Source organism: Rosa chinensis, chromosome 1, assembly GCF_002994745.2.
Source record: "Rosa chinensis cultivar Old Blush chromosome 1, RchiOBHm-V2, whole genome shotgun sequence".
NCBI classification, from domain to species: Eukaryota; Viridiplantae; Streptophyta; class Magnoliopsida; order Rosales; family Rosaceae; genus Rosa; species Rosa chinensis.
In genome coordinates, this window is record NC_037088.1 from 36561059 (window position 1) to 36633147 (window position 72089).

The 72089-nt window shown below is 36.3% G+C and overlaps 3 protein-coding genes across 4 annotated transcripts; 1 reads left to right on the forward strand and 2 right to left on the reverse strand.

Moving 5' to 3' along the window:
- Window positions 1-9467: 9467 nt before the first annotated feature.
- LOC112196241 (E3 ubiquitin-protein ligase ATL4) lies at window positions 9468-10943 on the forward strand. Its single transcript, XM_024336581.2, has one exon. The coding sequence runs from the start codon at window positions 9537-9539 to the stop codon at window positions 10533-10535; it is 999 nt and encodes a 332-aa protein (XP_024192349.1). The 5' UTR covers window positions 9468-9536; the 3' UTR covers window positions 10536-10943.
- A 27928-nt stretch (window positions 10944-38871) lies between these two features.
- Window positions 38872-44224, reverse strand: LOC112165937 (cucumisin). Of its 2 annotated transcripts, none has more exons than XM_040514136.1 (9): window positions 44074-44224; window positions 41863-42064; window positions 41479-41722; window positions 40860-41370; window positions 40658-40761; window positions 40174-40407; window positions 39988-40099; window positions 39671-39869; window positions 38872-39533 (listed from the first exon to the last, which is right to left on the reverse strand). In XM_040514136.1, exons 2-9 carry the CDS (start codon window positions 42047-42049, stop codon window positions 39004-39006), a joined length of 2121 nt encoding a protein of 706 aa, XP_040370070.1. In that variant the 5' UTR covers window positions 42050-42064; window positions 44074-44224; the 3' UTR covers window positions 38872-39003. The 2 variants fall into 2 exon arrangements, with proteins under 2 accessions (XP_040370070.1, XP_024158419.2); XM_024302651.2 differs by lacking the exon at window positions 44074-44224 and adding an exon at window positions 42217-44055.
- Window positions 44225-49599: 5375 nt separating this feature from the next.
- Window positions 49600-53095, reverse strand: LOC112165945 (cucumisin). Its single transcript, XM_024302662.2, has 9 exons — window positions 52939-53095; window positions 52585-52786; window positions 52201-52444; window positions 51582-52092; window positions 51379-51482; window positions 50895-51128; window positions 50709-50820; window positions 50401-50599; window positions 49600-50263 (listed from the first exon to the last, which is right to left on the reverse strand). The coding sequence occupies exons 1-9, from the start codon at window positions 53029-53031 to the stop codon at window positions 49734-49736; spliced, it is 2229 nt and encodes a 742-aa protein (XP_024158430.2). The 5' UTR covers window positions 53032-53095; the 3' UTR covers window positions 49600-49733.
- Between the last annotated feature and the right edge of the window lie 18994 nt (window positions 53096-72089).

Genomic DNA, 72089 nt, shown 5'->3' on the forward strand with positions numbered 1-72089 from the left:
AGATGGGTTTGAAGAATTACCTTCAATAAAAGATGAATAGATATGTTTATTTATTTTTTTTATTTGTAATTTTACTTGTTTGTCCTTTTTCATTCACATAGTTCTCCTAGTATCTTTATAGAGGGTATTTACGTAAAAAACTCTTTTTTTGCTAGTAAATCTTTTTATTTTAATAGATAAAATAATTAAAATAGAAGAATCATAATACACTATCAGTATTAGGAATAATTAAAATAAAAGAATCATAATACGCTGAACTCTTTTCATATAGAAGATGATCTAGATTCTAGATTATCAAAAAAGTTCTGTTAGGTTCTTAGTAGCAGTCAGCAATACAATAGTCTTCTAATGTGTAGATCACCTCTACAAATTTTCAGCCAAATTGATTATCGTTAAGACATTCAAAACTGCGATTTACAATTATATGTATGAACGGTTCATGTTGGACAGATTCGGTTCGTCCATTGATTTAATCTAGTTCGATACCTTAACGATCACCGATTTGACTGAAAATATGCAGAGATGATCTACTTATATATACCTAAAAACTGAACAGTCAAGATGTAAATATGTGATCGAAAAGTGGTCAAATATGGAAATCTGTTCCTATACTTAGGTAAGAAGATCCTTACCTGAGAAGGACTGTGTATATGTATATGTATATGTGTGTCTATATATATATATATATATATATATATATATATATATTAGGCCTCGTCAACAGCCCTGCCCGGCCCATTCATAGCGGGCTTGGGTCGGGCCCGGCCGGGCCTTACTATATTTTTAAATAATGGCGGGCCAGGTTTTGTTGTAAATCGAAATATCCAAGTCCGTCCATATAAAGCGGGCATTGCGGGTTTTTTCGGGCCTGGCCTTGATGGCTTTTTCAAGACGGGCCTTGTGGGCTTTATTTATAATAAATATTTATAGACACTAATTTTTTTATAAATCTATATTTATGTATTATACATTTCAAAGAGCAACCTCTATCAATTCAAAGAAAATGAGAAAACCGACCGTTGGATGTGATTATTACAATAAATTATGCGTGTGATTAAAAATTTAGTCAATTTCACCATAGTTTCGAACCCAATCGGATTGGTCAACCATAGTCATTTGTATGTTTTCTTGGTTGACCGATGGCGTGATGACTGCTAAACGTGCTTATTTTTTTATATCACGTTTGTAAATATTTCATCGATGGATGTGCTTGGATATAAGATAAAAATTTCAATTTTAATTATAAATATGTTGGTCTGTACTAATTTGCCTCCTAAAGTTGTATAACTTATACATTGCATTTAAATTGTTGAGCTTCATTCTAAAGCAAATATGAAGTGGAAAATGAATTCGGAGAAACCAACCGCTCGATGGAGAGATTGTAATGTTTTATGGTGGTTGTCAAAATTTCAGCCAATTTGATTCTCGTTTCGAATTCGATCAACTAGGTCAAACTTAGTTACTCTTATAAACCTATGTTTATATCATATTACTCTAAAGAGCAACCTCTATCAATTCAAAGAAAATAGAAAAACCAACCGTTGGATATGATTATTACAATAAATTATGAATGTGGTAAAAAATTTAGCCAATTTCACCTTACTTTCGAATCCGATCGAATTGGTCAACCGTCGTCACTTGTATGTCTTCTTAGTTGACCGATGGCATGACGACCGCGAAACGTGCTTATTTTTTCACATCACATCTGTAAATATTCTATCGATGGATGTGCGTGAACATAAGATAAAAACTTCAATTTTAATTACAAAGACGTTGGCCTATACCAATTTGCCTCCTGAAGTTGTATCGACTTATACATTGCATTTAAATTGTTGAGGTTCATTCTAAAACAACCATGAAATGGAAAATGAATTCAGAGAAACCAACAACTCAATGGAGAGATTGTAATGTTTTATGGTGGTTGTAGAAAATCCAGCCAATTTGGTTCTCGTTTCAAATTCGATCAGCTAGGTCAAACTTAGTTACTCTTATAAACCTATATTTATATATCATACACTCCAAAGGGCAACCTCTATCAATTCAAATAAAATGGAAAAACCGACCATTAGATGAGATTATTATAATAAATTATCAGTGTGATAAAAAATTTAGCTAATTTTATCATATTTTTGAATCCGATCGAATAGGTCAACCGTAGTCATGACATATAGAATATATATGCACATATTCTATATAGAAATAATTATAACAAATTCACACTCACACAAAGAGACATACACACACATATAATGATGATGTGGCACATTGAAGATTTCCAAATATATGTGCTGGGCCTTCTAGACATAAACTTGTAAAAGATGTTGCAGATTCCTGTCCAAGCTGAACTGTCTTCACTTAAATTACCATAACTCTTTCTAGAAAAGTCGGAATCGTTAACCGTAAAATTCTTCAAAAACTAGACACATGGGGCTTTCTGTGCATATAGTGTACAACTCCTAATTCTACTCGAGAAGTTCCCAGTAATTCAGCGAAATTCGGTTCTAGATATGAACTTGTAAAAGATGTTGCAGATTCCAGTCCAAGCAGAACTGCCTTCACTTAAATTGCCATAACTCCTTCTAGAAAAGTCATAATCACAAACCGTAAAATTTTTCATAAACTAGACATATGGGGATTTCAGTGCATATAGGGTACAACTCTTAATTCCATCCGAGAAGTTTCCAGTAATTCAGCGAAGTTAGGTGTTCTGCACAACAGTTTCTGTGTTGCAGATTCTCGTTCAATCTAAACTGCCTTCACTTAAATTTCCATAGATCCTTCTAGAAAAGTCAGAATCGCAAACTGTAAAATTCCTTAGAAACTAGACACATGAGGCTTTCTGTGCATATAGGGTATAGCTCCTAGTTCCATCCGAACAATTCCCAGTAATTCATCAAAACTAAGTGTTCTGCATAACAGTTTCTGTGTTATTTATATAATATTTTTTGTTTGCGGGCTTTTAAGGGCCGGCCTATGGACCGGGCCGAGTTTCAAACCTCTAAACCAAGTCCGGCCCTCTACCCACCGGGCAGAGCCTATGGCGGGCTTTTTGACATGCTGGGCCTGGCTTTTGGCCCTCCGGGCCTGCGGGCCTCCATCGGCCTACTTGATCCGCGGGCTTTTTGATGAGGCCTAAATTATATATATATATATATATATATATTTTTTTTTTTCTTCATTACTTTGAAAAGAGGAACAAAAGATTTCACTCTTACCCCCATAGTGACTCGAACCCATGACCTGGATTTTAAGTAGTTGGTGCTCTAACCACTGAGCTATATATATATATATATATATTTGAAATTGGAAGGTTTTACATAATTTTCTGCCAAACAAATAACGACGAAATCATTATTTCCTCCCTAATGGTTTATTTTGACGAGGAAATAGCTCCTCATAAAAGACGGACTTTAGCGAGGAAACCATAATTTTTGTGGCCATTGAATTTGGCGGGTTGTACACAATTTTCCGCCAAAATCATAACGACCAAATTGTTATTTCCTCCCTAATTGCTTCTTTTGACGAAGAAATAGTTCCTTGTAAAAGACAGACTTTTAGTGAGGAAACCATACTTTTGTCGCCATTGAATTTGGATGGTTTTACATAATTTTCCGCCAAACAAATAAAGACGAAATCCTTATTTCCTCCCTAATTGCTTCTTTTGATGAGGAAATAGTTCCTCGTAAAAGACGGATTTTTAGCGAGGAAACCATACTTTTGTCGCCCTTGAATTTGGAGGGTTTTACATAATTTTCCGCCAAACAAATAATGACAAAATCGTTAGTTCCTCCCAAATTGCTTTTTTTGATGAGGAAATAGTTCCTCGTAAAAGATGGACTTTTAGCGAGGAAATCATACTTTTGTCGCCCTTGAATTTGGCGGGTTTTACATAATTTTCCGCCAAACAAATAATGACGATATCATTATTTCCTCCCTAATTACTTCTTTTGACGAGGAAATAGTTCCTCGTAAAAGACGGACTTTTAGCGAGGAAACCATGCTTTTATCGCCCTTGAATTTGGCGGGTTTTATATAATTTTTCGCCAAACAAATAACGATGAAATCGTTATTTCCTCCCTAATTGCTTCTTTTGACGAGGAAATAGTTCCTCGTAAAAGACGTACTTTTAGCGAGGAAACCATAGTCTTGTCACCATTGAATTTGGCGGGTTTTACATAATTTTCCGCCAAAGTAATAATGACGAAATCGTTATTTCCTCCATAATTGCTTCTTTTGACGAGGAAATAATTCCTCGTAAAACACGTACTTTTAGCGAGGAAACCATAGTTTTGTCACCATTGAATTTAGCGGGTTTTACATAATTTTCCGCCAAAGTAATAACGACGAAATCGTTATTTCCTCGTTGAATATTGTTTTCGCGATGAAAACATTCCTCACCCAAGTTTCATATTTCCTCGCTAATAACATGATCATTTAGACGACCAAATTATGGTCACCTTTAGTGATGAACTAAAATATTCATCGTAGAAAGTGGCGTATAGTGAGGAAAATATATTTCTCGCAGAAAACCTAATAACATTTAGTGAGGAATCGAAATATTTCTCGTAAAAAGTGACATTTACTGAGGAAAATAAATTCCTCTCAAAAAATTTAGTCGCTAAAAAGCCTTTCTGTTGTAGTGTGTGTAAAGAAAGAGGACTTGAGGGCTAGGAAAGTAAGAAATGAGTTGGTTCATCTTAAACACCGAGCAACCGGTTAAGAACAAGTATATATTAATGTTTTTTGGTAAACAACCACCTAAGTTTTTATGATCAAATCAACTACCATGAGCTCTAATAGTGGATTTCTAGTTCATTGAAACAAAGTACCGATAAACCTCATTTGGCACTCACCTAATTAGAAGTACGTAGGAACAGAAAAACAGCACTAATTAATGCTTCAAGTTGAGTTCGTAGTGATAAAGAGTCCATTTATTGGTGGCGTCTCAAACAATATCGGCCAAAATTAACTAATGTTTATTAAAATTTACAAGAAAGTTACTTTTGATTTTCTACTTTAGAATTACTTTAGTAATGAATTTTAATCAATTTTAATATTCTGATTTCAAAGCCTACTTGATTATTTCTTCTTCGTATTAATTATATATATACTTTGATGTCATCAAATAGCTAGAGTATCTATGTAGAGTTGCATTCTCTTGTCGATCATTAATGGGGGAGGATTCAGTGCACTTGCACAGACATAAATGGCATGGATGATTAGATTATATTAAATATATTCTTAAGTTATTAATAAAAATATTAATTATAAATATCAAGGGTTGAGATCATTTTATAAGTATGGGGTCATTTGTACCGTCCGTGCATAGAATAATTTTGATATATTAGCTCTTCACAATAAAAGTATCACCATTAGTTAGGTGGAGTCAAGGCTTTTGATAGATTAATAAGAATCTTTGTGGAAGTTCAGAATATTGCCAAATTAATCTCTAGATTTAGCGACAGGGTTGAAGTATTCTTTTTCTTTCGTTTTTGAGAATGACAGGGTTGAAGTGTCTCTCTTCTCACTAGTTCATTTTTAATCTTATATCCCCTTGAAAATTTCCCTAAACGTACTTTCCGTGTTGTTATGTTCCCTTAATATTCTATTTGTTAAATAAATTCATTAATCAAGAATATTACTACTTTACTAGTACGTTTTTGTCCGACCTTCTCTTTCTTATTCTTCTCAGCCTGTAGTACTATAGTTAGCAAAACAGATATTGATCATCATTATTCATCTCGAAAACCATTTAATCATTCAGCCATATTAGAGAAGTAGTCGAGTACTTGTCATAATCAAAACCGTAATTTTGATAAAATTAATTGGATGACTGTAAAAGTTTTGATTTGATAAGTACTAAGCATTGGTAACCTAAAAAAGACGATTAAAAGTTTTAAGCAATTCTAAATTAGAGAGGAGAATAATGATGGAAAAAGTTGAGGACGTATGAGAAAAATGTTAAGTGACATATGTCTCCAGTTTTGTTGGTTTTCGATCTTCATGCCACTTCATATTAGGTGATATCCATCACAAGGAAAGCAAAATTACTTTCAAAATGGGTGAAATTGAGCCGAGGGCCAGTGTAGATGGAAGAAGAGAAGAAAATATCTATAAGAAAATGAATAAAATATGAACTAATTTGGTGCCTTATGCGACAATTTTTTTTAGTCTCTTCTCTCATTATTTATCTATTTTGTTTTGTCAGGAAATCTTCTGACTCAATGCGCATGTCGTGTGTGGTTGTGTTTGGGTCGTTTAGGTCAAGGTCAAGCGCAGACATAGTTGCTCTCGTACTTATCTCCATCATCACCTTCAGAAACACAATAGGAGCTTAATTGACTGCTTATATAATTTATAAGGTCGTCGATGCTTCATTAATCTAATTCAGTAAACAAAATTAGGATGAGAATTACACGTAACTGCATATAATGTTATGTCAGCGATTACATATATATGGGAACGAAAGGCCGTTGTGTAAATTTCTCTGCAAGTTTTGGGTAAATAGACCAGTTTGGAGAAGATGAAGAAGAAAAAGAAAAACTATATTATCCCCATGGAGTTCACATTATGAAAGTCTTGGGGATCTGTATCTACTTTGTTTTATACTGGTTTTTATCAATTGACTTCCACAAGAAACCATTGATCAATTAAAAGCGTATTTGGAGCCTAGTCGGGAAAAAAAAGGAAAAAAAAAAGCATATTTGGAGTGATCGATTTCGATAATACTAGCTTCTCTCTGATTTTTCTACTCTTGACTTATTCCGCAAGAAATTAAGAGCTAGGATCTGCTTTTCCATAATGATAATACATTCATATGAAGTGATCGATTTTGGTAATACTTTTATTATGATAATACATTCGAGAGACTTCATGCATGATTGGCAATGGTGTAATTAGGGTTGGCCAAGGAGGGTCAACTAATCGATGCTCTGTGACATTAACTTTTATGTTTCCACTTATGTGATTTTCAAATTTCACACATTGTGTAAAGTCTTCGTTAAACCCATTATCTCTTTTCATAGCCGTTTCATCATTGATCTGAGTTCATTCAACCCCTACAAATCTAGGATTGCATAATACACACACACACACACATATATACGTGTGTGTGTATATATATATAATTTAGAAATTATACACCATATGTGAATCATAATAGATATAAATCTTATCCAATCTCAATCCAAAAAGCAAATAAAATTGAAAAAAATAGACAACACCTTACCCAAATTGAATAAGAATTCACAAATTAGAAGAACAGTACCGGATTATCATTAGAGATTTAGAGCGGTGAGATAGTTTCCTTGTGAAAGAGAGAGAGGTTATTTCTCAACAAGAAAGAGAAAAAGCGGCTAAAAGTAAATTAAAATTCGGTCGGTTTAAAAATCTGACCCAATTTCATACCACTTTTATTCAAATTAGGTAGTTGTTTTTTATTTTCTCTCTTATTTATGTTCAGGTCGGGTATGTCGGTTTTCATTGTACGGGTCAGCTTCTATCCACCCCTATAAAATATCATGGGAATTTATGCTCCATCATAGTGCCCAAAATTGTTACCAAAAACCCTAGGCCTAGCAACATGACTAGTATAATGCACAAGAAAATCGACGTCTCCTCGGTATTTGATCTCAACACCAGTGGGTAGTTCAAGTTCAAGAGGAAACCACATATGAGCACACCAAATTCAAACATCTGAGGACACCAAATGTTATTCAAAATATACACAGTATAAATCCAATACAAAAATGAGCAATGTTCCTGCCCAATGCTAACAAAACAAACCACCTTCTTTTATCCACCCAACAAAACCAACTACCTTCATTCAAAACAATAATGCAATTCCCTTGGGAAGAGGTTATATTTATATGCACCTTTTTTTTTTTGGTGGAATATTTATATGCACTTCTACATCTTAAAAAAACCTGCATGCCAAGAGTGTGGAAGAAGTAATTCCATGCCAGAAAGACAGAGAGAAACAGAAGTGTGATAATAATAAAATGACCTAAACAGATAGTGCTGTACTTACATAACTTAGATTTGGGTACACTTTTTATATAGTATAAGATATAGTAGCATTAATCAAAAGGGTAATGCTATGGTTATGCGGCTTATGCCATTACAATAATAGCACATAGTACACTAATATTTGCATCATTCCCATTTTCAGATCATGTTATCTGCAAAAGAATGTGATAATGTTTTGTTGTTATTATTGATCCTCTAGTACCCAAAAAAGAATGTCAAATACTAATTTAATTTGTTAGTCAATAGATTAAACAACTAACTAATCACATGCTTGCTCCACTAGATCCATTGCTTTAGTTAAGTCAGTTTACCTGAAAAACTGATCTGGATCTCATTGACCTGTTCCTGTGGAGTTGGGGAGAGTGGGAAACGGCGTCGTCTTGGTGATACTTAATCCACCACCTCATTTTCAAAGAGTTCTTATTTTCTTAGGGATGACTCCATTAATGTGGAGAAATTAAGTCTCTGAAACTTCTTGGTAATCAATCAAAGAGAATAATTGTTCTCATTCAATTCTGGGTTTGCAAGTAAGCGTTTAGGAAATAATTTGCATAACATGAATTATAATTTTTTAGTCCAATTTGAATTAGTTTGTTTCCAACAACCAATCAGAGCTTATATTTCACAAACATGAACCAAAATTGTTAAAATTACATCCATGACTATTTGATTTGGCAGCATATATAAGTCTCTTCTCTATAAATGAGAAGTTTGAGTTCGGCTCTTGTAGTCTATACTGTATAATTAAAAAAACTGTCAAATTCACGTCCAAGACTATTTAATTTAGATGCATAAGTCTCTCTTTTATATATGGGAAGTTTGAGTTCGGCTATTATAGTCAAGAAATTGTCATATTCACAAATAAAACCGTAATTTCCCCATAGCCTAATACCTTCACAATAAGAGGGGGGAACTAATTAAAGCAAAAGTTTTATACTTTCCACAGTTGAAAACTATTAGATTAGTCATTGTTTTTTGTGTGTTTTACATAATGAGCTAATCCAATGACTATATGTTCTAGAGTTTAATGTTTTATAGTGAAACACTTCGAATCAAAGAGTTAAGTAAAGTTTAGGTTGCCGACAGAGATATGAAACTTTGCTGTCTTCCGGGATATAGTATTAATGCACACTGAGCCTTTCTTCAAGGGTAGTGCATTTAATCCTCCGCATTTACACCACCACCCCCGGTGTCTCTGTATACTCTGTACCACCAACAGCAATTGCCATATTAACTGTGGTAGTCCCATTCACGTCTTCTCAGTATCACCACCACAAGTCCACCACCATCACCGCTACAGAGGGAACCCCACACGTACGAGTCACACGCTTAATTCCCACGTGCGAGGCTCCCCTCTCTCACGTGTCCCTCCCCCCATATTTCCCTCTTCTTTCCCTTTGTTTCTTTCTGATTGCTATTAAATACGAAACCAAACAAACAAACACACATTTATAACTCCCTCTTCTCTCCTCCCCTCTCTTCTCTCTTCTCTCTCGCTGACGTCAACCATGTCCGGAGCACCGCCGCCACCGCCACCGCCACCGCCATTATTAACCTCCACCACCTCGCCACCTCACAACAACCGCTCGTTGACCGTGAAAACCTTAAGTCCGAGCATTCTCATCATCCTCCTCATCGTCGTCGTCACCGTAGTGGCTTCATTTTCCCTCTGCCGAATCCTCCGCTGCATCAACAACCGCTTCCTCCGCCACGCCACTCCCTCCTCCGGCGACGACGCACCCGCTCGAGCCTCCAGCCGGCGAGTCTCTCCTGCCGAATCCGCCGCCCCCGATCCCGTCGCCGCGCTCCCGGTCTTCGCCTTCTCCGCCATCAAGAACCGCCGAGCCTCCTCCACCGCCGTCGTCGCAGCCGACTGCGCCGTCTGCCTCTCGAAGTTCGAGCACGACGATCAGCTCCGGCTGCTCCCTCTCTGCTGTCACGCCTTCCACGTCTCGTGCATCGACACGTGGCTCCACTCCCAGCAGACCTGCCCGCTCTGCCGGTCGCCGATTTCCGCGTCCGACTCCGAGCTCATGACTCTCGTCGAGAATGCAGGCTCCTCCGCCCGAGGCGGCGGCGATAGCTTCCGGCTCGAGATTGGCAACGTCAGCCGCCGCCAAACAACTACGACGTCCAACTCCAGCGCGCGCCGCTCCTACTCCATCGGATCGTTCGACTACCTCGTGGACGACGACTCGGAGGTCCAATTGTCCAATGCCAGAAACGGCTCGTCTGATAGGAAAGAAGAGGTGATTGTCGTTCTCGGCGAGCCCCCGCAGCCGCCGCTGCCGTCGGAGGCCAGTCTAGCTGCTGACGTGGCCTCGGGAAGGAGCTGGCTCAAGGAATTCGTGGATAGACTCTCCAGCTCTTCTCGACGAAGCTCTGGCAGATTCTTTACAGGCAGTAGCCGTCGGAGTGAGATAGGCGGCACGGGAGAGTGGATATCGGAGTCCGGCCAAGTCGGCGTCGAGTTATCCGAGTATTTCCGGTGGTTATCGGAGGTATGATTTTTTTTTTTGAAACGTCGGAGGTATGATTTTAGTAGTAGATAATTAAGAACCGTAAATACTCCACTCTTGTTAGAATATCAACATTTTGGATTAATTTTGGCTAGCAAATCAGAATTTCAGATTATTATTATTATTTTTTTTTTAACCTGTTCTATGTCTGTGGGATCAAAATTAGAGCTAGAGTTCTACTATTCAAGCAGAGTTCATGTACACAGTGCGATTGAAATCTCGGGGAAATTAGTTCTTGGTCGAAATCGAAAATTGTTTTTGTGATCGGTTCGGTGTAGAATTTGATAGATCAATCATAGTTATTGAGTTCATCAGCCCTCATTAGTTACAAGAGTCAAGACTGAGATTTGTGTCAGTGTACTAGTTCTGCAAGTTACTACTTACTAGTGTTCAATATGCCATCGTTTTGTTCGGAGTCGAAAACCAAAAATGACAAAACAGAATGTGGAGTTTGCCCTGTTTTGGGGGTAGTAAATGGTGTAGTTAAGAGTTAGATCACCGCTCTGTTTATTTTCTTACATGTTGGAAGATAAATCTGATATTCTTCTATTCCGAATTTGACTGCCGAAATCCAAATATGCAATGTGGATTGGTTGTTGTTTTGGAATCCTTGCTTTGCTTGCAATTGTGACCGAAAAAAGAAGGAAACAAAGGAAGGGGGAAAGGAAAATATGATGCAACAAAGAGACCAAGATTTGGGGTATGCTAGAGCTTTCCAATATTCCAAAGATAGGCGATTACGAGTGCTTTAAAAGCTTTTCCTTCGTTTCCTTCTTTCTATTCTCTTATGTGCAACATTGATTTAGCTTCCCCCAATTTTCAAGTGGCAATTATCACGAGTATAGTTTGGATTGGCTTGCAACAGTTTAGATAAACTATTGAGAGCAGTAGTTTAGTTGCACAAGAAAGTCGAGTGGTCCAAAAATGTGTGAACCAATGGGGTAATAAGACACTATAGTTTGACTTGAACTTAAAACTGTCTTGTTGTGATTGTCTTGTCCTGTGATGAAACAAAACCAAGCTTTGATGGTGAGAGCTCTAGGCAATATTTTAGTGGAGCAAATCCTCCCTTATATTCGAACTTGTGATAAGGGATCCATTTTGGTGTTTAACTTTAACTTTATGTTAATTAGATGTAGCAATTTTATTCGGCTAATTTGGGGGCAAAAAGTACATAATAATGGAGATGAGGCTTTTATCACCAAAGAGCTTCTTCCATTTACATCTCAAGCTTTGAGAAATTTGGTGTATAATGAAGTTCTTTAGACACAATGATGTGGCACTCATGCTGACGTTTTGAAGTCTAGTACAACTCTAAAGCGAGCTTAGCTTCACGACAATGCAAGTTCTAGAACTGCAAGAACATGATATCATTTCGTCATTTTCGTGGCAAGCTAAGCGCAAAATGCCTCCAAATTTCATCAAAAGATGATCGTGGGTAACAAGGTTTGTTACCATTTCTCAATTTTTTTTTTTTTAGTGATTTTGCTATCCACACTTACTAAGTGGGAAACATTTCTGCATTCCAATAAAAGAAAGTGGAGAGTATTTCTAAACTGAGAATTTAGCGCATGCTTAGAGTTTCACGCTAATCATTTCAATAACATTTTCGGTTATAAGTTACAACACCTGACACAGTAATTTTATCTTGACTATTGACCTACTCTTGAGTAGAGTTTAACTATGATGTTGACTGCCTAATTTTCAAATTTAATGCTATTTTAGTAATTCCAAAATGATTCACATATATGGTCCTAACTCGTGGATATATTAGTTAGATATTATACCGGAGACAAATTCGTCTTAGCTAGAAAGAAATCTCTCACTGAGATTTCCTTGATGAGAAGAACCAAATTTAGAAACCCATATCTTTATTCATTCATAGATGTTATGGTTGAATGACAATAACTGTTGCTTTAATTTACATTATATATTAGGTGGAGAGAGGCCTTATCCAAATTGATTACTATTAAAGGAAGTCGTTAAGCTTCTTTTACGCAAAAGGAAAAGAAAGGAAGAAATAGAGGTTTTTGTTGAAGTGCCTTATCCATGAGTGTGATGCGTCATGAATTTCATCTCTGTATGGTTAAAAAAGCATGAATAATATGAAGAAAAAATATTTCAAACAGTTCCTGAATTTAGGCCGACTCCTAACTTATAATTTTTTTTTTAAGTTCTTATAATGGTTGTTGATGTAAAAAAAACAAAGATCTTATAATTTTTTTTTTAATTAAGGAGGAAGGAGAGCAACTTGTAGAGAAGCTTAAAGCTCTTGGAGCAAAAGTTGTTCTTAAGTGAAATAAAATACATGATCCGTATGTAATCCACTACGAGAAATTTGTGAGATTAGTTCATGTTTCTGGGGAAACACCAGGCCAACAGCTTTCTGGAATTTTATCAATCTAAATGAAACACATATCAGGTTTTCTCCAATTGTTTTAAGTTGAGAAATTTGCTCAAGATTGATTTCTTGTTGTATTGATATCTGAGCTGTTCTGATAAAGCTGCGATTTGTTTAAGATTCCCATGGATGAACTTTTTCCATGATTCTTATTCCCTTGTTTAGATTTTGAAGGGGATGAAGTTTTTCATTATTAATTTCAATTTAATAGGCACATTATTAAAAAATTAAATTAAATTAAGTTATATAAAAAAAAAAAGAGTTGGACCGAATTACCCCTCAAAATATGCCACGTGGTTAGCTAGTTAACGCCGTTACGCCGTTATGGACGGCGTGTACCATTCTTGAGTCGGGCTTCAAACATGGGGTACCAAAGTGATAGTTTTGCATAGTCGGGTACTAAAGTTAGGAGTCGACCTAAGTTCGGGTACTGTTTGAAATATTTTCTCTAATATGAATGTTTCAGTCTTCATCATCTTGAAGACACCTAAGGATCTAACTATGAAAACGGGTTTCCTGCTCAAGTTTGTTTACATAGTTACACGTAACAACGGCTCAGCTTGTAGTCACCGTAATGAAATCAAATAAAGAATATTTAGTCATCAACTGTATCATCTCAGTGTTGTAAGTTATGATTTTCTTTGAAACCCTAGATATGCTCTTGCTTTCCTCTTTTTGTCTTTAGGTGGACGCATGCCCTCATTCTAGAGCTATATGCGTGCACCCTGCTCGAAATCGCTTTCATGGTGGTCTCATATGCTTAAAACTTAGTTACGATTACAATGCAATTTGATTATTCCATTGATCAATATTACGAATAGAACAAATAATTAGCGCATGAAACTTTTGTCAAACAAAACTATGTATTTAATATGGTCGATCTGATTTAGTTTTTTTTTTTCCTTTTATAAAGTTTTGGCCAAAGATTTCTGAAATAAAACATGGAGAGGCTCTTGGAATATTCACATTCGCATTCACGCATCTTCACATACATCCATGCACTGTAAGACTACACGTCACATAGTGAGCTTCGAGGCATGGTTAATAAAAATCTTGTGTAGCAAAATAAACAATGATGTCTCAGGTCTGAAAATTAGTTTGTATCCATGACTCGGTAATGTGATCAGATTGACAAGTGCGTAATCTTCCATTCTTACATCATGTTCAATAAACTCGCTCTTTCAAACAAGTTTATTTATGTCCATTAATTACTTATAGCCTTGATTTTCTCTTTTAAAAACGAGGTATGTGCAAAATGAAACTCTGGCAATTGCAAAATGAAACCCTAGCAAACCCTAAAGAGAAACTATAGAATGTAGACTGGCAAGGTTTTTTCATTTTTAATTGTTCCATATGATCGAATTCGATCAAAATCTTATATATATATATATATATATATATATATATAACTAATGATTTGTTACGTACATAATTAACCTAGATAATAGATTAGTGGTGAGTCATTATCTGTAAACTTAGTTATATATATATATATATATATATATATCTATCTATCTTTGGTTAAAAAAATTTTGAACAAATTAGCATAATATTTTGATAAAGTACTTAAAGATTACTCCAAGTATATATGCCAAGCAGCCCAAGCTAGCTATAACCTTTTCTTTATGAAGCAGAATCATTTAAAATTAACTAAATTAATCAAACCCAATAATGAGACAATATGGGCTTCAGACTTTTGGTGATCAGTACTACTTTTTAACTGTATATTTACTTGGGGAACTTGACCTGAACGCAAACAATGTTAAACTAGGTACTTTTGATTGCTTTGGCTATATGATCAAATGAAAGTAATGGCTGACACTGTTCAAAAAAGTTTTTCGTCTCAAGAAACTTCTCAACCACTTTAGTCCTTGGAAAGTTTACAACTAAACTACTAATCAAGATGAATGCACATTTGCTGATCCAGCCTTTAGGTTGCCTATTCAAATGAATACATATACACGAGGTTCTTCAAACTCGAAAGGACTGATAATGTTGAATATTGATTATTGCTTATACTAGAAGGAAGGGAGGGAGAGGGAGAGGGAGAGGGAGAAAGTAATTGGAATCAGGTGTGCTGCACCCTAAAGCCCAGCAAAACATTAAAGTTTTGGGGATTGAAAACCTGCAGCTCCAACTACCTCATTAAAAGTGAAAGTAACTCAATCAGGAACCCTATTGATCTGGGCATATATGAAATAATAGAATAAAAGGGTGAAAAAGTTGAATCCAATAAGATATGATGGCAACTTTTCTCCCAAATAAGATGCAGCTACAGTTGCAGTAAAATATATGAAATGGTTGCTTCAGTTGGACTCCTGGCATGCTTCTGAAGACAATGATGTTGCTCTTTTATATTAAATGGGAAGCTTTTGCTTGTCAGATGTTTGTTGGCATTTGTTCATGGCTCTTTTGGAGAGTGAGGAGTGAGGACACACAAAGGCTAGAGGGAAGCATATATGACAGAGACACCTAAAAGGGATCAATTATAAGTTTATAACTTGTAACTCCCTCTGCGGTGTCTCCCTCCTTATGAGGAAAATGTTTATATAATACCCCCCTTTTTTTTCCTTTTTCCTTCAGAAGTATCAATGGTCAACTTGTGGCTAGTTGATTTGAAGTTAAAATTAATTTTTGCGATAAAAAATAAAAATTAAAGTAAGCTTCTGGAATTAGCGTAAGTGGTGAGAGAATGTCGATAATTGAGTTAGAATTAAGTTAAGTAAAGGAATCACGCCTTTTTTTCTAATGTAACAAGGAAAAAAAAAAAACATAATAGACACTCTTATTTACATTCCACACTTTTCATTTGCTTTTTTGAAGCTATATCATATCATTTCTTCACACTTAATAATTTAATTCTTGTATATAAATAACGGGTGTAAGTTTCACAGGTTTAAAAATAAGTAAAAGTAAAGACAAGCATGAAACTCTTATGATCATAGATATGTAAGAAATTGAGCTTCTCACAATCCACTTCTTTAATTTGGTACCTCTGAAAAGTGGCTCGAGACAAGCCTGATACTCCCCATGCTTTATAATCCGATTTCGATGAAATCAGGTTGGAGATCAGACTATGGACGAGGATCGGACATTCTTTGTCTAGGAGTTCAATTTGAGGCTTTCATCATGCTTTAAGGGGATCGGAGACAATTTTATTGCACGAATTTTACAACTTTACAAGTTTAAGACAATGTTCAAGACCAGGAGAAGATTTGGCTTCATGCTTGTCCTCAGCATACAACTTTAACCGTTTAGGCTCAGGATGTAGTCGGGGCTTTATTTTATGGTCTCTAGCTCTCTTTCCCAGAAAAGTGAATCTTTCAAGCAGCAAAAGAAAATATATATACAGAAAAGGCTCGAGAATTTGTAATGTAATTCCGATGAAAACATCCTACTTGCAACGCTTTCCAGAATTCCGGCAAATTGAAAAATAGGAAACTTGGTAACGTTCTTCTTTTGTAAATCTTTTATGCTTGGGCAAAAGAACAAGTCCAGCTTCGTACAGCGTGTAATAGAATTTGTTATAACTGCCACTCAATTTCGCCGTTGCTTTTTTGTAGAACTAATTTATAAGACAAACTCACACAAATATATGTTCATGATTAACCCTAAACATACCATTGACATCATAAGTTGAGGCCATTGTTGCAGCTGCAAAAACAAGGATGAAAACGAGGTTGAAGTCTTCTGCTATTCACCAACTGTAGCTTCTGAATGGGCAGAACACAATGCTTGTAGAACGGTGGTGATAACAGGGACCCTAACCTCTTATTTATATAAGTTCAAGTCCTAGGAATCCTCCCATAAAGGTTTTCCTTATGGAACAAGACTTGTATCTTAGATTCCTAATGCATCACAGTTTAGGACTTTCTTGTAGTCCAAATAATGGATTCCTAATCCAATGATAAATACACTATCACATTAGATATCTAGGTTGATTCTTTTCCATATCCATGTTGTATTCGATTTAATGCTTTGATGGTTTCCTAGTTGCTCTAGGATAACTTGTGATGAGTCCACAATTGATCTAACAATCTCCCACTTGGACTATCACTGGTTATCTAGGACAACCAAAACTGAACAACATCAACTCGTTTACAACCAACTGTAGTGTGCACCAGAATAAGGAAAAGTCTCAAAATCCATTCAACATGGTCAAAACACAGCAGCTTAAGCAGAGCAAGGAAAAGCATACATTTTAACAAAAATGCAGCACTTCCAGACCACTATCATAAACTCCTGCATTCCACATATGCTATTAAAACAAAAGATGCAGTATATGAACATCGTGTATTACCAGAAGATCATATACCTAAATGGTCCAACTAAATGTTTCAAAATGAAACTCAAGCATAACTGAAAACACTGATGGCCTTAATGCTTGTACTTTAAACTGAAAGAACATGTTCACTGAAATTACAAGACCATCTGACATTTAGATAAATCAAGAACACAAAATAAAGTTGCAGAGAATTTTAATAAAATTGCAGTAACACAACTTGAATGAAATACCTCGAGAATTTTATTGATAATCAAAATTCAATAATACATAAAGTTGTGATGATGAATAGACTGGAATTCACAACTACCAGAACCTTACAAGAACTTAGAAAATACAAAACTCATAAAAATTTGCTCTTACTAAATAGACTCCCACTGAACTCAAGAACCTAAACTAGGTAAAACACCAATGTTCTCAATATGTTTCTTGAAAACTGCAACTGACAATGCCTTAGTGAATGGATCTGCAAGCTGAAAGTCTGTGCTTATACTTAATACTGAAATTTCACCATGCTTGACTCTCTCTCTCACACTGTAATACTTGAGGTCAATATGCTTTGAGTTATTTGACCTTTTACTGTTTTTACTGAAGAACACAGCTGCCTCATTGTCACAATAAATTACAAGAGCATCAGAAACTATATGACTTAAAATTCTAGTCTGCATCAAGAAATTTCTAATCCATAGCCCTTCACACATTCCTTCATATACTGCAATAAATTCTGCCTGCATTGTAGATGTTGTCACTAAGGTTTGTTTCATGGTTTTCCAAGCAATAGCCCCTCCTGCAAGCATAAAGACATATCCACAAGTCGATTTCTTGGAATCAGGATAATTTCCTGCAAAATCTGAGTCTGTGTATCCTACAAGCTTCAATTTTTCCATCTGTCTATACACAAGCATGTGGTTTTAGTCCTCTGCAAGTACCTGAGTACTTTCTTTCCAGCTACCCAGTGTTCATGACCTGGATTAGACTGAAACCTGGAAAGAATACCAACTGCAAAAGACAAGTCAGGTCTAGTGCAGACCTGAGCATACATTAGACTGCCAACAAGGCTTGCATAAGGCTTGGACTCCATATTCACCTTTTCTACTTCATTATTTGGACTTTGTTTCTTAGTGAGCTTATCTCCTTTAGACATTGGAACTTCCCCTGATGCACAAGTCTCCATGCCAAATCTTTTCAGTATTTTGGCAATATAGCTTTGCTAGGATAAACCTAGCAGCCCCTGTGCTCTATCTCTCTTAATTTCTATTCCTAGTACATATGATGCCTCTCCTAAATCTTTCATGTCAAAATTCTTTGACAGAAAAGCTTTGGTTTCTTTAAGTAGCTTTAAATTGCTACTGGCCAACAAAATGTCATCAACATAAAGTACTAGAAATATAAATTGGTTTCCAGATGTTTTGAGATGAACACACTCATCCACTAGATTCTCAGTGAATTCAAAAGAAGAAATCACAGAGTCAAACTTTTTATACCACTGTCTAGAGGCCTGTTTTAAACCATAAATGGATTTCCTTAACCTGCAGACTAAGTCTTCTGTACCTGGTTCCATAAACCCTTCCGGCTGCTTCATGTAAATAACCTCATCGAGTTCTCCATTCAAGAAGGCTGTCTTGACGTCCATCTGATGTAGCTCCATGTCAAACTGAGCTACAAGTGCCATAATGATCCAAAAAGAGTCTTTGGTTGAAACTGGGGAAAAAGTTTCAGTAAAATCAATACCCTCCTTCTGTGTGAAACCCTTGGCAACTAACCTAGCTTTATATCTCTCAATATTCCCATTTGCATCTCTCTTGGTTTTAAACACCCACTTGCAGCCTATAGCCTTTTGTTTAGGGTCAGGTTTCACTAAATCCCAAACTGCATTGTGGTTCATGGACTCAATCTCAGCTTCCATAGCTTGTTTCCACTCATTTGACTGACTGCTTTCAATAGCTTGATTGAAAGTAACTGGATCATTGTCATCTGCAAGGTCAATTTCAACTTCATGTTCTTGCAAATAAACAACGTAGTCAGAATCTTCCCCCCCATAAGTTGGTTTCCTTGTCCTATGAGACCTTTTTAATTGGGGATTTTGATTTTGTTGTGGTTCTGCAGGCTGATCTTGAGGTTCTACAGCCTGTGGTTGATCTGGTAAGGGTTCAGGGTTAGCTTGATCATCTTCAAAATGCATTTCTTGATCAACAAGTTGATCTTGTGCATTTTGAGTTTCTGGAACACTAGTGGCTGCTTGTGTATCTTGAACTATAGGCAATATACTTTCAGTATGCGCATTATCCACAATTTCTTCAAATTCTGAAGATAAATCTTCCATACTTGTATTGTGAATTTTCTCATCCAAGAATTTTACTTGATGTGTTTCAAAAATTCTTGGTGAGTGTTGAGCTGCATAAAGCTTATAACCCTTAGATTTTTCAGGGTAGCCTATAAAATAGCAGCTTACTGTTTTAGGATCAAGTTTGTTAATGTTTGGATTGTAGATTCTAGCTTTTGCAGGGCAGCCCCACACATGACAATGGTGGAGGCTAGGCTTTCTACCACACCATAACTCAAAAGTAGTTTTCTCTATAGCTTTACTAGGTGTTCTATTGCAAACAAATGTTTGCAGTCCTTAAAGCTTCACCCCATAAAAACCTAGGTAGGCCTGTTGTGCACATCATGCTCCTGACCATATTCAAAAGTGTCCTATTCTTTCTCTCAGCCACACCATTTTGCTGAGGATTATATGGTGTGGTATATTGAGCCTTAATGCCTTGTTCTTGCATAAACAAGGCAAAAGGACCTTTTTGTTGTCCATACTCTGTGTATTTTCCCTAAAATTCACCACCTCTATCTGATCTAACAGTTTTGATTTTCTTCTCTAGTTGTTTTTCTACTTCAGCCTTAAAAATTTGAAAGGCTTTAAGTGCTTGAAATTTTTCTGAAAGTAGATAAACATAACAATATCTAGAGAAGTCATCGATGAAGGTTATGAAATATACGTTTCCACAGATTGTTTGAGTTCTAAATGGACCACAAATGTCAGTGTGTATGAGCTCTAAAAGTGCTTGGCTTCTGTATGCAGTCTTTTTCCTTAAGTTTGTTATTTTTCCCTTAAAACATTCAACACAATCTTGTAAATCAGAAAAGTCAAGTTCATTCAAGATATTGTTTTTAACCAAAAGTTTCAATCTCTCTTTTGATATATGGCCAAGTCTTCTATGCCACAAATATGCAGACCTTTCATTGCAATTAGTTCTTTTAACACCAGTTAAAGTGTTACTCGATGTGTTATTATTTTCAACAAGAGAAATTTCTTGTTGACTGTGTGAACAATTTAATTGTAGGTAATCATTCAATATAACACCAGAACCAATTTGAACTGAATCTTTAGAAATAATAATTCCATTATTGTCAATAAGAAGTCTACATCCAGATTTAACCAAAAGAGAAATTGAAATTAAATTCCTTCTCATGGAAGGTACATAATAAACATTATCCAAAACGAACAACTTTCCTAAACCAAGATCTAATTTTAAGGTTCCAATAGCTTTGACTGCCACTCTCATGCCATTTCCTACACACAGGTTCACTTCATTACTTATTGGGACTCTCTTCCTTATGAATCCTTGCAGAGAATTAGTAATATGTAAGGGGCTTCCTGAATCAATCCACCAAGTTTTTGGTTCAACATTAACTAAATTAATTTCTAAAGAAAACAGTGAGTTAGAAAAATTACCCTTTTTGATCAACCAATTCTTAAAGCCTGTGCAGTCTTTCACCAATTCTTAAGGCCTGTGCAGTCTTTCTTCATGTGCCCTACTTTCTTACAGAAATAGCACTTGAACCTAAATGGTTTGTTGGCTTTAGCTGCTCCTGAGGTAGATCCTTTGAAGATGGTTTTGGTAGGCTTGAGCTTGGGCTGGTTCTGGTATTTCTTCTTAGGCTTCTCAACAAGGTTCACTGAGGTACTTGGCTCTCTTTCCTTCCTAATTATGTCCTCCTCATCTACACAAATGGCAATCAGCTCCTTGAGGCTCCATTTTTCCTTCTGAGCATTGTAGTTGGTTCTTAGTTGGCTAAAACTATTAGGCAAGGAATGCAGTGCAGTGTGCACTACATAGTCATCAGTGACCCCCATGTTGAGGTCCCTTAGCTGAGCATTAATCTCATGATATGCTCTCTCACTTTTCATGTTCCAGTGTACTTAAGGTCGTTAAATTCCTTTGCTAGCCTAGCTGCCTCAGCCTTATCACTTTCCCGGTACATATCATGAATGGCATACAAAAAATCCATGGCTAGATCAGGTTCCTCTATGCTACCTCTAACTGTGTCTGACATGGTAGTCCTAATAACATTCTTTGCCATCTTATTAGCCTTATGCCATTCCTTAAAATATTTCTTCTCTTCATCTGAACTTTCACTAGTAAGCTTCTCAGGTTCATCCTCAGTTAAGCAAAGGTCCATGTTCTGGTTCATGGCTAGGTAAAATTCTACTTGGTTTCGCCACTTCTTGTAGTTATAGCCAGTTAGGAGCTGAATGGTGTTCAAGGTCACAGCAGGGATTCCTAAAGAGCAAAACAAAATAAAGCTTTGTAAGTTTTCTATCTGTAAAGTTCTTAAAATTTTTAAGTTTTATGTTTTCTGTAACTTCAAGCAATATCAAAACCAAAACAATGCAAACAGAAAACAAAACACAAGCAATGTCACATATCAATAGCCCTTTAACCAAAATTAATAGCATGCATCACTTTTAAGCAGAAGACATGATATTCTGAAGGTTCCAAATCAACATGCCACATTTATTCAATCCAAGTTATCCAAAGAATCCAAATCACATCTTTAGACAGAAATTTGAATTTTAAGTATCCATATTTAAAAAGAATGAATATGCATGTTGCTATCTGCATCCTAAAATCACACTGTACTACTTCTTTGGAAGCAAAATTATATGCATGATTTTAAAACACAAGATACAATTTTCTGGTTTGTTAACTTGAGGTTGTCTGCAAGAATTAGTGGAGATTGCTTTGTGCAATATGTTCACTCAAACCTACAGAAAACACAAACCACATTTAGCTTGAAAACTTGATTTTCTATCCGGATTAATAATCCTTATAAGAAACTAAGCTCTTTGTACTTGTCAAAATTCAACAATGCCTAAAATTTTGGGAGTTTTCTGTATGCATTGTTATATCAAGATTCACAGATACAAAATTCAATAATTCACTTTAAACATGCATATCATGTCATAAACACAACCAACACAGATATGCAAGCAACAATGTCGATTTCACAAGAACACAAAAAACATCCAAGAAATTTAAATTTCATCCGGTCACCATCTACTCTAGCCTATGCGCATGTCGGGAATGCTACTAGGATTCTTGTGCTCATCAATCAGCAAAACAAATTGAATCGAAACTGAATTTTTCTGTAAAAACCAACCTTTGCAAATTTTTCCCAATTTTTGCTGCGAAAACATTCTCGGAAGCATGAATTTAAAACAGAGTGCAGCAAAAACATCCTTCTTGGCATCTTGATTCGACAGCATAAGGGGTTTTGAATTCCCAGAAGGATGAATCATCCTTTGTGCTTCCGATTCCAAAACCCAGAAAAACCCATTTAACCCAGATGACCGTTGTGAAATAACGGTCATCTTCTTTAGTTTCTGAAGGAATAGGTTTTCGGGCTGGGTATGGGCTTGGATCAGCACATGCTGTGACTTGGGCCTTGAAGGTTTTTCTGAAGAGGCAAACGAGGGTTTTTTTTTTTTTGTTTGAAAACCTAAAACGATTTTTACATCGAAAATAAGTTTGAAGAACAATTTGTGAGCCTAACCTCTGATACCAATTGTAGAACTAATTTACAAGACAAACTTACACAAATATATGTTCATGATTAACCCTAAACATACCATTGACATCATAAGTTGAGGCCATTGTTGCAGCTGCAAAAAAAAGGATGAAAACGAGGTTGAAGTCTTCTGCTATTCTCCAACTGTAGCTTCTGAATGGGCAGAACACAATACTTGTAGAACGGTGGTGATAACAGGGACCCTAACCTCTTATTTATATAAGTTCAAGTCCTAGGAATCCTCCCATAAAGGTTTTCCTTATGGAACAAGACTTGTATCTTAGATTCCTTATGCATCACAGTTTAGGACTTTCTTGTAGTCCAAATAATGGATTCCTAATCCAATGATAAATACACTATCACATTAGATATCTAGGTTGATTCTTTTCCATATCCATGTTGTATTCGATTTAATGCTTTGATAGTTTCCTAGTTGCTCTAGGATAACTTGTGATGAGTCCACAATTGATCTAACATTTTTTACACACACACACACAGGAGAACTAACATTAGTCCAACAGCAAAGATTCACCATATGCGTTGAAGTACGTGATAATATACATCAGGGCTTCGATCACTAGCTTGTACTTCAGTCAAAACTCTCTTCCCTTCCCTTAATAAAATAAACAAAAACTGCAATTCTTCGTCTAGACAAGGTGGATATATAATTCCATATTACAGTAAGAGTGGAAGAAAATGTGGATTTACACACATACTATCTTGAGGCTACAGATTATTTATTTAGTGATAGAAAATAAAGCCACCCCAACAACTATAAAAAGATCATATATAGCTAGCACAAGAGGGAAGGAGATCTGTAAATTATTGACATCAGACATTGAGAAATGCGCGCTCGCACACATAATTCCATTATCAGGATGGTATGTGGACTTATTCCGAAACCTCAGCATTGCCGTTGCAGACATCTCCTCTGTAAAGTAGGCATGTAGTGCTGCAGGATAGGAAGAACAAACAATATTAACAAGTCCAATAATTGAATAAATCAAAGTAAGCGACGGGATCACGAGAGTAATGAATATACCCTTGCTTTTCCACGAAAATGGAGTTATTAACAATAGAATGGGGTAGCTTAAATCTGTAACAGCCTTGTAACTCGCATCTTCTGTACTTAAGCTGCAGGAAAAAGCATATTCCATTATTCATTAATCAATTTCTTGTTGTTCACTTGTTCTTGCCATCCTACCTTGAACTTTTCGTCAAATTAACAGAAAATGACTTAAACAAAAGCCTATCAGTATATATGGATGCATGGCACTAACCCTAGGTAGGATGGCATGGGCAGCAAATTTCTATCCAACAGGAATGTGGAGACACAAGATGCCAAGGATAACTCAACTCGATTTGCACACAACTAAATAGCTGTAACAAAGATGAAGAACGTTTTGAACTTGATAAAGCCAAATAACTCTCGCTAATTCACTAGCCATAGCCACAGAAATATACAAACGACAGAACTTAAATGATTTGGCTATTATATTTATGACACCTGCAACTCCTGACTATCTAAGATCAAAAGTCACACTCATTATATTCTAGTCAATTTAACTCTAAATTTAGTTAGCTCAGTATAACCAGTTAACCAACAGGCATATATAGGAAACTTTTAAATAATACAAGACAATGAATAGTCAAGTGATATATGCCAGATATGGATAATAGATGAATGCTCACTTCAACATTGAACTCGTGCACTAGTTTTCACCTAATATTTACATACCAATAGGATAAGGATGACTGTTAGCTAGTGCTAGGGGCCGGGCTAGGAGTTAGGATCACTCTAAGTTGCTCAGAAGTACTCTTCAATAATTTTAAAGAAGGCTTTTGTCGAAATCCTCTCCTCCTTCCTCAAGTCTACTACAGAATTCAAAAGGCACGTCAATAATTAATTGCTCGAGGGTCGTGATATAGTGAAGCCCATCTGGAACTGCTGTCAGTTAATTTTTTTCAATTAATAATGTGCAATCAGCTAAGACTATACATGCATGGCTTCTTTCTCCACTCTCAACTCCTTCAATTCAGGCAACCACGTAAGAGAAAGAAATTCAAGTTTAGCAAACCCTCCTTTGGAGAAAACCATTTTTTCTGACATGAAATTAAAGCATGATAGTCAAGGTAAAGCATTCTTAAGTTTGTTAGCTTCTCTAGTATTTCTATCCGGTGATCGCCATTGAGCTCAGTTCTCTCCAGCGTTATCTTGGTGAGGTTTGGATAGTTGATGTGGATGTCCTTACTCCTTGGGTAACTCCCTGATTAGCCACACAGCTTCAGCTTGTATATGTAACGACGTACAGCTTAGCAGGAACATTACTAGAACCTCTTCTTTCCCATAGTAAGACAGAGACAGAGACCGGAGATGAGGGCTAACTGTGATGTTTGTAGATTTTAACATTGCCTCCAGATTTTCGGAGCGCCTTGGCATTCTCATCAACAGTTTTTTGAGACTGGTGAGTTCCGCAAGACTTTTCAAATCAAAATTTGAGCTTCTGACATTGAGTAATGTCTGCAAGTTGCCGGCTGTAGCGAATGATAGTTACTCACATAGCCGGTAACGATGGGGTAAACATACATGCCTCAACTTTTCCATCTTCCCAATTATACCAATTGGGAAATCGCCACCCCAGAAGTCACAACGTAAATTAATCTAGAGTTTGCAAACAGACCAAATCAGCTATGGATGATGGCAACTCTTTTATCTGACTACCCTTTAAGCTTAAAAACCTTAGGTGGACGAGATTTCCAATTTCACTGGACAAGTCTACTTTACACAGTATATCTTCAAACTTCAAGACCCTAAGAAACCTGCATGAACTCGCTGAACAATGGTTGTCTTCCACCAATATTGTATCTTGGGACAAAGTATATTAGACCTAAGTTGACCATATATTGTTTTTAACTCTTGTGGGAGTTAGATTATCCACTTCACCGTCCAAATAGATGGCAAATCTTCGAACTTTAATGATAGATGGTGCTTTAATTACCATTGAGGAAAATGGAAAGTATGGAAATAGTTCTCATCTTCTGACTTCGACAAACACAAGTCTCGCATAACATCATGAAGACGGCAAGTTTTGATTACACCTTGTTGTTAACTCGACCAAACAGCTATATGCCATGTCATCCATTAATTCCATCAAACCATTTCTCAGTGAAGATCGAGGTAGATATCAAACCTCCTGCGATCCATAATTGAATTAATCTTTCACTGGTATCTCATAATCCTCAAGAAACTGACTGAAATATAAAAAAGCATATATCTGGTACGTCGTCATAACTCAAAGCCAACACCCATGATGTACCCTCATATTCTTGACCGTTGTACCCTTGTTCAAGATCTGTGCCTCTCCTTATATATACATTAGCATTCTTATGCATGCACCACATCCCACTCTTGAATTGTGCCTTTACGAGCTAGAAGTCCTGCCAGCATAGTAAAGGCCAGGGCCAGTCCTGAGAATTCGGAGGCCTTGAGCAAAAATTATAATGAGACTTACTAATTGTTTATCCATCAAAAGATTATGATAATTTCGGTGCCGCAGAAAAAGTAAAATAAGTTTCATAACTTAATAAATGACTATAAAGTATTGAATATAAAGTTCATTTTTGTTGAGTTTCAGTTTTTTCTTGTTTGTTATAAGGCCTAAGTCCTCCAATTTGGTATTTTCAAAACGAACAGTGGCAAAAATTGAGAGAGGAAAAAGAAGAAAAAAAAATTACAGAAAGAAACACAATAAAAAAGGAGAAGAAAGAAAAAAAGAAGAAGAAAATAAAGGCCCACTAAATGAGAGATTAAAAAAGGAGAGAGAAAAAAGAAGAAAAATTAAACAAAATTGAGAGGAGAGTGGCAGGGTAGTGAATCGAACCCACAATCAAAAACCATTTTAATCAGTTGTGTTGCCAATTCCACTGAGCATAATAATTGGTGTCAATGAACCTCTTTTATTACATATCTACAAAATTAATTATAAGATTGGAGGCCTCCGAAACTCAGAGGCCTTGTGCAGCTGCACCACTTGAACTACCTTAAGGCCGGCCCTGGTAAAGGCTAATGGCAAACCAGCACAATGTTCAACCATCTTCTTTCCTAGTTCTTTCTTCCGTGCATAAATTTCGAAGTTTCTCTTTTCTGAAGGCTGATATGAAAAATAACCGAAGAAAAACCTTAGCTGAACACACTTAATTGTATGTTCGCAATTGTACAACACAAAAATATGACATCATCATCATCTTTAACAGAACTATATATAGAAGGATTTTGACAAGGATATTGTTATATATTCATGGGAGAGGATGAAATGAGGACTATTGATTTGATGCTTAAATGCAACTTACGCGTAATAAGGGTTTGAAGAAGGGTGGTGCTATTCACACACCCTTTTTAATTTTCAATTTCTTTAATTAATTCAATATTTTTTATATATTATTCTAATTTCACTCCCTTGTAAATCTGTTTTTTTTTTCTTTTTTCTATTTGGCAATTCAATCATAAATCAAATATTATTATATAATGAATCATTTTTTTACCTATAAATGAAAGAAAGATAATACGTTTATTAAGTTAAATGACCTATATTATTAGACAAAGAATATGCTTCCCAGATAATCACCTTCTCCCAACTAAATCCAAATTGTAAAATTTGTCCTCATACTTTGCAAAATACCAAACGCAATGCTTGTTTTTTTATGACTCTTAATATAGGTGCATTATCCTTAGGAAAATAAAATAAAATAAAAATATGGAATTATCGTTTTATCCACTTTAGCCACAAGGTTGTAAAATATTATTTGGACCTAATATTATCTACATTAAGTAAATAACAAACTGATTAAACTTATTACAATAAATGGGAAATATATTAATTATCTACCTAGACACCTAATGAGTTTTGGTATGTCACTCATATGGTTAGGAATCCATTTTGATAAAGATAAATATCTAATTAATTGATATGATAATTATAGCATCTTTCAGAAATAACTCATTGGCTAAAATCAAGGATTCTTTTATGGGAAGACCTATCTAGCTTGTATATATAGGTGCTTGAAGTCCCTATTCACTATGTAAAAAAAACATTCCGTCCTGCCCCATAGAGAGGAGTTAAACACATAGTTGAGTAGAAGATTTCTTGCGTGTGGCTGCTTGAAGTTTTGGAGCTCGGATTATTTGTGTTGAATAGCTGTGTTGCTGCTACTGCTTTTGAAGGAATGGCTGTTGTGCATGAAGCAGGTGATGCATCTCCTCTTATTGTATTCTAGTTCATATTGTATTGATCATTTGGTTGCGTTTATGCATTTTTGTGAAACGATCTTGGTTTGCTCATTAAGTTAACAAAGGTTCTACACTGCAGCTTATGATGTACAAAAAATTTAGAGATGCTCTACATAATATTGAATGCAATGAGTTGCAATCTTCATGTGGGGACAAAATTATGTTCTACTAGCATAATATAGTAGAACAAATCATGTTTATAATCATAAGGTCATCATTATTAGGCTGTTGTAAAGTTATATAATTGCTCAATGGATTCAAATACATCAAATAATTTCAATTAGAATCTTATGAGGAATAATGAATTCAAAGGGGCTCGAATGATCGCAGAACTTTTTTTTTTCTTCCCATGTCGCCATTGCAAATCAAATGCAAAATTTTCTCGAAAAATGGGTCTAAAATTTCTTGTTCTACCATGATTAAACTTCAAAGGATCATATTAGAGAAATTGAATGACTATGCTAAAGAAGTTTTTGATGAAAAAGAAAAGAAGGAATCGAAAAAAGTTTTGAAGTCCTCTGTGTTTGCGAGAAAATAAGGATTTAGGATTTAAGGATGATTGACTTGTCAAATAGAAAAAAGAAAAAGAAACATGATTACAAGGAAGGGTAGTTACGGTAATTTCTAAAAGAAAATTGAATTAAAGTAATAGAAAATTGGAAGGGGTGTGTGAATAGAGAAAAATGGTGTGTAAACACACATACACACACACACACACACAAGCCTTCTCTGCTAAGGATATCCTTAACTTAGCTTACGGTATGGATTTCCATATTTTGACCACTTTTCAATCACATATTCACATCTTAACTATTTAGTTTTTAGGTATATATGAGTAGATCACTTCTGCACATTTTCAACTAAATTGATATCGTTAAGGCATCCAAAACTGCAATTTATACGAACGGTTCAGGTTAGACAGATTCGGTTCGTTCATGTAAATTGCAGTTTTGGATGCCTTAACGATCATCAATTTGGCTGAAAATTTGTAGAAATGACCTATACATTAGGACCTAAAAACTGAATGGTTAAGATGTAAGTATGTGATCGAAAAGTGGTCAAATATATATAAATCAGTACCGTAAGCTAAGTTAAGGACCTCCTTTAGCATATAAGGACCATATATATATATATATATATATATATATATATATATATATATATATACATACACGGAGAGGATCGAGAGCGGACGTCAGCACTTTCGCTAAAGTGCGGACGGCGATGCAGCAGCTCCGCTTGGGGCACGACGGAGCGGCGGAGCATGCCGGACGGAGGCCAGGGGTCGGACGGACCTGTCTGCAGTTGGGTGGAGTCGCCGGCGACGAGGTTGCAGCGCTGCATGTCCCGTTGCAGTTGCAGGTTGGGTCGCTGCCCAGAAACCTACAACCCCGACCTGCTCCGACTTCAACGCTGTCCAGACGCGTTTGGGAAGCCTCCGGCCTCCGTCCTGCAAGCTCCGAGCCGCCGTCGCTGCCTGGAACAGCCTGCTGCTTCACCGTCCGCTGTAGATCGGGCCTCTCTATATATATATACATACATATCCTATCCACATCTCGACCGTTCGGTTTTTAAGTACTACTGTATAGAACATCTCTGTAAAATTTCAGCTAAATTGATAGTCGTTAAGGCATTGATAACTGTCTTAAAGCTAGTACGGTTCAGGTTTGACAGATTCAGTTTGTCCATTGGTTTAAGCGAGTTAGATACCTTAAAGAACATCAATTTGGCTGAAATTTTGCAAAGATGATCTATACATTAGTACCTAAAAAATGAACGGTCGAGGTGTGAATATGCGACTAAAAAGTGACCCTATACTCCAACCTCACACGTTAATTTCAGAGTGAGGCCTCACTCTAGATACACACACGCAACCGTTCGAGAGCGGACGTCCGCAACCCAGAAAAAGTGCGAACGTCCTTCCTCTGGCGTCAGGAAGGCGGCGATCACTGCGCTGCGGGTGCCGGACGCTAGGGCTGTCAATTCCGACACGACCCGATAACACGACTCGAAACCCGCACGAAATAAAGCGGGTTGAACCCGCACGATTAAAAAGCGGGTCAGCCATGGGTCAACCCGCCATGACCCATTTAATAAATGGGTCGGCCACGGGTCAACCCGCCAACACGAAATGAACCCGTATAACCCGATTATGTTATACTTCTTATTGAAATTTTGGACGTTGGGAGTATTTGATCATAGGATTAGACAATTTGAAATATTTTGCTTTATAATTATTGGATTTAATTATTTATGAATATACATAATTATTTATATTATTCTTCTTGTGGAGTTTTTAGTGAATTTAATCAATTTATGTATTTTTTTAGTTAAATGGGTTGCATTGTTAACCCTTAAATAGGTCATTTTGTCTAACATGACATGACCTATTTGTTAAATGGATTAAGCGGGTTGGAAACGGGTAACCCGTTTAATAAATAGGTTGGGTTTGAGTTTAGATTTTTGACACGATTATTAAATGGGTTGGGTTTGGGTTTGTATCTTGCGACACGACAAATACCTTGACCCGACACGAACCCAACCCGACACGACCCATTGACAACCCTACCGGACGCACCCTCTGGACATCTCGGATGGCCTCGATCAAGCGGCGAAGGCGAAGGTGATCGGAAACTCAGTGGTGTGCCCTAAACTTGCCAGAAACCATGGAAGCCCATCGAGCTCGACTTCAAACCCTTCGCCGACGAGTCCAGCCGCTTTTGAACTGCTCCACGTCGTGGCCTGGTTCCGTCCGGCAACAGAATTGCCGCCGTCGCTGCCCGATCGAGGCTGGAGGAGCGACGTCAGCACTTTTTATGGATTGCGAACGTCCGCTTATATATATATATATATATATATACACACAAACGGAGAAAATTTTATTTATATAGTGGAAATGTGTACAAGGGTTTGAAAGGATTACAGGGGAAATTGGCTGTGAAGGGACCGTGTCCCCCCTCTTACAACATCACTCCTATATATACACTTGAGAAGTAACTATGGTTAGCAAAAATACCTTAACTATAGTTACAATTTATCAAGTCACTAACCCTGGTTAGGTTATAGTGACACCTATACAATATCTACAAACCTCTACCGCCTTCGAAGCGACTGTAGACTTTTTATCTTGTTGTCGTTTCTGTCGGTATGGATCCGTGGGGCCCACTATGCTTCCATAGCGTTTTCCAGATTGTGGTAGCCCACGTCATCTAATCCCAAACTCTGGTTTGAGCTGGAATTGGCGTCATCTGGGTGCTGTAGATATGCTAGTTCTTCAATCTCATGTGCCAGCATTATTGGGATGTCTAATTGTGTAACATCTATGGCTATGGTAGCCAACAGGTCTTCGGCCTCCTTCTGTTGTTCAGGAGTTGGCTGATAGCTGCTTGCCATATGGGTGACAAAAATTCTTTTTCCATCGGTCAGTTTAAGCAGATTACTTTGTCTGACCTCTTCTGCAACTTGCTTTAGTTGAGCTCCACATTTAGTTGCATATTGTTCTAAATTTAGGGTGCTGATTACCCTATTAACTTCTTCATTGGGGACCATAGTTTGGTTAAATTGATGATCCTCTGTTTCTGTCAACAACCATATTTGGTATGGTTGGAAGAACTTTTCTCTTTCTCTCCATCCAATTGTACTTACAATGCTGAAGGTTAAATATTTGGAGAGTCTGTAGCTTTTGGCTACGTGATATACCATTGTTTTAATGAATTGAGGAAAGTTTTTTATTTCATCAGTATTTAAGCTTTGGAAAATAATCTGGTTAACTATTCCCCATTCAACCGCTGCTAATTCCCAGTCATCATGATTTATGATGAAGCTGAGTTTTGGGATATTAAATTCTTTCATATTCAGTGATTCTGAATATTCCATAAACAGATCTTGAATTATCTGCTCATGATCGTGGATTTTGTTATAAATATCAGAAAAAATATGTCTAGGAAGATGACTTTTCGTTTTTTCAAAAAGACAAATCCTTTTAATCTGTTCAAATGTTGGATCAATAATATCATCCAACAATTCTGACAACTGGAGAAAACTGGTTATTTTCTCAAGTGAAAAATCCTCACTCCAATTTATTTGTTTTAATACTTGGAGGCTGGCATGTTTGAATTTGAAGTTCTTTACCTTCTCAGCGTCTAGTTGTGCTACTAGATCTGAGACTTGAGTTGCCAGCTGGGTTAGCTGTACTCTGAAATCTTTTTTTATTCCTGAAATATGAGCTTTCCATACTCCATTTACTGAATTATAAATTTCACCAGGAAGGCCTGGATTGTAGAAATCTTTCACCTCTGATTGAGATGATTGAGCCGCTATGTCTTGTGTTTTTTGCACTTGACATTTTAATTTTGCTGCAATATACTTTTGATATTCTAATGCAGCAATATCAACATTAGTATAACCTTTCCAGAATGCTCCACGATATCTGGTTATCGCAGCACAGCATTCTGCCCAACTGTGAAAGACGCCTGTTTGGAATCCTTCAAAGACAACGTAACAGATATAAGCCGGTTTAGCTTTGTTATGAAAATAAGGCTGTTTTGGCCTTTGCTGAGGCTGGGTTGGCCTGGAAGAACTTTGAGCTGGTGCCTTTTTAGCAATAGTAATCCACCCTGTGTTGGATGAATCTATGATCTCTTTGCCTTTATCCATACCTGCTTAAATAATCAGCAAGAAAATTATTAGAACTCTTGAGATGTTCTACCTCAAAAGTATACATCGCAATATGATTGTACCATTTTAATCTTCTTCCTTCTAAAATATTTCTTTTATTAATAAGGAAATCACGAACTGCTTGGTTGTCAGTTCTAATGATAAAATTCTCAGGGGCCAAATAAATATGAAATCTTTTTAAAGCAAGTTTTATGGCTAAGAGCTCCTTTTCAAAGATTATGTATTTAATCTCATTTGGTTTAAATTTTCCGGAATTATATCCGCATATTAATTCTTCTTTTTGAAGTTTCTTGGGAATAGGTTGTTTCCTAACCCTTATTGTATTTTCAAACATGGGAGGATTCTTTTCTTCCCATTTTTCTGCAGGAATTGCTTTTAATACACATCCCCAACAGTTATCTGAAGCATCTGTTTCTAAGATTAGCTTATCTCCTGATTTTGGGAAATAAACTTCAGGAATATTGCTTAAATCTTGTTTAATTTGCCTTAAAATTCTTTTATCTTTTTCTGTCCAACAAAATTCTTTATTTTTCTTTAATTTTTCTATTAAAGGGATCTCTTTTTGAGATAATCCTTTGATAAAACTTCTTCCATAGTTTAAAATTCCTAATAGACTTTGTAATTGTTTTTTATCAGTTAACTCTTCAGGAAAGTCTCTCACTTTAGAGACTATATGCTCTTGTAGCTTTATTCCTGAATGATTTAGAGTTATTCCAAGAAAATCTATAGATTCTTGTTCTATGTCAATTTTCTTGGGTGATAGTATAATTCCGTGTTTTTGGAATTTACTACACAAAATTTGAAGATGTTTTTTATGATCTTCTCTGTTTTTAGAGAAAATTAAGATATCGTCTATGTAGACAACACAGAAATCTTTAAGGTCTTTAAAGACACTGTCCATCCATCTTTGGAATACTTGAGGGGCAATGTTTAACCCGAAAGACATAACATTCCAGTGGTAGTGTCCATATGGAGTACTGAAGGCAGTCAATGGTTTTGACTCCTCTGTTAGTTTTAGTTGCCAAAATCCTGACTTACAATCAAATTTACTAAAGATTTTAGCTCCTTTGGTTTGATTGATTAAAACATCTTTTCGAGGGATAAAGTATCCATCGAACTCTAATTGCTCATTTAACCGCTTATAGTTGATTACCATACGTGCTTTTCCTCTTTTAATTTCTGCATGGTTTCTTACCATAAATGCAGGACTAGAGTGTGGGCTCATAGTTTCTTCTATGAGATTCTTTTCCTTTAATTCTTTTATTTGAATATCAAATTCATTGATATCCTGTCTGGTATAGATCATTGGTTTGACCCGTATTATTACTTCAGGATTTCGAAGTTTAAGTGCACAATATCTTGGACTTTTTATCCAGAGCTTTAATGGATTTTCACTAAAGTTTTCTTCTAGGACTTTGTATACCCAGTGTGTTTCACTAAGTACGTGAAGTTTTGTTTCTCCAAATTTTGTAGAGTAGTTAGGTTTGGTAGGTTTTGTATTGTCAATTCGTTCAATAGTTAATTGTGTGTGGTCTATTTTTTCAATAGGAGAGTTTGCATGTCTTGCCTTTTCAAGTTCAGTGATTACTTCTTGGTCACCACGCTGCTTGGCGCGAAACCTTTGTGACATTTATATTTATGGTGTGGTAGGAAGGGAATTTTGTGTATTTCACCTTTAATGTTGTTTACATTAAGGGCTATGTATCCTATATCGAGAAGAATAGGATAGTAGGCAAATGTAAAGTTATTACCTAATATGACATCTCCATTCATTTCTGGAAAAGCTATAATTTTTGGTATTATATATTTAACACCATTTAACCATATTGCTATTTTTTTAGCTTTATGCTCAATTTTTATATCTTTTCCTTTTATACCTGAGACATTAATGGGGTGTTTCATTAATGTCCATTTTTCTGATGGTAGAGCATTAGGTCTGCATGCACAGACTGTTGCTCCTGTATCTATTAATGAACAAAGACTATATGGTTTATAGCCTGCAAATTTAAATTCTCCTAAAACATATGTATATCTCTTTTTCCCTTGGCTAGGGGCAAAAAGAATATCTTCATTCCCGGTTGGAATATAATACATTTCGAAAAAAATTATTATTTCTTTATTTATTTTCATTTCTTTCTTTTTCATAGCTTGTCCCTGGCATGATAGGGATTTGCACTTGTTTTAGTGCAATAGCTTCTTCTTCTTCTTCTTCTTTTTCCTTTGTTAAGTCACTGTCATTGTTTATGACTAGTGGTTTATTTTCTTGCAATTTTGACTTTCCCTTTTGGGGAAATTCTAGCCATTTTTGACTTTGTGATCTTTTGTCTCTAAAGTAGAGATTGTTCCCGGAGGATTGAAACTCTATAGTAGCTGGTTTGCTACTACTAAGACTTTCTCCTACAAAGTTGTTAAATAACCATTGTTTTGGTACTTCTAAATCTTTCCAACATAATAGTGTTGGTTGAATTTCTGTGTCGAAGGGTCTTGGTTCGAACAATTCAACAATATTTCTATCTAACTCTTTTACTGATGTTTGAGGGAGCCTGGTTAGCTCATGAATTGTTCTCCATTGGATTGCTAAATCCTGGGAGTTTTGATCCATACTTAAATTTTTGAGTTGAATCTTTATTTTTATTGAATTTTCAATATTTCTATCTGTTATAGATATAAAGTAATTTGGTTTGATGTTAAACCAAACTATTCCATTTACCAGATTAGATTGAATACCTCCAATCATTGACTGGAGCGGATTGTTAAGTCTTTTATCAAAAACTACAGCAAGTATTGGTGTGTCCAAACCTTGCCTAAACAACGCAGTTATAGTGATCTGAATTAGACCAATATGAACATATCTTATTTCTGGATGTTTTTTCCTCCATCTTTCTATTCTCTTTTTATCAAATAATAGAATTTCCATTGTTCCTTCCTCAGTACATTGAGCAGTGGTATTTCCACTGAATTGCTCAAATATTCTATGAGAAAATATTTGAAATCTAGAATTTTTATAAATAGCATCTTTATTTATTGAATATTTAGCTTTTTCTAAAGTCTGTAGTTGTTCATTAGAAAAGCTTATTTCTTCTCTAATGACATCTTTTAATTTTATATTTTGAAGTTCTTCTTCAGAATTTTCTTCAATATGCTCTTTTAGCATAAAGATGAATTCTTCTTCTTCTGAGCTATCACTTTCAGTTTCTAACTCATAAAGGATGTCTTCATCGTCAGAGATTTCTTCTCCTAACAATATTTCTAGGTTGTTTTCTTCAACCATTTTGACCATCTTTTTGGTGTTCTTTCCTTTTCTAGGACATTCTGGAGCATAATGTTCTTCTTCATTACAAATATAACATCTGCACTTTTTATGCTTAGGATTTTTTCCCATATGTTTTTTCTTTCTGATATACTTTTTCTTTTTTGAAAATTTTTTCTTTTTAAAAGGCTTCCATTTATATCTCCTCTTTTTCAAAGATCTTGGTTGTGGGTTACACCCAATTTTCCAATTTTCTCTAAGTATATTATCGCAACATTTTCTACCTCTTGCATCATTGCTAATTTGGCTTTTTACCTGCTTTTTTGCTCTGACTTCAACACATTTATCAGTAATAAGTCTCAGAACAAAGTTTATTCTGAAACCTAAAGTATCACTTTTATTTATTCTGTTTAAGAAGTCAGGATAACTTCTTAATGCTAATTCATCCCATGGGTTAGGGAGTTTATGAAAAAATTGTGTTAACCAGTATATACTTGATTCTGGCCTTACTTTAAAATAGTACTTTTTATACATTTGAGCATATTCTTCAAATCGACATATATCGCAAAGTTCCATTTTTGACAATATATAGTCAGCATCTTCATGGATAATTTTTTCATCCGTAGCACCACACAAATGTTCTTTTATTATTTGTGTAAAGCCATGTAGTATTGAGTCAAAGTCTTTAAAGTTGGTTAGCAAATTTAATTTTTGTAGTTTTCCTTCTGGGGATCCTTCCCACTGTTTTAACCACTGCAAAGTGTCTCCTTGCAATGTTGCTGCTATGTAGTCTAGAAATCTTTCTTTTGTCCATGTGTTTTTATAATTAGTTATTAGAATGGACATGGATTGTGCCCAGTCTTCTATTGTTTTTTCTTGATCTTTAAAAGGTATATGAGTTAGATCAAGATATGTTCTGTTTTGGGCCACTGTTTGTTTATTCATATCGTCTCTTCTGGTATAAGTTGGACTTGGGTGGTCCATAGGTTCATTTTTTATTCCAGAAGATGAAGCATAATTTGTCATTTTAATAAAATCATCATGAATGTTTTCTTGAGTATTTCTCAAGTATTCTTCAAAAGCTTCTTCGTTAGTAAACTCTGGAAGAGATTCTTTAGCCTTTCTTTTCTTTTGGGTGTCAGAAGTTTTTTCTTCTGTGTCAGTGTCTTCATCACTTAAAGTATTTATTTCATTTTCACTTTCTTGTGACTCGGAAGGTGTTGTTTCATCTTCTGACAACATATTAATGTTATAGTTGAAATAAGAGAGCAAGTCTTCATATTCTAAACAAGTTGTTCTTATTTGGTTTAAAATATGATTTCTTTCTTCAATTGTTGACTGAGGATCTTTATAGATCGTTTTCCAATAGTCTAATATTTCAACTATATTATTATATTCATCTTGATTTGGTTCTTTGTTTTGAAGAACCATTATATCTTCTGTTCCGTAGAATAGTCTGGGGATTTGGTTATCTCTAGGGTAACTCATCACATCTTGTTGTAAAATAAGAGTATTAACTGTTTTAGTTAATTCTTGTATTTGTTCTTTAGTCTCTGTTTTGAGATCTATGTCTACAATTCGAGCAAGAGATTGAATTTTTTGTTCAATCTTGCTTGTTGTAGTACTTAGATTAGAAAGTTGTTGTTCAACTTTTTCACTATATGTTTTTTGATTTTTTGATTGCATATGTAACATATCACATATAGAATTTACAGTACTACTAAGAACAGAAATATCCTTATTATAATTTTTTGGAATATGTAAAGTATGATCATAATTTTGTTCATCATATAAACATTCTAAAGGTTCTGTTACAAAAAGTTTCGCCATTAATATTTCATAGAGGGTACCTAAAACCAGTTCTCTCTGGTGCTTAAGACCGATTCCCAGAAAGCCTGAAAACCACCACTTGGTTTATACGGCTATGTAGGGATATGAGCTTTGAGAGAGTATGGGTTTTACTATGAAATATGAGTGACAAATCTTTTTATAACAAAATTTTTAGTTCTAACTGATGAACAAGGTAATAAGAACAAGATAATAAACAAAAGGCAATTTACATAGTAAGAACACTTACTGAATGGATATGCTGCTTGAGTTATATATATAGTCCTTCCACTAAGGATCCATTTTTTAGTCTTTTCTAGGGATAGAGCATTAGACCAACTTTTCGATTACATTTCGCAATCTCAACCGTTCAGTTTTTAGATTCTAATGTGTAGATCACCTCTGTAAATTTTCAGTCAAATCGGTGATCGTTAAGGTATTGAACTAGATTAAATCAATGGACGAACTGAATCTGTCCAACCTGAACCGTTCATACATATAATTGTAAATCGCAGTTTTGAATGCCTTAACGATAATCAATTTGGCTGAAAATTTCCAGATGTGATCTACACATTATGACCTAAAAACTGAACGGTTGAGATGCCAAAATATGATCGAAAAGTTGGTTTAATGCCCTATCCCTAAAAAATACCAAAAAAAGGGATCCCTCACTAGAAGGGCCCTGTATGTGTGTGTGTGTGTGTGTGTGTGTGTGTACCACTAGTGTATATGTAAAGATCTTCATACAATTAGGTGGATAGTCAAAAATGTTTTTATCTAATTAACACTACATATACATGTAAATTGACAAATATAGACTTGAAGCACTCTCCAAATTTAGCATTTGCTTTCGTTTACATTTCAATTCTCACAACCCTAGCCTCTTGATTAAACTGTAACATAGACAACAATCGGGCTCCTGACTTGGAAATCACCATTATCCCACACCAAAGATGTAGAAACTATATTTGATTTCTCAATTGACCCTTTTACTGTAACGACAAAAGGTTTCTTCTGGCCGAGAGATGTGAATGATAACACATTTGGATTCACATTGATTTCGAGTCCTGATGGAGTCACCACTTTAGCTCTGTATGTGGAATTTGACGATCCAACATTAGTGACAGTCCTATGGAAGATCCCATTGATGAATTCTGGATCCTTGATTGAAAGAGCAAAAGAAGGATAGTTCAGGTCATTGGCTATTTCATTATTAGATTTTGATGAGCAGCTACTCTTGTCCCCGGTTATGATTTCCAATAGTTTACCACTGTATCCTTGTGAACACAAAAAATATAAGTAGTCTTGTTCATCAAGATCGTATACCAAACCAGGATATGGAGCCCTAGAAGGGTTTAGTAGGCCAGCTCCATATGCGAATTCAGCGTGCGGGCTAGTTTTGGCACTCATAGGTTTAGCTGCGAAAGATTGGAATACACAAGAATGTTTAGGTGTTTTCTTTCGTGGTCTGATAACTAGTCCAATATTCAACCACAAAACAGTACTATCCCTACAAGAGATCAAAAACTGTTCTTTGCAAATTACACAAACAAACCTGTAGTGATGAGAGCTGATTGAATAGCAGCCGGTGACCATTTAGAGTGAAATGATTTGACGTATGCAGCTGCGCCTGCAGCATGAGGGCACGCCATTGATGTCCCACTATCCAAATTATATTCAGTTCTGCTATCACCAACTGATTGTTGGTGATCATATGCTGCTAGAATGTGAGTACCTGGAGCTGCTAAATCTGGCTGCAAGGCCATATATAACTATTAAATATGTTTTGCTTCATCACTTGCAATATCATTCCATGTGCTAGAGTCTAGATATATAATTAAGGTTTCATTACGATCTAATCAAGCTAGTCACCTTGAGAATGTTAGGATTCATTGGATTTGGACCCCTTGACGAGTAGGAGGGCACGTATGGAGCCAATACATCATTAATTTCTTCACTTTTGAAAATAGTTGCAATTGGGTTCCTATAAAGATCAAGATTAACATGCATATTGTAATATTGATGGTTAATTAAGCTTCTCCTTAGTTCCTGAATTACCTTGTTTCGCTTATGTATTTGTAAATTTTGCTGTTTTCTTCCAATCCGACGTGAGTTGCAGGCAGGGGAAAAGGGCCAACCAGCTCCTCGACAACTTTTACGCCCGTCAGAATAACTCCAGTTGCATCACCCTCTATGGCCCCATACCCATCCCCACTGGCATCTGGGCCTCTATCGCAAAGCACAATTTTACCTCTGATCGAATCATCTTTTAAGCTATTTGTGGAACAGAACCTGTAATTAATTTAGTAACATCAACTATCAAACAAGATACCTTATGTAGTTTTAGGAATGGTCACATTTTGATGACATAAAATCTAAAACATGATGTGTGGATGATAATTAGGGTCAGCTTCAATATATTGAACAACAATAACCAATTAAGTTAATTAGAAACAATATTTACCCTTTTTTTTTAGTAGAGAATATTTACCCGAGCTTAACAAGTCTTTAATGGATGACGTCCTAATTGAAATGTCAATACCTTGACATAGTCGCGTTACCACCTTCTGTTGTATTAGGTGCGTCTCCACCATATATTAAAGGATAGAATTTACCCTGGAGGTCATGTATGTTTGGTAATAGTCCCTGACAGTTAATATACAAGCAAAACTTACTACAGTTAAAATGTAGAGAGTACTAATTAATAGCGAGTAGTAGTTGCGAAGCTAGATTTAATTAATTACCTCATAGACTTTTCCATTACCCAATTGAACCTTGGTGATGAACTGACGGTTTATGGTGGTAGCAGCCACAGAAAGCATCCACGGTGCAAAGTTTATCACAGTTCTTTTTTTCGGACCTTCGTTACCACTGCAAGTTGAAACTAGTATCCCCTTTCTGGTAGCGTGAAATGCCCCAATTGCAACTCCGCTTCGAAAATAATCATTTGGAACTTTGCTTGCAATGGAAGCCGAGATTATATCGACACCGTCAGCAATGGCATCATCAAATGCTGCTAGAATGTCAGCATCTGAACAACCGTTCTTCCAGCATGCTTTGTACACCGCAATATGTGCTGATGGCACCCCTCCTCTTGCGTTTCCAAACCCTAAACCTTTTATGCTTATATTTCTCACTATGTTCCCAACTGCTATTGATGCGCAATGGGTTCCATGACCTTCAGAGTCTCTTGGAGACTCAACTTCTTCTTCAAAGGATCCCAAATGACGGTAATATCGTGCTCCGATAATTTTACTGTCGAGATAATAAATTATCAATTCATATTAGTACAAAGAGTACGTTATTTATTTACATGCAAGTTAGTATGATAAGTGTCTTATATGGATAAATCCATTAGCATACTTGTTACAAGTAAAGTTGTTATTGCCTTGACATATGCCTTTCCATTTCTTGGGTGGAGGACCAAAACCAACATCACTAAAGCTGTGCGATTCTGGCCAAATTCCAGTGTCGATCACACCGATAATGATATCTTTTTCAAGGTTGCTTCTTTTAACTGTTTCTGGAAACTCAAGGAAGTTCCATGACTTTGTTGTTTTGACACTCATTTGTTTGCTTGGGAAGACAGACACTACACCATCCATTCCTGTATACATACATTGGATCATATATTTTAACACATGCATACATAAATTGTAGTATTTATACGTATTTACACTATGCCATCCATTCTCGTACGAGTACTAGTAATATTTATTCAAGGAAAGGTAGGATTGCAGAGAATACCAGCCAGTTTTTGTGCTTCTTGTTTTGTGAGCATTGCAGCAAATCCATGGAAACTTCTCTTGTAGCTGTGAAGAAGCAGAGCTTCATGTGCAATATCATTATTAATGTTGTTGTCAACTATGTCTCTTAGAATATTCACATGAAGATCAGGTGTTACTGGCACCCCGTTCTTTGGCTTGTCGCCCATATACACAATATAAGCCTGCATCCAATTACAAGCCCGATTGACTTTAAGTGATATGAAACTTTGCAAGATCAACACAAAGTGATCTGATTGAAATTTTACATTTTAAATGTATAAGCTAATATTAGTTAATTTAGCTGAATATAACTAATAGAACTTGGGAGATATACCTTTCGGGCATCCTGAGCAGCTGAGTGAGTAACATGAACAAGAAGTAAAATACTGCTAATGAGGCTGAGAAGGATAAACCATCGAAGAGCCATGCTATTACTATATGTATGGTGCTACTAGAGTCTATAAAGGGCAGTGCTCTCATCCAAGAACTTCAACATGTTTTTATAGCAGGACAACATCAAGCAAACATAATTAAGAATGTAAGCTAGCCTCTTTTACAATTTTGGACACGTGTAATGATTTCAGAACAATAGTAAATATCATGGATGTCATAAGGAATTGGAGAAACTCAAAAGCGGTTCTTAATGCGAAAGCGTTGCAACAAAACTTTGGGCCTGTTGACCATTTTCTATCCACAAATAACAAAGATTGAAATTTCAATAGAGAACAACTCATATAAGATAGAGATAAATCTGCGTTTATTGAAAGTTAATAGGTTTAATATATAATAGTTAGCTTTTGGAACCAGCAAAAATCTATATGATTTATTTTAAAAAGAAGAAAAAAATTTGTATAGGTATAGCTATGGTATTGTCATATTTGTCTTACTTAAATTGATTTCACAGAAATGGTCAATTAGTTTAATTTTAGAAAAATTATTTCTCAACAACTAATCAGTCTTCTAAATTTTCTGATAACTCTAAGTTAGGTTTTGTTCTCTAATGGTCTTTTTCTGTTCATTTTTTAACTATTTTACCCTCTCCCCTTTTGTCACATAGAACGAGAGAGGGAGAGAGAAAGAGAGAGAGGTCATTGGAGACCTTGCTGAAGTTTGCCACAGATCTTGTTGGAGAGGTCGATGGTTGTCGGAGGTCACCAGAGAGGTTGCTGGAGTTCTCAAAGGTCATTGGAGAGGTTGTTGGAGATCTCACCAAAACTTTTATTGACCCTCTGATTTAGTGCTCAAGTGCAACTTACGCGCAACAAGGACACGGTCATCAAAGAATTGAGAAATATTTAAACGCGAAAATATCGTATCTTGGGGATCTTGAGTTAACTCCAATCCAATAGTTTATGGGTCACAAAAATCACTCAATAAACTAAAAATAAAATTGGAAAATGGCTTAGGTTTCCCGAAGCCTGAAATTAGCCAAGAACACACCAAAATAAATTGGTAGGCTCAAAAACTTATGGTACTTACAATGAAAAATGTGAGCAAATATTTGGAGGAATCAATTTTTAGTTTTGTAAATTAAAAACTATGAAATTAAAATTTGCAAAAAGTAAAGTGCTAGAATTTAAATGTTTGCAAAACTATGGAAGAAATTGGGCACTAAGGCGTCCATGCTAGCAATCATTTACCATGACAATACAATTTTGGCACATAACAAAAGGGAAATGGTCACAATCTCTAACTCTAAGTTGGACTAGGGCCTTAGAATGATAATGCAAATGCGGACTAGGGCATTTGCATTCTCAAAGTACAAAAATAATGTAAATCCGGGCTAGGGCATTCACATTTCATCACACACACATTACGACCGAACTAGGGCTCCTAACATGCATATAATGACATTATGTTCAATTTGTAGAGATTAACATTTTGCTTATGACAACATGCTCACTCATAAAATTAAGCCACTAATTAAATGAATTTCATGATGAAGACAAGAATCAATCATAAAATTGGCTAATTTTTATAACAAAGTCTCATCGAAAACCACAACACACTTTCCTTAAGCACCAAAAATTAATGTCATTATATGGTAAAAATTGCTAGGCCTTCAAGCCCTAGACCCAAATAAGAAACTACTCACAATCCATCAACATATCTACAGTGAAATTTATCAATTACAATAAATTAAAGCATGAAAAGAGAGAGAGAGAGAGACCAACACTAATCATAACTACACCAGAAAGTGAGCATAACTAGCTTGGAATTATACTCTCTCTTGTACCTAAATCGGATCTTTAACAAAATGATGAAATTTGATTGAGGAATGGTGATGAACTAATGATAGAACATGGGATGTGGTGATAGAGATAGAGAAGAGGGCGGTGGTCGGCTATAGCTCAAAGAGAGAGGAAGTGTGGAATTGGTGTGGCTTCCCCTTTTTGTGGCCGAGAGAGAAGAAGAAAACGATCATGGTCATGTGCTGCACGTGACCAGAATAGAAAATAGAAAGGAGAGGAAAAGAAATGGTCTGAACGTCCCACCCTTTAATGAAGCCTAATTGCTAGTGATGATGTCATCATTATTTTTCTTTCCCTTTTTTTGTTTGGTGTTTTTTTTTCCCCATCTTTCTCTCCTCTTCTCAACATAGTTCCACACATATTCTCGGAGGCAATGGGATAACGCTTCACTAATGACATTGACCACGGTTGACCGGCACCAACTATTTTATCTTTTTGTCGGAAACTCTAAATTGCTCCATTTTCGTGTCATTTTCTCTCGATTTTCGCAACTCCGCTTATTATCTATAAATAAATAAAAATAGATTAATTACCTAATAATTAACTTAAATATTAGCTTAATTCTAGTACTTAAAGTGCAATCACGTGCATAGAAATACGTGTAATAAAATACTCATTCATCATTAAGCACCCATTTTAGTACTCTGTGACGACACGATTGCAATATAAACTACGCACCAAAATATGATTAAGTACGAGATATCAGGTTTGTATCCAGTCATCAGGTGTGATGTAGAAAAATGTTGAGTGGTTGTGGGTTATAGACTAATAAGTACGGCTACATGTAAAATTGCATAACCCCAAGAAAAATAGGAAGATTGATGCACATTACCAATGTCTCGGCAACCATTTGAAGTCTCTTAACGGCTGCTTCCACGAGACCATTTTGTGTGTGTACGTGGGAAATTGGATCCTCAACATTGATCACAATGAACATGCAATAATCATCTAAATTCTTCTATTTAAACTCTCCACAATGTCAAGGCGAATTGACTTAATAGGATGATCCGAGGGTGAGCCCGTGGAGAAATATTATGTGCTAGGAGTTTTGCATATGCAGCATTGCGTTTGGACCAAAGCGCCACATGTGACCAGCATGTCGATGCGTCAACCAATACCATAAAATATCTAAATGGTCCGCGAGCTGGTTGAAGAGGTCTACAGATTCCCTCTTGGATTCTATGTAAAAAGGGGATGAGTTCTTTCGTATCCTTTGATGGGCCTTAGAGATAACCAATGAGCGAGGATTTTGGTTGGGCTGGGCGCAATGATTGGCGTCGGAAGCATAATGGGATATGTTAGTATAAGAATTTCATGTGTTGGGATTCCCTATACAAAACAATAAGCTATTGGAACATAAGATGAAGACCCCCAACTGATTTTTGTGAAGCTCTTAAAGTTAAATCATTCGTTGAATATCATAGCATCCTTATTTTTTGATTATGTGTTGTCAAGATTAATAGCTCTATGTCAATCTCGACCTTGTCTGAGTGGTGTCAATGCATTCTTATCAATAATTTCCAAAGGAGGACGTCTTGATGGTCAAGACTACCATTAACTGATGATTTGTTGGGTCGCATTTTAATTGAATAAATATGCATATCTTTTTATTGGGATAAAATCAGTTTTCATTGCATAATATATTTTAGGAATAATACTTTCCTAATAGAAGTCAATTAGGTTTAGAATTTTAATCATCCGAGATTTTCTAAGTCAATAATGCGCATACATGTAGAAGGAAAAATAAGGTGGCGTTCGGTAACATTTTCAAGTCGTCTTTTTCATTTTATAAAATGAAAATGGCTTGAAAATGCGTTCGTTGGTCTGTTTTCAAAAATGCAGAAAATAATTTTTGAAATTTTTTTTTTATTTTACTCGTAAAACGACAAATAAACGTTTTCACCTTTTCATTCTCATATTTTAGAAAACACGACGATATATTTTCCAAAACAAAGAAAAAAAGAACGTGCTCTCTTCTTCCATATTCTCACGTCGCTATCTTCTTCTCAGGTCTCTCTCTCATCTCTAGTCGCCATCTTCTCTCGTTTTTGAAAATTGTTTTTGGAATAAGCTACTGGACACATTTTCGGATCTCAAAAATCCAATCTTTTTTTCTCGTTTTTATTTTCAAAATCCATTTTTGAAAAATCATTTTTAAAAACGTTACCGGACAAGCCCTAACATTTTCATGTGTGCGTTTCCATAGAATATTTTGTGTGCACCTTTCTCATTGAGAGAGTTTTCCATTGCATAGAAAACCTAGAGATTAAATTAAGAATTGCTAATTTACTTGTTCCATGAAGTAAATTAGCAAGTCACACATATACTTGCATCTCATTCATACTATAGTGCATATCCGAGTATCTTGCGAGTTCAGTTGGGTGTTAATGGCAAATGAAGCATATGTAACAGCCAAGGTTAGTGCTATTCATTCAAGGAGATGAAGGGAGAGAGTTCAAAAGGTGAAGGTGAAGAACAACAAGGTGATGATTAAGCAACCGTCTAGAGGAGTCTAGTTAGAAATAGTCAAGGTCAGAGCTATTCGTGTTGGTTGTAAGTCTATATGTGCTTGTTCATATTCACTTAGTACATTGCTTTTCATTTGGCATTCACAAGTTAAGGCCCGTATTTTGAGGGTTTTACTGTGTCAGAAAACCTTTTGTGTCTGATTTTTTTTTAATTTTCGCTATGGTTGTTGAATGTATGTTGCTCTCTTCACGGTTATTTTTGAAAAGTACTAAATTCAGGTCGCATGGATTGAGAAAACTTCTGCAATCCCCCTCATTGTAGTTTGGTAATTTCATTCAAGTTAAAAATTTAGCATAATTTTTATCTAAGCCTATTCACCCCCCCCCCCCCCCCCCTCTAAGCTTAAACGATATCCATTCTAGTAATTTCAGGATATGATGATGCCACTTTTTGGTGTCAAGAATGGAGTTGGACCGCAAGAAGAGATGGTGGCGGCGATGAACCTGGGGAAAGGCAGTGGATGGCGGCAGCGACGGTCCGAGGGCTCCCATGAATCAACTTTTTATCTTTGCTTCTCGTAGCTTGAAAGAATGGATATCCATGTGAAGTCTGTAGTATACGAATCATCATATCATGACTAGGATGTCCTAATCAATTGTGCTAAAGTCAATATGTGTTTGAATTTCATAGGTCATCTCTTATGATATTGTTAGATTTGATACCTCGAATAGTAGTGACATAAATTTCACTAGAGAGACACATAAGTTTCTCTAAAATAAGGGAGGCTCCATCATTTCCCTCATCTTTTATTTGGGATACAAAAATGGTATTCTAATGTATAAAGGCTATGCTAGTATACAAGGTTGTACAAAAAGGCTATTCATGAAGCAACTTGGTGAGGCCAGGAGGTGGCTTCCCAGTGAGGTCTTGGCCGGCTTCCACCATAACTAAGTAGCTCGTATGTGATAGCTAAATTTATAAGCTATTGATTTTCCTTATTCTCCTGCAAATATGTCAATTGTAATATAGGGAAATAAGGGTCTCCCGCAGAGGATTAAGTTAAACTAAAAGCTTCAACAAAAGTCACAAAACGTGATTGCAGTTCCTACTGAACAGAAGTCGAAAAAAAAACTAAAATCCTAACCAAAACAACCCAGAAAAATATGAAAATTTACAGAGACGTACTAGACACACAAGGCGTCCAGCAAACAAAATTTGGGAATTTTTGGAGTTCGTTTACTATGAGAATAAAATACGTTAAAACAGAGAACAGAAAGAAAAACGAAACTGAACAGATTTAAGATTGGTTGATATCAAGATGATGAAACTAGCTAGGAAGGAAGTATCCACCTCCAACAATCACACACAACACACTTTGTCCAATTTACTTCCAATTAACTTAGTTGAAGACGCTCAGATTGGCTCGGTACGCTTGAACACAACCTATTACCCTTTCTTACTTTGTACGCTAGGCAGGAAGTGCTCTACACCTAGACTATTCCCAAGCAATGCAACCTAAAGGTACGTTTATTAGATTAAACATGCAGAGATCGTTAAGTTTGAAAAGAGTTTGAGCAATCACTAGGCATCGCAAATAACTTAGAGCCTTGCTAAACCTAGGGTTTTGTTTACTTGCTAGTGAAAACTACCAATTACTTCTCTAGACAATTTTGAGGAATCCAACTATTGATCCAGGCATCAAACAATCAAAGTATTAAAACCCTAGCATGCATACTAAGTAGGCCTCCAAAGCATACAAACATAGAATTCATCAATGAGAAATCGGTAAACAAAACCTCAACTTTATTAATTGGAAAACAAATTGAATGTCAAAGCATGTTATGGATCATGTCTAGGGGTTTCAACTGCCCCCTAACTACTGGAAATTTAGTTACACATAATGGGAATCAAAAACACAAAGGAGTTCATGGAGAAAGAAGAAGACAACAAGAATCAGAAAATTGGAAAATACGGATCAGCGACCGATCTCGGAAATTCCAACGATCGATCGTTTCTGGTGTGGTTTTGCAGTCTTGCTTCTTCTTGATGAGCTCTAGTGCATCTAGGCTTCTTCGTATGTGAGATCCCCCTTTCTTCAACGTCCAAGGAGAGATTTTATTCAGTTTGTAACTCTTTCCTTCTTTCCTTTTAGGACTCTAACTCCTTGATTAATGTTCTAATTGATTTAGGATTCATTGACATCCTTCTATCCAATAGGAGCAGCCAAGAGAATTAATTGCTGAATATCTTTTTCTCCATATTGCCTTAAGCTTCCTTGATTCATCAAGAGTCCACAATTCTCCATCAATTGCACATATCTCCTTCCTTTTGCTCTTATTTCTTTCCTTACTTCGGAAAACCTATAAACATAAAAACAACTAAATTAACCAGAAAATAAGATAAACTAACAAAGTAAATATGTGAATTAACAACATTATTATCGCATAATTATGCTCCTATCAGTATGTTGATCTTCGGGATCTAAGTCAAGGTCAGGCCCCACCATGACTCGTCGGCCCACTAAGAATGAGTCAATTATTCTTGTTGACATAACTATGCTAGAGGATTACTCAACATGAAGGCAAGGTAATCTGAAGTTACACAAGCATTTAGAATACAAAACCTTAACACTTTTACTAACTTGCCATTAAAGTCCCTTTGACCAGTACCACACCAATCGTCTCTCACAAAGGGTTTCAATAGTCTTTTCTTATTATATAGGTAAAGAGGTCGACAAAGTAGGCGAGTTTCCAGCGCAATAATCATCACGTTCTCCATTTGCGCATAAACTACAACTTTCATTTTCCAATGCACCACCACTTACCGCGATCATTCATAACTCTCTTGGCCTTGTTATAATATTAAATTTTCATTGTAGGGCAAATATTACTTGAACATGTTTAGATACACACACACACAGACACTATGTGTGTGTGTGTGTGTGTTCTACCAAGATCTACCACTAGTGTATATGTAAAGATCTTCATACAATTATGTGCATACTCAAAGATATTTTTATCTAATTAATAGGACAGATACATATAAATTGACAAATCTACACTTAAAGCACTCTCCAGATTTAGCATTTGCTTTCGCTTACATTTTAATACTCACACCCCTAGCCTCTTGATTAAACTGTAACATGGATAACAATCGGGCTCCTGACTTGGAAAGTACCATCATCCCACACCAAAGATGCAGAGACTATATTTGATTTCTCAATTGACCCTTTTACTGTAACAACAAAAGATTCCTTCTGCCCGAGAGATGTAAATGATAGCACACTTGGATTCACATTGATTTCGAGTCCTGATGGAGCCACCACTTTAGCTCTGTATGTGGAATTCGACGATCCAACATTAGTGACAGTCCTATGGAAGACCCCATTGATGAATTCTGGATCCTTGATTGAAAGAGCAAAAGAAGGATAGTTCAGGTCATTGGTTGTTTCATTATTAGATTTTGATGAGCAGCTACTCTTGTCCCTGGTTATGATTTCCAATAGTTTTCCACTATATCCTTGTGAACACAAAAAATATAAGTAGTCTTGTTCATCAAGATCGTATACTAAACCAGGATATGGAGCCCTAGAAGGGTTTAGTAGGCCAGCTCCATATGCAAATTCAGCGTGTGGGCTAGTTTTAGTACTCATAGGTTTAGCTGCGAAAGATTGGAAATACACAAGAATGGTTAGGTTTTTTCTTTCGTGGTCCGATAACTAGTTCAATATTAGCAACATAATAGTGCTATCCCCATAAGAGATCGAAAACTATCCTTTACAAATTACACAAACAAACCTGTAGTGATGAGAGCCGATTGAATAGCAGCCGGTGACCATTTAGAGTGAAATGATTTGACGTATGCAGCTACGCCTGCAACATGGGGGCATGCCATTGATGTCCCAGTCTCCAAATTATACTTAGCTCTACTGCCACCACCAACCGATTGATGATCATATGCTGCTAAAATGTGAGTACCTGGGGCTGCTAAATCTGGCTGCAAGGCCATATATAACTATTAAATATGTTTTGCTTCATCACTTGCAATATCATTCCACGTGCTAGATTCTAGATATATAATTAAGATTTCATTACGATCTAATCACCTTGAGAATGTTAGGATTCATTGGATTTGGACCCCTTGACGAGTAGGAGGGCACGTATGGAGCCAATACATCATTAATCTCTTCACTTTTGAAAATAGTTGCAATTGGGTTCCTATAAAGATCAAGATTAACATGCATATTGTAATATCGATGGTTAATTAAGCTTCTTCTTAGTTCCTAAATTACCTTGTTTCGCTTATGTATTTGTAAATGTGGCTGTTTTCTTCCAATCCGATGTGAGATGCAGGCAGGCTAAGAGGGCTAACCAGCTCCTCGGCAATTTTTACGCCTGTCAGAATAACACCGGTTGCATCACCCTGTATGGCCCCATACCCATCGTCATTGCCAGCAGGGCCTCTATCACAAAGCACAATTTTATCTCTGATCGAATCTTCTTTTAAGCTATTTTCGGAACAGAACCTGTGATTAATTTAGTAACATCAAATATCAAACAAGATACACCTTATATAGTTTAATAAAAGGTCACATTTTCATGACATAAAAGCTAAAACATGATGTGTGGATGATCATTAAGATCAGCTACAATATATTGAACAACAATATCCAATTAAGTTAGAAAAAATATTTACCTTTTTTCTTTTTAGTAGAGAATATTTACCCGAGCTTAACAAGTCCTTAATGGATGACATCATAATTGAAATATCAATACCTGGACATAGATGCGTTAGAACCTTTTGTTGTGTTAGGTGCGTCTCCGCCATATATTAAAGGATAGAATTTACCCCGGAGGTCATATATGTTTGGTAAAAGTCCCTGACAGTTAATATACAAACAAAATTTACTAGTTAGAAATGTATAGAGTACTAATTAGTTGTGAGTAGTATAGTTGTGAAGCTACATTTAATTAATTACCTCATAGATTTTACCGTTACCTAATTGAACCTTGGTGATGAACTGACGGTTTATGGTAGTAGCAGCCACAGAAAGCATCCATGGTGCAAAGTTTGACACAGTTTTCTTTTTCGGACCTTCATTACCACTGGCCGTTAAAACAAGTATCCCATTTCTGGTAGCGTGAAATGCCCCAATTGCAACTCCGTTTCGAAAATAATCATTTGGAACTTTGCTTCCAATGGAAATAGAGATTATGTCGACACCATCAGCAACTGCATCATCAAATGCCGCTAGCATGTCAGCATCTGAACAACCATCCTTCCAACACACTTTGTACACTGCAATATGTGCTGATGGCACCCCTCCTCTTGCGTTTCCAAACCCTAAACCTTTTATGCTCGTGTTTTTCACTATGTTCCCAGCTGCTACAGATGCGCAATGGGTTCCATGACCTTCAGAGTCTCTTGGAGACTCAACTTCTTTTTCGAAGGATCCCAAATGACGGTAATACCGTGCTCCGATAATTTTACTGCCGAGATAATAAAGTATAAATTCATATTAGTACAAAGAGTACGTTATTTATTTACATGCATGTTAGTACGATGATTGTCTTATACGGATAAATTCATTAGCATACTTGTTACAAGTAAAGTTGTTATTGCCTTGACATATGCCTTTCCATTTCTTGGGTGGAGGACCAAAACCAACATCACTAAAGCTGTCCGATTCTGGCCAAATTCCACTGTCAATCACACCGATGATGATATCCTTTTCAAGGTCGCTTCTTTTAACTGTTTCTGGAAACTCAAGGAAGTTCCATGACTTTGTCGTTTTGACGCTCATTTGTTTGCTTGGGAAGACAGATACTACACCATCCATTCCTGTATACATACATTGGATCATATATTTTAACACATGCATACATAAATTGTAGTATTTATACGTATTTACACTATGCCATCCATTCTCGTACGAGTACTAGTAATATTTATTCAAGGAAAGGTAGGATTGCAGAGAATACCAGCCAGTTTTTGTGCTTCTTGTTTTGTGAGCATTGCAGCAAATCCATGGAAACTTCTCTTGTAGCTGTGAAGAAGCAGAGCTTCATGTGCAATATCATTATTAATGTTGTTGTCAACTACGTCTCGTAGAATATTCACATGAAGATCAGGTGTTACTGGCACCCCGTTCTTTGGCTTGTCGCCCATATACACAATATAAGCCTGCATCCAATTACAAGACCGATTGACTTTAAGTGATATGAAGCTTTGCAAGATCGACACAAAGTGATCTGAATGAAATTTTACATGTCTAATGTATATGCTAATATTAGTTAATTTGGCTAAATATGACTAATAGAACTTGGGAGATATACCTTCCGGGCATCCCGAGCAGCTGAGTGAGTAACATGAACAAGAAGTAGAATACTGCTAATGAGGCTGAGAAGGAGAAACCATCGAAGAGCCATACTATAACTATATGGATGGTGCTACTAGAGCCTATAAAAGGTAGTGCTCTCATCCAAGAACTTCAACATGTTTTTATAGCAAGACAACATCAAGCAAACATAATTATGAATGTACGCTAGCCTCTTTTACAATTTTGGACGCGTGTAATGATTTCAGAACAATAGGTAATATCATGGATGTCATAAGGAATAGGATAAACTCAAAAGCGGTTCTTAATGCGAAAGTGTTGCAACAAAACTTTGGGATTATTGACCATTTTCTGTCCACAAATAACAAAGATTGAAATTTCAAATGAGAAAAACTCATACAAGGTAGAGATAAATATGCATTTATTGAAAGTTAATAGGTTTAACATATAATAGTTAGCTTTTGGAATTGGCAAAAAAAAAAAATGATTTATTTAAAACAAGAGGAAAAATTATAGGTATAGCTATGGTATTGTCATATTTGTCTTACTTAAATTGATTTTAAAGAAATGGTCAATTAGTTTAATTTTAGGAAAATTATTATTATTATTATTTATTTTTTGGGTTCATTAAAAGTTTAGGTAAGAGGGAGGCTTCCCTATACTACCCGTGGCAGGCAAACCTACGACCTCAACCTAACAGGACTTACGAAATTGGCCAGTGTCCCAGCCCAGCCCATTGGTATGAAATTATGCGGGACATTTTCTAGATTGCCCACCAAATGAGTGATTGTTGGTAGCGGGGATCGAATTTGTGTGAGTTTACACCTCACGTCCAATCAATCTTCTAGATTGCCTAGGAATATTATTTCTCAACAACCAATCAATCTTTTAAATTTTTTGATAACTCTAATTAAGCTAGGTTTTGTTCTCTAATGGTTTTTTTTGTTCATTTTTTGAACTATTTTACCCTCTCCCCTTTTGTCACATAGAACGAGAGAGAGAGAGAGAGAGAGAGAGAGAGAGAGAGAGAGGTCATCGGAGACCTTGCTGAAGTTTGCCACAAATCTTGCTGGAAAGGTCGACGGCCGTTCGAGATCACTGGAGAAGTTTCCAGAGTTCTTAAAGGTCATAGTAGAGGTCGCTGGAGATCTCACCAAAACTTTTATTGAGCCTCTGATTTAGTGTTTAAGTGCAACTTACGCGCAACAAGGACACGGTCATCAAAGAATTGAGAAATATTTAAATCCGGAAATATCGTATCTTGGGGATCTTGAGTTAACTTAAATCCAATGGTTTATGGGTCATAAAAGTCATTTACTAATCTAAAAATAAAATTGGAAAATGGCTAAGTGAGACACCAAGCCTCACATATACACAACTTAGGTCTCCTGAAGCCTAAAAGTAGCCAAGAACACACAAAAATAAATTGGTAGGCTCAAAGCCTTATGGTACTTACGATGAAAATGTGAGCAAATATTTGGAGGAATCAATTTTTGGTCTTGTAAATTAAAAACTAGGAAATTAAAATTTGCAAAAAAGTAAAGTACTTAGAAATTTAAAGGTTTGGAAAACAATGGAAGGAATTGGGCACTAAGGCATCCACTCTAGCAATCATTTACCATTACAACACAATTTTGGCACATAACAAGAGGGAAATGGTCACAATCCTAACTCTAAGCCAGACTAGGGCCTTAGAATGATAATGCAAATCCAGACTAGGGCATTTGCATTCTCAAAGTACAAAAAAAATGTAAATCCGGCCTAAAGCATTCACATTCTCATCACACACACACATTAAGACCGGACTAGGGCTCCTAACATGCATATAATGACATTATGTTCAATTTGTAGAGATTAACATTTTGCTCATGACAACATGCTCACTCATAAAATTAAGCCACTAATTAAATGAATTTCATGATGAAGACAAGAACTAGTCATAAAATTGGCTAACTTCTATGACAAAGTCTCATTCAAAATTACGCAAAGTCATGAACAAAAACCACAAAACACTTTCATTAAGCACCAAAAATTAATGTCATTACATTTTAAAAATTGCTAGGGCTTCAAGCCCTAGACCCAAATAAGAAGCTACTCACAATCCATCAACATACCCACAATCAAATTCATCAATTACAAGAAATTAAAGCAAGAAGAGAGTTAAGAAAAGAGGGAGAGACCAACACTAATCACAACTACACTAGAGAGTGAGTATGACTAGCATGGAATTATACTCCCTCTTCTACCTAAACCCGGATCCTTAACAAAATGATGGAATTTGATTGAGGAATGGTGATGAACTAATGATATAAAATGGGTTGTGGTGATAGAGATAGAGAAGAGGGGGGTGGTCGGCTACAGCTTGAAGAGAGAGGAAGTGATAGGAGCATAAAATGCGACGTTTATAATGTTTAAACCAGTGGCGGTGCCAGAAATTTAAGTTTATTGGGGCACAAAAAAAATATAAATATAAAAACATACAAAATCTTAAATGTAATTTTTATCTATTACAATGGTAATTGTCCTCGACTAGATTTCATATTACATTAGGATGACAACTTGAAATTGGAGGATGATTTTTAGGATCAGAAGGATATTTTTCATTAACGTTGGGACAAGGCTTTTTAGAATTACTATCATTTTTCTTTGTTTTTTTTACGGGGGATGACTCCAATGAGGTATTTATACTTGACGACTCCTCTGCACCAAGATTTTCTTTTCTTTTAAAGTATCTTAACATATTTGAATGAAGAATAGAGAAGTAGTGAGAACCAAAAGAAACAACTACATCAATACTCTTCACAAAAGAATTGATTGAGAATTGTTACTTGATGAGATATATATATATATATATATATATATTGATGTAATATAATATTTTATTAATTGTTTTTCTATTGGACTTGAAAATCTGAAAGTAATAAAGAAATAGAAATCATTAAACGTAAAAGGATATAGGAAAGAAAAATATTATATGATTGATATAAAAAAAATATTATATGATATTAATAGAAGGTCAAACATGGGACTGGTAAAGCCCATAAAAAAAAAAAAGAGCACGTGAAGATGATTGAAAGAGTACATTCATCAGGTTGAGAAAATAATATAATATATAATATACACATGATATTAATATAATATTAATATGTATATGTGTGTATATATATAATATATTAGTTTTTTTCTAAAAAGCTGAGTGGGGCACGGGACCCAGTGGGCCCCTGCCTCCCTCCGCCCCTGGTTTAAACCCTATATTTTGCTAAGTTATTTCCTTTATCTTGATCAATTTAACTTAGTTAGTGTTTTACAGGTGAAAATGGAGTCTCAAAGTCCAAAAATGGCTAAGGCACAAGTGACGTTGGAAATGAAGAGAAATGAAGAAGTAGAAGTTCTCCCAGTTCGACTAGGAAAAGGAATCCCAGTTGGAGTAGGAGTCTGAACCTGACTTGGACTAGGAGTTCTACTTAGACAAGGAAACCCAATTCTACTCAGAAAAGGAATCCTAGTGTGACAAGGAGTCCCTGTTGGATAAGGATTACTCAAGAAGGTTCCAGAAGAGTATAGAAGCATCGCAGAAAAGAAGTTTGTATTCAACTGGGAAACCTACTTGCATATGGAGTTCTACTCATATTAGGAGACCTGTAGAAGCTAGGAGAAGGCCATGGAATGTCCAAGAACTATCTAGAAGTCTCAAGAAGGATCATATGCCGTGCACATGGAAGAAGAGTACACTTTGAATTCGGTTTTGAGAGAAACATGGAGTTGGAATTCGAAGTGGAGAAGGATTGAGAATTTCCGTGACATTCTTGAAGGTTCTTGAAGATTCTTGACGTTTCATTCTTCAGCAAGGCCTGGAAGACATGTGGGAGGCATGTGATGGCAAGGAAAACCTAATTGGGCTCAAGTTAAGCTTTAACAGTCAAATCTATTACAGATTAGGAAATCTGCCTGTGCAGATCAGTCAATTTCAACGGAGCGTAAAAAATCTGTCAGAGGTCAGAAAATTATGATCTTTATATGGTTGGAAAGCTACGGATGTCTAGTTTCCAGAGATTTTTATGGTTCATTGATATCTGTTTTCTAGAGGAAGTTATGGCCGTTTTAGTGAACTGAGGTCAATTCTGCCGGAAATCTGTTTTGTGTCAAAGAAGTCCTAGATCAACACAAACTAAGAGAAGTTAAGTAGACTAATTGGGAGAGCCTTGGGATGTCCTCCTATATATACCTTAGGCCTCGTCAACAGGTCGGGCTGGGCCTTACTATATTTTTAAATAAAGGCGGGCCGGGCTTTATTGTAAATCGAAGGATCCAAGCCCGTCCATATAAAGCGGGTCTTGCGGGCTTTTTCAGGCCTGGACTTGCGGGCTTTTTTGGGACAAGCCTTGTGGGCTTTATTTGTAATAAATATTTAAAGACACTAATTTTTTTATAAATCTATATTTATATATCATACATTCCAAAGAGCAACCTCTATAAATTCAAAGAAAATGGGAGAACCGACCGTTGGATGTGATTATTACAATAAATTATGCGTGTGGTTAAAAATTTAGTCAATTTCACCATAGTTTCGAACCCGATCGGATTGGTCAACCGTAGTCATTTGTATGTTTTCTTGGTTGACTGATGGCGTGACGACAGTGAAACGTGCTTATTTTTTTACATCACGTTTGTAAATATTTCATCGATGGATGCGGGTGGACATAAGATAAAAATTTCAATTTTAATTACAAATATGTTGGTATATACCAATTTGCCTCCTAAAGTTGTATAACTTATACATTACATTTAAATTCATTCTAAAGCAAACATGAAGTGGAAAATGAATTTAGAGAAACCAACCGCTCGATGGAGAGATTGTAATGTTTTATGGTGGTTGTAAAAATTTCAGCCAATTTGGTTCTTGTTTCGAATTCAATCAGCTAGGTCAAACTTAGTTACTCTTATAAACCTATATTTATATATCATACACTCCAAAGGGCAACCTCTATCAATTCAAATAAAATGGAAAAACTGACCGTTGGATGAGATTATTACAATAAATTATCAGTGTGGTAAAAAATTTAGCCAATTTCAATATATTTTCGAATCCGAATTAATTGGTCAACCGTCGTCACTTGTATGTCTTCTTAGTTGACCGATGGCATGACGACTGCGAAACATGCTTATTTTTTCACATCACGTCTGTAAATATTCCATCGATGGATGTGCGTGAACATAAGATAAAAACTTCAATTTTAATTACAAAGACGTTGACATATACCAATTTGCCTCCTAAAGTTGCATTGACTTATACATTGCATTTAAATTGTTGAGGTTCATTCTAAAACAACCATGAAATGGAAAATGAATTCGAAGAAACCAACCGCTCAATGGAGAGATTTAATGTTTTGTGGTGGTTGTAGAAAATCCAGCCAATTTGGTTCTCGTTTCGAATTCGATCAACTAGGTCAAACTTAGTTACTCTTATAAACCTATACTTATAAATCATACCCTCCAAAGGGCAACCTCTATCACTTCAAAGAAAATGGAAAAACCAACCGTTGGATATGATTATTACAATAAATTATGAGTGTGGTAAAAAGTTTAGCCAATTTCACCATATTTTCGAATCCGATCGAATCGGTCAACCGTAGTCATGACATGTAGAATATATAGGCACATATTCTATATAAAAGTATGAGAATGTCCAATTTCACCATAAGCCAAATTACAACAAATTCACACTCACACAAAGAGACACACACACATATGATGATGATGTGGTACACTGAAGATTTCCAAATGTATGTGCTGGGCCTTCTAGACATAAACTTTTAAAAGATGTTGCAGATTCCCATCCAAAATAAACTGCCTTCACTTAAATTGTCATAACTCCTTCTAGAAAAGTCGAAATCACAAACCGTAAAATTATTCAAAAACTAGAAACATGGGGCTTTCCGTCCATATAGGGTACAGCTCCTAATTCTATCCAAGCAGCTCTCAGTAATTCAGCGAAGTTCGGTTCTAAACATGAACTTGTAAAAGATGTTGCAGATTCCCGTCGAAGTAGAACTGCCTTCACTTAAATTGCCATAACTCCTTCTAGAAAAGTTGGAATAGCAAACCGTAAAATTTCTCAAAAACTAGACACATGAGGCTTTCTGTGCATATAGGGTACAACTCTTAATTCCATCCGAGCAGTTCCCAGTAATTCAGCGAACTTAGGTATTCTGCACAACAGTTTCTGTGTTGCAGATTCTCATTCAAGCTGAACTTCCTTAACTTAAATTGCCATAACTCCTTCTACAAAAGTCAGAATTGTAAATAATAAAATGTCTCAGAAACTAGACACATGGGGATTTCCGCGAATATAAGGTACAGCTCTTAGTTCCATCCGAGCAGTTCCCAGTAATTCAGCAAAGTTAGGTGTTCTGCACAACAGTTTCTGTGTTGCAGATTCTCGTTCAAGCTGAATTTCCTTCACTTAAATTGCCATAACTCCTTCTAGAAAAGCCAGAATTGCAAACCGTAAAATTTCTCAGAAACTAGACACATGGGGCTTTCCGTGCATCAGCTCCTAATTCCATTCGAGCAGTTCCCAGTAATTCAGCAAAGTTAGATATTCTGCACAACAGTTTTTGTGTTATTTATATAATATATTTTGTTCACGGGCTTTTACGAGCAGGGCCTAGCCGAATTTTGGCAGGCCGGGTTTTTGCGGCCTTTTGACCGGCCGGCCCACTACCCACCAAGGAGGGCTTTTGCGGGCTTTTTGATGAGCCAGGCTAGGCTTTTGGCCCTCAAGGCCGGCGGGCCTCCATTGGCCCACTTGATCCGCGGGATTTTTGATGAGGCCTAAATCATACCTAGTGTATTAGATGTCCAGGGGTTACTTTTCTCCACAATTTCGATTTCTCACTTGTGCTCTTGAGTTTTCAGGTTTTCTCATCTTCAAGTTCCTAGCCATGCCATCCTCCATTCTTGCTATGAATTTCACCTTGTGCCACCACCTTGGAGCTGCTTTGGATCTTTGGGACGTGACTAAGGGTTGTTCATACCACCTTCCATATGTTTGCTTTACGGTTTAGTGTTCTTGTAGTTGTATTTTCTGTTTTGATTTTCTTTTGTGTAAAACGTACCGAAACCATGAGTATGTAAACTAATTTTTGAATGCGATTTTGATGTTCTTTTCAATGTTTGGTTTATTTATGTGTGTTTGATCTTTGTTGGTTGCCGAAATATGGATTGATAATCGGATTTTGTTTTATAGAAAACTTTTATGTGTTCTTGTTCTTTGGTTCGAAACTTAGGATGATTGCATGTAATTGGAGCTAGTAATTAGGTTAACGCTTCGTAACCCTAATTCAATTGAGTAGTAAGGGCTTTGGACAAAGGTCGAATTCAGATTATGTATGCTTTGAAAAGACTTGCGTTGAGTACTTGAATTTGAATGTTTATTGACTAAACTTTCACTTGTTCTTAATGATTCGAATGCATGAGATTACAAATTGCGTTGATTGTGTGATACTTGTTTTCGAAATATGTTGGATTAAGTGTGTTGCTTGATCAACTGTGTAAAGGAAAGTAAAATAAGGACATTGGTTACTTTGATCTTTGTTTCTTGGTTGATAACATTCCATGGTAACTAATAAGATGAAAAGATTGCATGAATGGATTGATCTTGAATGGGTCTTGATAAATTGTTTTCCAAAAACTCTTCTTTTCCCACCTATGTATATAAAACGTTTTCTTTATTTTATGTTTTCTGAAATTTATGTTTTTGATTTTCAAAACCGCCCCTATCTTTATGTTTTCTTGTTTGTGAATATGTGTAAATTGGTTTTAGGTTTTTTAGATTGCATGTAAACCGTAAATAATCAAGTTAATAATCTGAAAATAAATTTTAATTTTCGTGAATAGTGATTCTGTGAATAGTAATATGTGTTTGTGTTTTATAGGAATTAGTTTTAGTGTTTTTTAGGAATTTGTTTTGTGTTTTTTAGGGATTGCTAAAAAATAGGGATTCTTTTGGTGTTTCTTAGGAAAAGTAGTTAGAATTAGCTTTAAATACGGATTTCTTGTTTGACTTGGTTTAGAATTTGTATCCTTGTTGTATATGGATTTCTTAATGTGAATATGACTTGTAAAATGTATTTAAGTAGGAGTAGGATTTCTAAACCCATTCTAACTTGTATTTCTCTCTCTAATTCGAATTGTATGTGTATATATATGTGATTTCGTTTTTCTCTATTGTTCATTGTTCTCTAATTTCGTGTGAATTTGTATATTCCTTCCTTTAAGTTCGTCTCACATGTTAGCACCCTCAATCCCCGGTTTTGAACGATATCTTTCTTGCTCTATACTAATGATGATATTTTTCAGGGTTTAAATTGGCGATTGCTTTTGCACGTATCAATTTTTGGAGCCGTTGCCGGGGATTGAAAAGTCTTTATGTGATGAAAACGCCACTAAGGTATTGATTTGGTAAGGGGCCATGAATTTTGATGGAATAGGTGAAGTCTCTTTTGTTAATATTAGCCTTAACCCCTTATTTACCTGATTCAGGTCTCTTAAGATTGAGGGCGGCTTTTATTGACACTTGAAAAATGTCTTGCTCTTAGGACTTTTCTTATCTAAGTAAGTATAACCTATGTGGGATGGTGTTTAGGAAGGAGAAAACGTTCATGACAGGTTTTGAATCCAGAAGCGCAATCAAATGAGCCTAAACCACTATGTGGGAGTAGCTCATGCCAAAATGGTTTCTACCTCTCGTGCTCGTCCTCCCTCACCTGGGTATTTCAGTAAGGTTGCCCAAAGGATTTGAAAGGAAATATCTGTGGAGGCAAGGACTTGGGCCGCACGTCCAAAGCAAGATTTATGACGTCTCATTGAGTCAATTCCTTAGACAATTTTTCGAAAGAATTGGTTTTGGTAAGAAGAATGTAAGTCATAACGGAATAGGTGAGAGTTCTTTTATTAATACTTGTCAAGCAACTCCCTTTGTCTCTGCGGCGCACCTTAGTAACACAGGGTGTCTAGGTTGATTGGATACGAGAAGTGCTGGCAAAGGGTCTCGTCCCTATCAATCAAGTGAGCTGAGCTCCGCCAAAATCGTTCCTCTACTACCTGGCTCTGTACCAAAAGAGTTACCGAAAGATTGGGCGGGGGGGGGGGGGGGACTTGTATTAACATTAGAATCTTTAGGCCGCACGTCCAAACTTTGATTTGCAAATCTCTTATTGAAGTTGGTTAATTCGAAAATTGTAAAAGATTGTAACTAACCATTAAAAATTTTCGTTGGCCATGTGTATACTTGCATATATGTGACGTTTTTGATGTGTGTACCTTGGTCCACATCTTGTTTATTCCTTTCTAATATCATTCTTTTATTCTATTACAGATCAATGAATGTCTGGACCACCAGAACCACCCAAGTACAGCAAGACACCCCTCCACGTCATTCAAGAATGAATTGCAAAGCTAAGGCAGAACTCGGACATCCTTGACGTTCAAGTGACTACACCGCTTCAGATTTGTGAGCTTCCGATAGATAGTGAAGGGAATAGAGTAGAGGGAGGATCAGAAACTTCCAACACTTCATTTGATCAATCACCACACCACTGGTGGCTCTCACCATAAGGCAACTCTCTACATCTGTCATCCCACCTGGTGGCGTTCCTACTTGCATAACATACCCTGCTGCAGCTGAGGGGGCAACAGCTGATTTTGAGTTGAAGTCTGGGCTACTTCATCGTCTTCCTACATTCCATGGCCTTTCCATGGAGGACCCTAACCAACACTTGATGGAATTTCAGTTCATATGCACTAGCATGAAGCCTTAAGAAGCTGATGAGCAAATTCTGAAGTTGAAGGCCTTCCATTTTCGTTGGCTGACAAGGCAAAGCAATGGCTTTATGAGTTACCTAGTGGACGAATTGCATCTTAGGGAGACATGATGAAAGCGTTCCTTGAGAAGTACTTCCCTACATCTCGCATCATCATGCTTAGGAAGAAGATAAGTGGGATCCAACAAGGGCAAGATGAGTCCTAGGCAAAATATTATGAAAGGTTCAAGTCTCTTGTCACTCAATGCCCTCAACATGGCATGAAGGATGAGACCTTGCTCACTTGTTTTTATGATGGGCTCACCAACTTGGAAAGAGACATGCTAGATGCAGCTTCTGGTGGATCGTTTGTTGACAAGGAACCTGGGGCTGGAATGATTCTAATTGAGAATAGGGCCTTGAATCAACAACACTATGGGAGCTCTAGGCCCAAAGCCACCACCACATGTGAAAAGGTCCATGAGCTAAGTACTTTAGCTCAATTGGAAGATAAAATTAACAGGCTTACTTCTCATGTGTCTCAGGGATCACATGGACAAGTCATGGCGTGTGGAGTTTGTTCTATGCAAGGGCATGTGTCTGACCAATGCCCTCAACTTATGGAAGGTGGAGGACTTGAAGATGTCAATGCCATAGGGTTCCAACAAGCTGGTCAACATATAAACTGCGACGACGCGATTGGCATATAAACTGCGCACCAAAATATGATTAAGTACGAAATATCAGGTTCGTATCCAGTCATCAAGTGTGATGCAGAAAAATGTTGGGTGGTTGTGGGTCATAGACGAATAAGTACGGCTACATACAAAATTGCATAACCCCAAGAAAAATAGGAAGATTGATGCACATTACCAATGTCTTAGTGACCATTTGAAGTCTCTTAACGACTGCTTCCACGAGACCATTTTGTGTGTGTACGTGGGAAATTGGATCCTCAACATTGATCCTAATGAACATGCAATAATCATCGAAATTCTTCTATGTAAACTCTCCACATTGTCAAGGCGAATTGACTTAATAGGATGATCCGAGGGTGAGCCCGTGGAGAAATATTATGTGCTAGGAGTTTAGCATATGCAGCATTGCGTTTGGACCAAAGCGCCACATGTGACCAGCATGTCGATGCATCAACCAATACCATAAAATATCTAAATGGTCCGCGAGGTGGTTGAATAGGTCTATAGATTCCCTCTTGGATTCTATGTAAAAAAGGGATGAGTTCTTTCGTATCCTTTGCGTATGACGGTTTTGGTCCTAATTTCTCTAAGCAACAAGCGATGGGCCTTAGAGATAACTAATGAGCAAGGATTTTAGTTAGGCTGGGTCGCAATGATTGGCATTGGAAGCATAATGAGATATGTTAGTATAAGAATTTTATGTGTTGGCATTCCCTATACAAAACAATAAGCTATTGGAACACAAGATGAAGACCCCTGACTGATCTTTGTGAAGCTCTTAAAGTTAAATCATTCATTACATATCGTAGCATCTTTATTTCTTGATTATGTGTTGTCAGGATTAATAGCTCTATTTCAATCCCGACCTTGTCTGAGTGGTGTCAATGCATTCTTGTCATCAATTTTCAAAGAAGGACGTCTTGATGGTCAAGACTTCCATTTACTGATGATTTTTTGGGTCTCATATTAACTGTTTTTAATTGAATAAATATGCATATCTTTTTATTAGGATAAATTCAGTTTTCATTGCATAATATATTTTAGGAATAATACTTCCCTAGCTAAAACAAGTCAATTAGGTTTAGAACTTTAATCCTCCTAGATTTTCTAAGTCAATAGTGCACATACATGTAGAAGGAAAAATAATATTTTCATGTGTGTGTTTCCATAGAATATTTTGGGTGCACCTTTCTCACTGAGAGAGTTTTCCATTGCATAGAAAACCTAGAGCTTAAACTAAGAATGGCTAATTTACTTGTTCCATGAAGTAAATTAGCAAGTCACACATATACTTGCATCTCATTCATACTATAGTGCATATCCGAGTATCCCACGAGTTCAGTTGGGAGTTAGTGGCAAATGAAGCATATGTAACAGCCAAGGTCAGTGCTATTCATTCATGGAGATGAAGGGACGGAGTTCAAAAGGTGAAGAACAACAAGGTGGTGATAAAGCAACCGTCTAGAGGAGTCTAGTTAGAAATAGCCGAGGTCAGAGCTATTCATGTTGGTTGTAAGTGTATATGTGCTTGTTCATATTCACTTAGTACATTACTTTTCATTTGGCCTTCATGAGTTAAGGCCCACATTTTGAGGGTTTTACTGTGTCAGAAAACCTCTTGTGTCTGAGGTTTTTTTATTTTTGATGTGGTTGTTGAATGTATGTTGCTCTCTTCACGATTATTTTTGAAAAGTACTAAATTCGGGTCACATGGATTGAGAAAACGTTTGCAATCCCCTTACTGTAGTTTGGTAATTTTATTCAATTGAGCATGATTTTTATCTAAGCCTATTCACCCCCAGTTCATTCAAAAATAGTCTCGGCCACGTGTCACTCGGCTGAGGTCTTCTTGACTTACACGTGTCCTTCTAGCTTGGTGACATGTGCTCGGACGTGCCAAGTCGCGGCCAAGAGGCCAAGTGAGGTTTTGATCTAAGTTACTTAGTTTTCATTGATCTATCTTCTTATCAGTTGATTATGGGTCAAGGAAGGATCAATCTCGGCCGCGGTGTTCTCTCTGCCTTAGATGCAAGGACTTTACATGAGTCGGCTTTGCTAGCCGGAGTGTTTGTGCTGTGCAACTTGGTGAGTGAATGTGAAAGTGCGAGTGACAATTGATAAATATATGGGATTCAGATACTCACAAGTCATTGTTAAAACAAAATCAAAATATATGGTGTTACCCTGATTCCTTGATTCAATAAGGGTGCGGACAAAGAAACGCATGAACCCTATAAGCTTGTTTATATAATTTATTTAATATGATTTGTGAAAAAGTGAAAGCAGGAAGTAGATGCAAAGCAATTAAGTGCAGGAAAAATACTGAGTAAGAGATATAAAGAACAACAAAATAAATTTGCAAGAATGTAAAGTGCATGAAAGACAAGAACAATACCAGTAAATAAAATAATTCACGAGAGGCAGTGTAAATTGATAGAGTGAAGAGATGCGATAGAGAATTTGAGAATGTTGAATTTGTATTGTGTTGTTATGTTTTTGGTCGTGGACCTTTAACAAAGATGTCTACGGCCCCTTTTATAGTATAAAACAAACACAATCTCAAATTTAATTGTTGTGACTGGATTGATTACAAATTGAATTCTAAGAATAAAATTCCTTTAATGTGCATAACTGGCAATCAACCATCATGACTCTTCAATGCTTATTTTTGTAACAGCCACACTTAGTGCTGCAATGTCTCTGAATGTAGAATTTTTCATTTAGTAGCTTTTATCTGCTCATAATGTCCTGTCCCTAACCAACTAAAATAGGCATTGGATAGGACTTTCTCAACCACAAGTCAACCAGACCTCGACTCAGGTGAGCCGAACCTAGGATGAGGTGAAGTGAGCCAGGCCTCGGCTAAATATTTATTATATCACGGCCCCCCATGACCCAATCTTGCCTTCTGTGGGCCCTAGCTTAATTATCTGATACGTGGACCTTGCCAAATTTAAGTTCAAACAGAGCCCCCCCCCCCCCCCCCAGTCCCTTGAGCTTCGACTTCAACACCGAGTGGTTAAGGGATTGTAGGATTACCCATGTACTTTGGTTTGGCAAGGACCTACTTGATCTAACTCATCTGCTCCAACCTACACCATGCCATGCTCGGTATGCTTACATTCTTGATAAGCAATTCAACTGGGCTGTCACCTGCTCGGCCTTACTTGGCCGTAAGTTTGACTTCACTTATTGTTCCTCGGCCTAATTTGACCATGGATTTTTTCTTCTTTGAACCTCGGCTTCAAAAAAATAGCAAGCCAAGTTAAAATAATTTATAGATCTTAGCTTCATGAATCTATCCAAAGGTAAATACTTGTCTGAACTTTGGTTTCATAAAATCTAGCTGAGTCAAAATATAAATAATTAATTGAGCTCAGCTTCATGAAGTCTAGCTGAGGTAAAAACTTTCTAGAACTCAGCTTCATGAAAGCTAGCCGAACTCTCCTTTCCTTCTATAACTCGGCTTCAAATCAAGCCGTGACTTTCCTTTTTAAGGTAACTAGGCCTCAAGGTACTAGCATAGTAAACTTTGATATAGCTCAGCATCATGAACGGTAATTCTAGCCGAGTCTCTCTATTTTGTTTTGTTTTTATTTTTTTTTATCTCGGCATAGGCCGAGTTACAATTTTTTTATTTATAAATCTCGACCTCAGAGTTTGCCGAGCGTTCCATAATGCTACTCTTTTTTTTTTTTTTTAATCTCGGCATAAGCCGAGTTATGAAATTTTTTATAAATCTCGGCCTCAGAGTTTGCCGAGCTTTCCATAACGCTACTCTTTTCTTCCAAGGAAACGTGCATGCATATACTTTCCTTCCCATTAATTAATTGGATTCATTCAAGCCCATGTCAAGTGATATCGTAGACTTCCCTCCCTAATTCCTTGAGCCTCGGCTCGAGCCTAGTGGTGAAGGAACTAGTAAACATAGTCGTTCTCATTATCGAATGACATTCAAATTTTTTCCAGCCGTGATCATAGAAATATTTCTACCTTACAGTTTCATGCCTACCGACCAATTGAACGGCTCCCAAAAATCACAACTTTTCACTTATTTTATTTTATCTTATTTTATTTTTTGCAGAAACTAAAGCAAGAAAACAAAATGTAAAAATCTTTTGTGCCATTATGGAGGTGGCCAATAATGTTTCACCCCAAGTTTTGAACATTTTGTATTCTTGGCATGAATTTCAAATTTTTCGAGGCCAATCCTCATTTACCAAAGGGAATGATTGAGATTTGTTTTCTTTTCAGCTTTCATGTGAGCCGAAATTATATGCCCTTCAAATGTACTCGGTTCCACTTTATCTGACAGTGGCTTCTCCAAGTCAGCTTTATTTCCAATAATCATGTCAACATGCATGACATCTTGAATTAAATGATCATCACCATTGACCACATTATGCTCAGCGAGCCGACATTCCTTGGCTACAAGATTAAGATCTTCATCAAGTCATAGATTGTTGAGGTCGGCTTTCTTTTCGAGAACCATATCCATATGAATAGTCTCGTTAATTGTACACTCAGCCATGTGATGGTCATTCTCCTTGACATTTTGCAAATTTTGGCCCACCATGTTTGCCTCCAAATTTGAAGGAAGAACAACAAGCGGCCGAGTTTCCATATGATCATCAATGGATACCTCTTTTTTGAGGCCATGGTCGCGGTTACTGTGGTATGCCTTCTTCAGTGTTTTTTGATGTCTCAACATCTTCATCTTATTCAGGTGTGACTTCATCTCTTCTTTAAAAATAGAAAATTGTGTTGCTATTTCTGCCAGCCTTTTTTGAATGACCTTGTTCACTTTTATGGCTTTTTCAAAAGATTTTACACCACCTCCCCAAGAGCTTACATTTTCTTCGTCCATTTGATTGTGACCAACTTGTTGATCGTACAGGGGCTGTAGCGCGGCTAGTCGAGTCTCCCATACAAGCTACCTACTCAAGCCATCAAAATTGTCGTAGGACCCTATTTAGTTATAGCCATCTTGGTTGTTATGATTATAATTTGAATTATAACTATTGCATGGTGCATTAACTATTTGGCCACAATTATCATATGGCTCGTTGGCCGGCCCATAACCATCACTAGTACAAAAATTGAATCAGACGCACAAGTTTAAAAAAAACACACTTATCAAGATGGAGCGAATCAAAAACTCAAAGAAAATCATTATAAAAACTCATTAATTAGATGATCATATATAATGACTCATAATTTAATTTTAAAAAAAAATCTAAAAAAAATTAAATTTTGGAAATTTCGGAAGATGATAATAGCAAATAACCATATATATAAGGAACCAACCTCTAAGATAAGCGTAAACTACACAATGCCCCTATATTCTTTCTCCCTTGTCTATAAATGTAGAATACTATTTTAGGGTGCATTTACTACAAGGAAAATGATTTGTGACCTCAATTCGAAAACTAATTAAACTATGCCGTAGAGGACGACGAAATGAGTAAGTTCCATACCACATGCAACCCAATCGGTCACCGAAATTTGCAGAAACTCGCCGGAAAACATGAGGCTTCATGGTGTCGATTCTCGCGCCAGAGCTTCCGGTTGAAAGACCTGACCCCAGAGAGACGTCGGCGATGAGGAGAGGAAGCCATTGGTGGTGGTGTGCCGTCGTGAGGTGGCCGGACGGCGAGAACACGTTCGGGCCTGGTCGCGGGTCATCGGGCACCGAGAAAGATCGAGAGCGCTGGGTACCTCTAGGTTGATCTGGAACGTTCGATCAGCCTCTCCTCTATTTATAACCTTCCTCTAATTAATTTAGATGGCCCTGATGAAGTGGTGGAAGTTTTGGACGGCTAGGATTGCACAGCAGAAATTTCCATTTTCTTTAATTCATTTTCTAAAATCCCATAACTTTGGAAAATCGCTATAAATAGCTCGGGTATCTGAAAAATTCCCCGAAAATTTCCACGAACTCGTCGTGTTGTGCACTTTATTATCCAACTCTCAAACTGAGGTTTTCACTCTATGGAAATTCCTGAAAATATTCTCGAGCACTTTGACAATTACCGAGATCGTAAATAAATAACTTGTCGAACGATCTCAATTTAAGCTCGATAAATTTTCTAGGGCTCACAGGCATAGTAATAGAGGGGATCTCCTACATGATCAGGTGAATGAGAATACCTTCATCCAACCTCTTCACCAGTTCTAGGTAGATTTCTCCTAAAGTAGTAATTTGCTGCTCACTAGTCTCTGCATCAGGATACTCTGACAGAATCTTCATAAATCAGACAATCAGGAAGAGAAGAAATAGAATCATGCATTGTGCACGTGTGTTCATGAATATATGTGACAACCATAAATACTAGAATACCCACGTACCTGCTTCAGCTGAAAGGATAGCATGTTCTTTAATTTGTCCCAATCAAGCCTGTAAGATGTACATAACAAGAAAGTTAATAACCAAGCAAAAACAAATATTCTAGGTGAAATCAGGATCTTAGCTGGAGCAACAAATTAAAGACACATGCATGTACTTAGAATAATGCATCAGTATGACAAACAAAAAGAAGGGAAACTTCACGGAACCAAGAGAATAGAACAATAAGATCATATACCTGTTTCAAGTTCAAACCTGAACGTACATGCCAAACTCACTAAGTAAATGAGCAAGTTGTGAAGTTTGACTACTAACATACACTAAACAAAAAAGGAAAGTGTAAGCATGGTAGAAGGAAACAAAACGAGCAAGTTGTGAGGTTGTGATGTTGACTGTCTGATAGAATAAGAAACACTCATACAGCCAACACAAATTTTCCTGCATCAAGAAGTTTTATAATCAAGGAAGGATGAAGGCATTTCACCATGATGTTACATTCCTAGTTAAAGCATATGTACTGGAGTTTTTCATAAGCAGCACATCTTGAGTGTGTGTATATGGGTAGCTAGGAGGTTCTATACTCATAGAAAAAGATATTCACATCCCAGTTGAAGGTTATATCATGAGACTATAAGATGACCACAAAATTCCACCTGAAAACCGCCCTTACATACGTTGAAGAGAAGTAAGACTTGACCAACAATAAAGAAATAAGTAGAGCCATTGATGCAATATTTCAATAATGCACAACAAAAATAAATGGCAGGGAACCAGCAAACTGAGCACAGAACGTGTAGCTATCCTCTTTTATGCCAATCTACAGCAAAATGAGCTTGAGATCTAACACAGAAACAAGCACGCATAAAATAAAGAGTAGTATTCTGGTCTTAAGCATATATATACGTAAACACAAACACCAATATTATGCTACATATATACATAATACATATATGTGTTATATATGTTTTTTAGAGAGCAGAGAACTAATAAAGAGTAGTAAACCCAGTAAATATTCAAGCAACTAAATGAAAGTTTCAAAACACACCTCCCATATATGGTGAACATGAATTATCAGATTAAAAGATCCTATGTAGTTCAAGTTCATATTCAATTAACTAAAGTTTATATTCAATTTTTATAGATTTCAGCTACCAATAAATGCAGAACAATGAGCAATTGAAATGCAATACAAGTTTGAATTTACCCTTCTCAAAGCACATGGACCTGTTGAAGCATTTGGTCAATCATTGCTCCTACTTGCTCTTCATAATATGCATCTCCTATTGTCAACAATCTTAATTAAGCTTTCAAATTGAGGATTTATCATCAGAAAAACATCCAATTAATTTCAGGTCAAAACTCTATTATTCCATAAGTATTTTATGTAACCATTAAGCAACTTACTGTGTCTAAGCTGCTTATTTATAATACCTTACAACTTTATGTGACAACCTGCAACACAAAATACACATCCAGCATGGTATTCACATGAGCATGCAAGTGTACAAGGAAGATGATGAAATACAATTCAGTTACTTGTCAAAAGTCACAACCACTAGAACAATAAGCAGCAGCTTACTAAGAGTAACAAATCCAAATAGTACTAGTATCAAACGCAAATCAAACCACAACAACATTCAAGAGAAGACAACTTATTTTCTTTTTTGATAACTGAAAAAGAAGAAATATATTGATAACAGCTGGAAAGTGATGCAGCATGTGAGAAAAGTTGCAGCAACAAAAGAAGAGAACAACAACACCAATAATAGAAGAATAATGCAGTAGCAGTACTCAAATAATTTATAAGGCCATCCTAGTGCAGAAGCAACCCAACGAAGAACATATTGGCAGCAAACCAAAGAGGCAAACAAGAATATGTTTGGAGGACTCAATGAGATAGAAATCAATAAAACAACAAGCACCTCAGCATAAAACTCATTATATATGTCCAGATCACTTCCCCAACAAATTATACTTCAGATAATCAAAATCCCCAATATCAAAATGAGAAGAAACAGCAGTTCATTCTTCGTTCAACCCTCTTTCGTTTTTCTTGATTAAAGAGCAATCAACATCAGACACAATGTTGAGCAAATTTGCTCCCATTTAATTCAATGATAACTGATTGTTTATATGGCTTCTGTTCTTATATAATAGGCTTTCATAATTACAGTACATGTGAAAAAGAGAATATAGCAATTGTGGTTGAGCTCTCACTTTGTTCATTGATAGGAAAACAATTCAAATACATATAAGTATTAACAGCAAAAGAGATTAGGTTCGATCACCATTGTCCATTCAA

Coding starts and splice junctions, on each gene's coding strand:
- LOC112196241 (XM_024336581.2), top strand. CDS start 9,537: ATGTCCGGAGCACCGCCGCCACCGCCACCGCCACCGCCATTATTAACC.
- LOC112165937 (XM_024302651.2), bottom strand. CDS start 42,309: ATGGCTCTTCGATGGTTTATCCTTCTCAGCCTCATTAGCAGTATTTTA. Junction 42,065..42,216: donor CTGCTCAGGATGCCCGAAAG/GTATATCTCCCA, acceptor AATTGGATGCAG/GCTTATATTGTGTATATGGG. Junction 40,408..40,657: donor GGTAACGCGACTATGTCAAG/GTATTGACATTT, acceptor AATTAATTACAG/GTTCTGTTCCACAAATAGCT.
- LOC112165945 (XM_024302662.2), bottom strand. CDS start 53,031: ATGGCTCTTCGATGGTTTCTCCTTCTCAGCCTCATTAGCAGTATTCTA. Junction 52,787..52,938: donor CTGCTCGGGATGCCCGGAAG/GTATATCTCCCA, acceptor AATTGGATGCAG/GCTTATATTGTGTATATGGG. Junction 51,129..51,378: donor TCTAACGCATCTATGTCCAG/GTATTGATATTT, acceptor AATTAATCACAG/GTTCTGTTCCGAAAATAGCT.